At 39.5% G+C, this 53,725-nt stretch overlaps 1 protein-coding gene across 1 annotated transcript; it reads right to left on the reverse strand.

Moving 5' to 3' along the window:
- Positions 1-18,343: 18,343 nt before the first annotated feature.
- GTF2A1L (general transcription factor IIA subunit 1 like) lies at positions 18,344-31,827 on the reverse strand. The gene is made up of 7 exons (XM_026695428.2): positions 31,730-31,827; positions 30,050-30,117; positions 27,987-28,083; positions 24,899-25,458; positions 24,237-24,524; positions 20,410-20,499; positions 18,344-18,451 (listed from the first exon to the last, which is right to left on the reverse strand). The coding sequence occupies exons 2-7, from the start codon at positions 30,095-30,097 to the stop codon at positions 18,344-18,346; spliced, it is 1,191 nt and encodes a 396-aa protein (XP_026551213.2). The 5' UTR covers positions 30,098-30,117; positions 31,730-31,827.
- Positions 31,828-53,725: the final 21,898 nt, after the last annotated feature.

The following is a 53,725-nucleotide window of genomic DNA, read 5'->3' on the forward strand; positions in this document are numbered from 1 at the left end:
TTCATCCATTTAACAGTCCTACACAAAAAATACATTTAGAACAATTTACTGCTTTTATTTACAAAAAAGCTTACCACAGGGAATCCTATTTATGATCCAGCTCCTTTGGGATCCCTAGGAATGAGGGACATAATATTCTTAACTCTAAGTGCAAAATAATTCGTTCTAATAACCATTGAGAGGAGGATATCAAGAAAGAAAGAAAGATCGTCGTCCCGTTTCTTCTTTTTTAAAAAAAAAACTCCAGTGTTGGAGCACTCACAACTTCTGGAAGCAAGTTTTTCCACTGATTAATTGTTTTAAATGTCAGGAAATTTCTCCTTAGTTCCAGATTGCTTCACTTCTTGATTATTTTCTATCCCTTGCTTCATCTCCTGCCTTCAGGTGCTTTGCAGAAAAGTTTGTTCTTCTTTGTAGCAACTCCTTAGATATTGGAACACTGCTATCAATTACCCCAGTCCTTCTTTTCAATAAACTAGACATACCCAATTACTGTAACCATTCTTCATATGTTTTAGCCTCCAGTCCCCTAATCATCTTTATTGCTCTTGCTAAATATAGGAATGAAAATTTAAAAATCCATGATTAATGGCTGCATAACCAATACTTGAAAACACCCAAAAGAGGTAAGCCCAACATTTATAGAGTAAATGTTTTCATTATCACAGTGTTTCTCAACCTTGGCAGTTTGAAGATCTGTGGACTTCAACTCCCAGAATTCCTCAGCCAGCTATGATGACTGGAAAATTTGGGGAGTTGAAGTCTACAGATATAGCCAAGTTTGAGAAACACTGATAATTTCCCAACATTCATTTGGAATCTGTTTTCCTGTAACTTGAAACTGTTCTTTTATGTACAGCATTCTGAAACAATGGAGAACAAGTGTTGACATATAAAGAAACATCCTGGGGAAGTGGAGACACCTATCCAAAAAAATCATGGCAAGTCATGTGATCAAAGCTTGTCATTTTATGCATGTTTCATTGTGATGAATGTAACAAAATAATACACTTTGGTCTTTTTGATATTGTCCTCCCACAGACACCCCTGCTTCCTTACCAATCCTAAAGCCTTACTTGGCCCAACTGTAGTTAACTTCATTTTCTACTTTTTTCTTTTTTGTTATTTTTCATAAAACTGAATTATAAATCACATAACTGATGCTTTTCTTTTCCTCCCAACAGGATATGGGCTGCTGCTGTGAGGCTCTGATAATCTCATCTCTATGTATAATCTGGTGTAAGGAGAGCAACTTGGTCAATGCATTTGCTCCAGAACATAATTGGGGGCAGCAATTCATAACTAAAAATTACATCTTGCACCTGTGCAAGAAGGAGGCAGGACCAAAAGGTGAAGGTGGGAAGGTCTAGAACTTCTTGTGCATCCACTTGGGTTCATTGCTCTCCAGCCATTCTCTACAACAACCAATTTAGAGATGAAGGCCATGATAGGATGGTAAAAAGGCTGGCAGAAGAGCGGAAAATTCATTGTGTGGAAAAGCAGCTATTTCTCAGCTAGGGCCAGGGTGCAAACTTTTTGTGAGTTAATGGCTATGTTTGGCCATTGAATGCCTTGCCAGGAAACATTCTAAACATGTGTATTTGATTTACATGTTATAAATGTTAAATATACTTTATATGATTTCTGTCTCAAATCATGCAGTTAATAATTTCCTCCTTAAAAGTAATATATTAGTAGTTGCATTTTTTTGTTTCTCAAGTTGAATTGACCTTGTACAGTACATAACTGTATAGTATATAACAATAGTACAGTACATAACAATTGCCCACCAAAATCTTCTGAAAAAGGTATTAAGGTTCCCTGTTCCATTATTCTGTTATCCCCACTTCTTCATTGCTAATGAAAAGCCTTAATGTTCTATTTCACTCTACTTCCCAAGGTTGAGTCTACTTTTAGATACTTTAAAATTGCTAAGATACTGCTTTTGTACAAATTATTTATTTATTTATTTGCTTTGTCAATTGCTTACAATTGCAATCCACTCACATCAGAATGTACACATTGTTTTGTTACTGCACTAAACAGAATGCTATATTTGCTGATAATTCCAATCCTTTGGGGTATATGTTCCCTCAAAAGGATATCCTTGTCAGCAAATGTCTGTAACTTTAACTCTTGTCTTGTAGTTTTTGCCTGCCCATTCAATACAGAATGGCATTCCTGATGAAGTGCCCTTTAATTAGACAATTCTTGTTTCTTACATGAAGAAGCATTAATTACTGACTCTAATTAGATTTTTTTTTTCTTGAAGAACAGCACTATTTGCTGCTTTGAAAAGAAAAGCAACAATGAGATAAAATCCAATTAAAGTCTTCTTGATAGTGGTGAGAAATAGTAGCTGCCTGATTAAGGGGCAATTTATTATTATTGTCATATAGTGTGGAAGAGAAACTAGAATGCAGTTTAATTGAATGCCTCAAGAAGGAAGCTTTTAATTAAAGGCAGAATAGCATTTGCCGGTAGCTATTGCACAGTATGGTATTAGAGATCTTGAGGTAGAATGAAAACGCCCAGGTTACGAATATTTTAAAATATGTTAGGTGTAAGCCATCTTTTTTTTTTTGGTCAAAAGTAAATCAATGATTATAAGCCATCCAAGTAGTCTAGATCAGGAAACCAAAACCAAGAATATTAATACTACCTTTATTGTAAAGTTACAATAGCAGAATATTCGCTATGGTCATTTACAATAAACAGATGCCTTATTTTAAATATTTGAAATCCATAGAAATTATCACATCCTCGCCTATCAAGATCTTTCCTAATTATATAATCACTGATAGTAGATTCTTCTATGTGTTCCTTATCTTCATAAGTCAGGCAAGTAATAATTAACCAGTAAGAAGTATCCTTTTTCTGGAGCAATAAACTGGATTGTGCATCTGCCTTGGTAAATCTAACAATCATTCACCACAATGAAACTAGCTGGTTTATTCTGCTATTGCACATCTCACACAGTGATATATAGTGAAGAAAAAGAAGTATTCAGCTTAAGGTCCATAAAGACAGCAATTGTCCCTTACCAATCATGCCTTTCCCCTTTCCAGAGGTGTATCCAGCAGGTTCTGACCATTTCTGGAGAACCGGCAGCAGAAATTTTGAGTAATTCGGAAAATATCACCTCTGCCTGGCCCCACCCCCATCTATTCTCTGCCTCCCAAGTCCCAGCTGATCATCTGGATCTTCTTTTGTTGCCTTGTACAGGAGAACGAAGCTGGAAAGCAGGTTAGTGGGGTGGGGAGGGAATGGGATTTTGCAGTAACCTTCACCCAGGAGTGGGGAGGGAATGGAGATTTTACAGTATCCTTTTCCTGGAGTGGGGTGGGAATGGAAATTTTACAGTATCCTTCCCCTGCCACGCCCACCAAGCCACGTCCACAGAACTGGTAGTACAAAAATTTGAATTCCACCACTGCCCTTTACCCGCAAAACTTCTAATCCTCCAAGACCTGATCTTGTGGAGTAAATCTGTCATCTCTGAAGCGCAAAATCTAGATACTAGTAAATGGCAGCAGAATTTTTTTTACAAAGGAACTCTTTGCTGTCATATCTAATGGTCAGCTATTACTTCCGGGATGGTAGAATTCTGTCAACAAAGCAGGAATCAGAGGATTTGCGTAAATTAAGAAATGAGGGAAGACTTATAGGACTAGAACTTGGGAAGAAACAGCTGTGTGACTTTCCACTCCTGTTTCCATTAATCATTTGGCTGAAATGGCAAAGTATAGGGCTTTCTGTCTGAGCAGTAGTTTAGACTAGAAGACCTCCAAGGTCCTTCCAACTCTGTTATTCTGTTTCTGTTCTCCTTTCTGCCTTTAGTTGACACAGCTTTGGTGGGCTTCACACCTAGTCTCTTTCACCATTGAGAACCCCATCTGAGTCCCAAGAGTTTTATTTAAACCCTATTCACTCAGAATGATAGTTTTGCATTATATTCAATATTGGCCTTACATGGAATGTGTCCCAAAATAATCTTGAAAGAGTATTCTTCCACATCCCTCCCTTTTTTTTAATTATGAAGAAAATAAAATAAATAAATGTAGATGATAAGCAAGAATAGCAACTAATTCCACATTTCCTAGCAGCATCAGAAATTGTGTTTCAAGGAGCTCTTTCAACTTCTTCAATGGCTGAAGCAATTCATGTTTCACTGCTAAAGAATTAATCCAGAATATTTGGAAGTGAATTATATTAACTTAAATGAAATTGGCATCTGGAGAACATTCTGGATAATGAGATGGACAGTATATAAATGTAATTAAAACATTTAATAATTATTTAATGCTGAATAAAGTGTGCCAAGGAATGCAGCTGAATGCAGGTTAAATCTTATTTGTTCAGTGGCTGCAGAATTTCTCACCAAATTGTAGGTCCCAGGATGTTTATATTGTATATATTATAATTTTTGCTAAAAATTAGCACCACATTTTGGCTGGCAGGGTGCTGCAGGAGGACATCCAGGCTGAAAACAAGGTGCATGGGGGCCGCCTGTATAACCCATTTTGACCAGCAGGGTACTGCAGGAGGACTGGCGTCCTGTCTCCCCTCCCCAGCCTGCCCAGTCCATGGAGGACAACCCAGCCCATGGAGGACAATGCTGATCCGGTCCTCCAAGAATTCCAGTTGACACCCCTGCTTTAGTCAGTGTATGGATTCATAAAGTAGTAAACAAACCTATTTTTAGTTTTTTGGAATTGCTCATTTCAAAATATAGTCCTGGTTTGGTAGTGCGGTTATGATAGTATTTGGGGATAAAAATCCAAGATCTTATTTGAAAGAAGGAATAGAAAGATATGTTGGCTTATCATACTTAGAATTAGTGACTAGCTGAGTGCCATTTCTTCATCCACCTCCAACAATTTACATATGTTAATTACACCACTGTCCCTGCTCAAAATTATTGGCTAAAGTTGGGCAGGGGAATTTTTCAACAAGAGCTTCCAAATGGAACAAGGTATGAACCTCTGCATCTACCAAGACATCCCATTTGGGAGAAACTTTCTTCTTATATAACAAAGGACACTTGGTAGGGCATATCTTTGTCTTACAGATAACAGCACTTTTATACTGACTAAAATGTCTAGGATTTCAAAGAAAAAACAGAATCAAGCCCGAAAGAACATGCTAAATGGAATTATATAAGACATCCATCAGATTAGCACAGCAGTAATGGGAGAAAGAGGGGAGGAGAGAAATATACCAAGCAGAACATAGAGAAAGCATTACAGTTCACAACCATTGCAAGGTCAGAAAAAAGTTAATATCTGAACATATTAAAGTAGAGTGGGTGATTTTTTTTTTTTTAAGGGCGGGAGAGGGGACAAGAGAATATAATGAGTGAAACTCAGAAGTATTGTAAAAGTTTAATATGGTCTTTTTGTTAAGACTACCCTGGGCAATTTATGACCGATCAAATTAAACACAGCTTACCGGTGGGTTCAGGAATCTCTTCCTGAAGTGCTCTGGGATAGCAATCCCCAATCTTTTTGGCTCTGCAGCCCAGTGCAACAGCAGGGGAGAGGGAGGAGTGCATGGTTTCACGTGTGTAACCTAATCCCACACATGCACAAATAAAGCTTTTGTACGCTTACCTGTCGCTTGCACAGCCTGGTTCCCAATGGGCTGTAGACCAGTACCAGTCTGACGCTCAGGGATTTGGGACTCCTGCTCTAGGAGGCTGTTGATCTAGATCCAGGCTGGACTATCAAACTCCAGTATTCAGGCTGAAGTTTAGAAATCAAAGCTCTAAATTGAAAGCTTTTTTGGAAGTTACAGGATAAATATATTGTAGCTGTCTCAACAGTAAGGGCAGTTTGATAGTGAATCCAATTGTCTAGATGCTTGGCATGCTCATTTGGCTGGAAATATTTGTTGGATGCCATTGTTTCATTTAGTGACCCCTTCCAATTCTTTGCTTTAATTATTTAGAAGAGAAGAACTTTATACAGGAGTATGCACAGAGGCTCTTGCAGCTGACTTCAGCTAGCCTGCACTATAGTACAGTATCATATACCAAAGAAAACAAGAAAACTAACATCGCCCCAAATGATTCTACAGTAAATATAGCAGACTATCTGATGATGGAGTCCAAGGAGACATTGCAAAGCTGAACGTTTTACCACTGAAGACAATCCTTTGGCAGAAGTCTGATCTACAGCACATTTAGGTGCCTAAAAAAATGTTATTCATCCAATATTCTTACAATTTGAAATTTCTCCACAGAGACACAGAGGGATGTATATTATACTGCTAACAAATGAAAGCAACAGATTTGTGCACATGAAGGTACAAGAAAAAATATTGGGCTTAGAACATTGGCTAGAACCACCCAGAATAAATGGCTCACATTATTTTTCTTGAACAATTACAAGTTTAAATTCATAATCAAAGAAGAACAAAGGGTTTTTTTTTTGTCCTACAATATAATTTAAATGGTCAGGGAGGAGAGGAGAATCCAGAAAATTGTCTTATCAGCAAATACCTTTTTGAAAAAATTGGGAGCACTTTATATAAAGGGCCTCAAGATGCCAGTGGTTAGATTGGCATACAGTTATATTTCACTACAAATAACCTAAAATATGTGATACATATACATACATAACTAATACATTGCTATTTCTCTTGATTTCCTGGTATTTTCAAAACTGCTTAGTGGGAGATGTATTGTCTAACTGACTAGTGTCCAACTATTGGAGGAGATGGGAGAAATTCCAGGATTAATGTCTTTAGGTTTTTACCAGAGTATTTACTTCTAAAGCAATGGGCTGTTCCTATTCTGCAGCATCCTTAGCACTGATTGGTTAGCAAGTGGGGGAATAAAATATCTATTTACAGAGTCATTCTATCCCCTCCTGCCAAAAAAGTGGTTGAGGGACAGATCAGATGCTGAAGTATCCTTGTATGGATAGTGTCCACCAAAAGGAGATCCAGGCTGAAAACCCCTAGAAATCTTAGGAGACAGACTAACATTTTTTCCTGGTTTGCAAAGGGTACCTAATGTAGTGATTTTCCTTCCAATTTTCAAGAATGGAAGAAGGAGATCACCTCTGTCCTCTAGCAAACCAGCAGGAGTTTGTAAATGACAAACTATGGGAATTACATTTAAACAATTATCCACATTACCTGCAGTTTCTGGAAAATTATTTAGAATGAAAGGGAAGGTGAGAGACTGGACAAGCAGATGAGATCAAGAAATAATTTTTTGAAGCGGGGTGAACCAGGGCTTCCTTGAAAGGTACTAGAAATGTCCCTTCCTGCAGTGAAGAATTTACCTGTGCCTTTACCAGTGGTTGGATTCAAAAAAATTTACCACCGGTTCTGTGGGCGTGGCTTGGTGGGTGTGGCAGGGGAAGGATACTGTAAAATCTCCAGTCAGAGGTGGTATTTGCCAGTTCTCCGAACTACTCAAAATTTCCACTACTGGTTCTCCAAAACTGGTAAGAACCTGCTGAATACCACCTCTGGCCTTAACCCCGCCTGGCAGTCACCGTCCTACAAGCTTTCATCAACCAGGAGGGACAAGAATCTAATTGACAGATGGCTGCACTAACAGCACTGAGGACTCTGCCCACTTCATCAGGTCCAAAAGGAACAAATTGTTTCAAGATAACCAGGTAATCTCCACAGGCAATTTCCCCAGGCATGGGTTCCAACTGGGAATGAATCCGAGTTACTTCAACAGGTGTTCTCTAAATTCCTCTGCAGAGTCCTAAAGATTATCACCCAAGCCCTCCTGTCCTGAGAAGGACCAGGTAATTCTGAACAGGGCCACCAGGCAACACTCTGCAGATGCAATAAGGGTAGAGAAATAATAGAATAGAATAAAATAGAATTCTTTACTGGCCAAATGTGATTGGATACACAAGGAAATTGTTTTGGTGCATATGTTCTCAAGGTACATACGTCAAGAATCATAAGCATAACACTTAGAAATAGTCATAGAGTACTATAAATCATACTAGGAAACATAATAATAAATCTATCAAATCGTATTAGTAAACAGTCAATAAAATAATAATTTAAAAAATCATAAGGATAAAAGCAACAAAGTTACATTCATACAGTCACAAGTGAGAGGAGATGGGTGAAAGGAAGGATAAAACAATTAATAGTAATAGTAATGCAGACTTTGTAAATAGTTTGACAGTGTTGAGGAAATTATTTGTTTAGCAGAGTGATGGCATTCAGGAAAAACTGTTCTTGTGTCTGGTTGTTCTGGTGTGCAGTGCTCTATAGCATCGTTTTGAGGGTGGAACTTGAAACAGTTTATGTCAGGATGTGAGGGGTCTGTAAATATTTTCACAGCCCTCTTTTCGACTCATGCAGTATACAGGTCCTCAATGGAAGGCAGGTTGGTAGCAGTTGTTTTTTCTGCAGTTCTAATTATCCGTTGAAGTCTTGTTGGGCTGCAGGACCAAACCAGCCAGTTATAGAGGTGCAGATGACAGGCTCAATCATTCCTCTGTAGAGCTCCTTGGGCAGTTTGAGCTTTCTGAATTGGCAAAGAAAGAACATTCTTTGTTATGCTTTTTTGATGATGTTTTTGGTGTTAGGTGTCCAGTTCTTGATATATGTTAGAACCTAGACATTTGAAGGTTTCTGTGGTATTTTGCTACTCTTACTTTCCACTTGCTGCCAAGGTAGGTGTTAATAACAGCTCTTTGTTCATCCATCGTTTCCCTTCAGTGGTGTTCGAGGTGTCTCTTAGCCATTTTCAGAACCTGAAGCTCCTCCACAAACCACAGGGAGTGTCACAAGTGATGGGTCAAGAGCTGCTGCATAGGTGCCATCCTATCTAATGTTTTTGCTGCCCTTCGGTTCCAGGACATAACCAGAGCTTTAGCAGGACCATTCAGTAAAGCCTGCAAGATATCCACCAGATCCCTCTGGAAGATATTTAGGTCCATTAGTCACCACTGCTCCAATGGGTCTGGCTTCCCTGCGCAGGAGGGCTGCATAAAAGAATCTCAAGGACAGAGAGTGTGATCTGAATGCCTTCATCTGGATAGTTACGTTTATAATTTTATCTATAGAGTGCACACAGCATTTGGTAAAATCCAAATATATTTTACTTGGATTAACTGATAATTAAGAATGGAAGTAAACTGGAAGGAATGACATGTCAAAATTAATCCCAGATGTAACTTGCGGTCAGGTTCTTGCCTGCACTACAAGAATGAATAGACTTGGTCACATGACCTGAGTATCTTAACAACTAGGTTCGTGATGGTGAACCTATGGCATGTGTGCCACAGGTGGCACACAGAGCCATTTGTGTGGGCACATGAGCCCCAGCCAAACTTATCTCGCTGCGCATGCACGCACCTCCCAGCTGATTTTCAGTCCATTTGAGGCCTCCCAAAGGCTTGAAGGAAGCCCCTGGAGCCTTTGGAGGCCGAGGTTTAAAACCAACAATTTATGGAGGATTAAGCATCCCCCCAAATCTGGTTATTTTTTTAGGCCAGTTGGAAATCTTTTTTTTAAAGAAAAGTTTTATTTAAGTTTTCACAAAACATACAAATACAAATAAAATTTCTTTTTTTGAAAACAGCATGACCCCGGGTTATCACTTCTCCATACAGACATAAACTCAATACATATTTATCTTGTACATTCTAATCTAGATCTTATAACTATTTTCACATTTTTTTCAATAGCTTTTCCCTTTCTTTACTTACTATAGCCTTATTTTAAATTATCTCATTCCTTTCTTAATTCAATTATATATCTTTTTCTAATTTTTAAAATCTTTCTAATCAATGTTTTTATATTTTTGTCTGTCCTGTTTACAATTTCATATTATCTTTTCTCATAAAACAAATTTTCCCCTGTAATTACTAGACTGGAGTGTAGCACCTTTGTATCTTTTTTCAAATCTTGTTTAAAAATTTAAGTTACACCTTTACAGTTATAACATTCATTTTCTAACCTCTATTTAATAACACATACCTATTTTCAATCGAATTCTGCTTGGTACATTCCCTTAAAAATACACGCTAAATTCTTAAAAGAAAAAAATATATAATATACATATATCTGTGTATATATATATAACAATAGTAAATGGAATAATTATTCTATTCAAGTACAGCTCTGCCATTAATATTAATAACAATCTTTTACATTTCTATTTCTTTTAACAAACATTACCTAGTAATATCAGTTGTCTTTCACTTTAATCATATATATTTCATATTTTACGTATTACTGTCTTTAAATAAAAAAACCAAACAATAGTTATTAACAGTAGTCAACAAAGTTATTGTTCTTATTCAAATTCATCTGGTCAACTGATAAAAATCTTCCATGTTTCTTTTCAGTTTTTTTTTTAAACTTTCTTTTAAAATCATCGAGAGCCTTACTCTCTTTTCAAAAAAATATTCCACAATTTTTTTCTATCACTTTAATCGTCTAACATATTTTCTAACCCTTTTCTATTTCTAATATAATAATGCTATCCCATGCACCCTTGCAGAATCCTTGTAACAAAGTTTCAGCTACAATGTATCTTTTGCAAGCCATGTTAAAATTCCACTATCGATTATTTTTAAGTTCTAGGTGGTCTCCTCTGTTATGTCCTTGGAACTGGTTGAAGTTCCCAACCAGGTCCACCGTTTAGGCGGGAGCATCAGCAGCTCCCATTGGTTGGCTCCGTTTGACAGTCAGCTATAAAGCCGGCTGTCGAGCAGAGCCAGCCGTTGTTGTTCTCTAGCAGTCTGCCTTGTTAGCTGGCAGACGCAACAACCCTTTATTCCCTTGAATAAAGTCTACACTTGTATGCTCTGGTCTTGGCCTCGTCTGTCCCTTCGCTCTACAACATCCTCCATTTGCCAGGTTCCACCCTCTTTTTTCCTTTTTCCCTCCGCTGCTTTCTTTCTTTTTTTAAAGAAAATTTTTAAATTATCCAAGAATCTTTATCCCTTTGACATTTTATTTTCAGCTAGAAATAGCCTTTTAATGTCAAAGTGGGTTAGTATCAATTTCTTATTCTAATCTCTTCTTCTTAATGTTCCAAATCAGTTAAAACTGTCAATGTTAGAGGGAAAAAAGCCAATTCCATTTCCTTTCCCTTTCTCTTTTGCCGCTTAAAATCTTTTTTAGGAATAGTATTAGTCTTTAAAATTCAGGTTCCAGGTACCTTAAATAGATGTTCTCCATTCAACCCGGTCAGTCAAACTTTCTCCTTTAAACTTCCTCCTGCACAATCTTGTCCGGTCAGGTTCTTCTTTGAGGTGGCCATTTCTGACCATCGCTGCAACCGCCTTTGGGAAAGGGAGTAATGGCCAGCCGAGGAGGAGAGATGCGGCTCTCCTCAACCCCACTGATGGCTCGACCCCACTGAAGCCACGAAGTGGCTTCAGCCCCGAATCTGGGCAGCTCAGGGCACTCCAGCGGTGAGCACAGATCAAAACCACACATGATCGTGATTTCGGTCCGTCGCCGAAGAAGCCCAAACCAGAAGAGCTGGCCAGTTGGAAATCTTGAACAAACTTCAATTTAAGTATTTTTCTATTTATTAAAAGAAAATATTGCCTGCCATTTTACAGGCTGGAAACAATAAATAAACACTTTTGTTTTTGAGAACTTATTGGAACTGAAGTGTTATCCCTAGAGAGATTCCTGCAATTTTTATTTCCTTGTCTTTCTCTCATTATATTATATTATTGGAAGAAATCTCTAAATGATTATACTTCAGACACATGAAGACTGATGTGTTTTATACTTACCTACATTGATCACAATTCCCTTTTCTCTCTTTTGGCTCAGTTTTTTAATTTAGATGCTGCACAAGCAATTTAAAAGGTCTATTATCCTGAGAACCATTGGACAGCATTTGGCAACAGAGAAAAACAGAAAACTTACATGCTGTCAGGAAGCCCTATAGCTATATTGGGTATATGTATATATATATTTCTATACATAAAACAAGAGTGTTTTTTCAAAAATAATTTATATTGAATTTAAAAAAACCAGTAATAAAAGACAAGACAAACTAAATGCAAAAAGGAAAAGAAAACTAGAGAATAGAAAGTGCAAGAGAAATTGATATTGATACATATCAATATTATTGATAAATAATATTATTGATAAATAATTATTGATAAATAAAACTGTTGAAATTCTGAAATTTGCAGATGACACAACAGTGATTGGGCTCATTCGAGATAACGACAAATCCACATACAGACAGGAGGTTGTACAACTTGCCTCCTGGTGTAACCGGAACAATCTGAAACTGAACACACTCAAAACCGTAGAAATGGTGATAGACTTTAGAAGAAACCCTCCCATACTACCACCTCTTACAATACTAGACAACACAGTATCAACAGTAGAGACCTTCAAATTTCTAGGTTCTATTATATCACATCATCTAAAATGGACGCCTAACATGAAAAACATCATTAAAAAGCACAACAAAGAATGTTCTTTCTGTGCCAACTCAGAAAGCTCAAACTGCCCAAAGAGCTGCTGATACAGTTCTACAAAGGAATTATTGAGTCTATCATCTGCACCTCTATAACTGTCTGGTTTGGTTCTGCAATCCAACAGGACAGACACAGACTTCAGAGGATACAATCTGCAGAAAAAAAATATATTACCAACCTGCCTTCAATCAAGGACCTGCCTTCAATCAAGCATCTCCAAAAGTCAAAAAGAGGGCTGTGAAAATATTTACAGACCCCTCAGATCCCAGACATAAATTGTTTCAACTCCTTCCCTCAGAACAATGCTATAGAGCACTGCACACCAGAACAACTAGACACAAGGACAGTTTTTTCCTGAATGCCATCACTATGCTATAAACAAATAATTCCCTCAACACTGTCCAACTATTTACAAAGTCTGCATTACTATTACTATTAATCTTCTGGTCACTCCTTATCACTCATCCCCTCCCACTTGTGACTGTATGACTATAACTTTATCACTTGTATCCTTGCTATGTATATTGACTGTTTCCTAGTATGACTTGCAAAGAGAACAATGAGGCTAAAAGGCAACCAGATTACGGGTAAGCTAATCAAAGGGTAAGTTCTTATTTTCTTATTTTAAAAACAATATGACTAGAATAAAACTAGCCTTTGTTCAGTTCATCAACTCTTGATCTACTTGCCTGATGGACTTCTGGACCAATGTTTGGGAATGAGATGGCTTTGGGTATCTCATGGTGGGAGTCCTGAGCAATATTCAATACCATTAATCATGGTAGCCTTCTGGCATCCTGGGATAAGTGAGTTTTTGAAAGCCCTGCTTTGAATTTATTTTGTTCCACCTAATAGTGTGAGATTAAAGATAAATATGCCACCAAATACACCATCTAGGATAACAGGGGTGTCAAACTCACAGCACCATGTTGTCATCACATGATGTATCATTACTTTTCGCTAAACTGGGGGTGGCATGGCCAGCATGTGATACATCTGGCCCATGGGCCATGAGTTTGATACCCCCATAACATAATATGATGTGGAAGATGTAGGGATTGTGTGTTGTTTCGTGGCTTATTCCTGATACACATTGGCCAAGCTGAACTTTGTCATGGCCCCATCAGATCCTGGTTCAGGGAAGAGGAGTTGGAACTGGGACCACCCGACAGGGATGGTACATCTCCCCTGGAATTCTGGAGAGTTCAGGAGTTCTGGGGGAGTTGGTCAACCAGAAGGGGAGCTGCCTGCCTTCACAGACACTGGGGAGGATCATCTGCAGATAGGCAGTGGTGACGAGAGGCAGCAGATTCCCTCTGATGAGCAATAGCTGCCTCCCCCTTAAGGGCACAGAGAGTGGAGCAGAGAAATTTCAAAGGAGGTCTGTGAGGTTGCTGACAAGGTGGCTGCCTCACCCCTCCTCACAAGGAACACCTGGCTTGAGCTTATTTAGAGGTGTGGGGGGGAAGTCTTTGTTGGGAACAACTGTTTTGCCTTGCCACACACTTACCCACCCTTGGAAAAAAAAACTGCTTTGGATTGTGTTTCTGCCCTGTGGACTCTGAACCTTGCCTTGGGGGTCCTGAACCTTGTTTAGATTTATGGACTTTGCCTTGTAAGCTTGTACCTTGTTTTTGGACTATGGACTTCCTCTGTGCCTTGTGAATCGGCTCTAGTGACTTGGTTTTTGTTTGTGGGATTATGTTGCACTGATTGTGAGTTGCTGCCTTTGGGAAAGTTTGGGGTGAAACTTTAGTGGCCATTGTAGGACCATTTGTTATGGGATAGCAGAGCAATAAATGACTTTATTGAAGCCTGCATCTGCCTAGTTGCTCAAGTCATAACAGGCTTCTACTGTAGTTTCTACTCAAATCTGTTAAGTTGTAAGCAAGAGCAGGTAAAAAGAGAGCAAACTAGGAATTATAAAAACCTATGAATGTTTTGCCCATATGCAGGATGGACCTTGACTTGTTTCTGGCTTTTTCAATATACCATGGCACAGTATGATCTTAGCTTAACAATCAGTAAAGTTTGATAGTGTTTCTCATTCCCTTTTAGATCTATTCTTCAAACTGCTACTTAAATTGATACTTTTCAATGATCTGCAAAAGCAGCACCCAGGTATAAGAATGAAACCCCATTTCCAAATTCTGTAAAATGATAAGGCCCCATCATTGAAGGTATATTCATAATTTATACCTTCCATCAGAGGGGTGGGATTCTACCAGTTCGGACTGGTTCAGTAGAACTGGCTGTTATGATTCTGCGCAGTTCAGAGAACTAGCAAATCATCCCCCTGGCTGGCCCTGCCCCTCTCCACCCGCCACTCCCCAGTCAGTCCTTATCGCACATGCAGAACATCGCTGACTGCATGAAAAAGCATCTAAAACAATTTAATGAGGACTTGACATACTGATCGTGGAATTATAATTGATCTTCTTGGAAGGAGATATGGAAAACTGAGAGGGAAGGGAAGGGAAGGGAAAATAGAGCAGAACTTGTGGCCTTTTGCTACAGCTACGGTAGACACTTATACTGGGAGCTCTCTGCTGGTAAGTTTGTTGCCCGTTCCATTGTATTTCTGCAAACAAAAAGGATAAGCTCATTTCTCATCTAAAGAAACTACTACATGGTAGAACTGTTCCAGAATCTGTCAACTGGAGGAATACAAGATTTCTTACAGAAATTCTAATAAAAATATAGATCTCAGTTTGTCATTTAAAAACCAAATGTGAATTGTGTTTCTAACACATCCTTCTTTTTGCCAAGCCTCAAGCTTTCTTTGTGAAATACGTGTATAATCTCATTACAGTGTTATTACACTTTCACTTTTGATTAGGAATTTTTCAGTTCAGTCGGTCTGCAAGCCTGCAAACATGCTTGTGGAAGAAATTAGCAAGCAATTTCTTTCAAACCCACAATGATGCATTGCACCAATACACTCTCAGTTTATAACTATAGAAAAGGGGAAATTAGCAAGACACTTTGCATGGATTTGCTGGAGAATGAATCGACACTTCTGTAGATAACATAATGGAACATGTCCTTAATGCAAGAACACAAATGCCTTTAAAACGTAAATCAGAGTTAATTATGCTTCCATTGATTTCTTAACTGGGAACTTTAGAAGTTTTAATGCCACAGTTTAAAAACTGCCAATAAGATCTGACTTTGGTTTGTGACAACCTGCTGCTACAGCAGAATGATATTACATCTGAATGCTTTGCAACTGTCCAAAGTAAAACATTATATTTTGGCGGCAATTTGAGAATATTAAAGTTCTATAGCAAAATATCACAAGTTCTGTTTTTTAAAATTCTAAGGAAAGCTTTTTCTACTTAGATCACTGGTGCAGCCCAGTTCAGAATAGGCCACTCCTCCTTGGATTTAACCATTGCATCAAACTATGATTGTTTTTCTTAACCGTGGTTTTAAAATTGAGTCACAATTAGGTTAATATGTGATCTTAGATTGCCAGAAACCTTACATAGTTTTAGACAGAGCATTTCCAGTCCTACCTAGGGGTGCCAAGCACTGAAATTGAATGTAGACTTATGAATTCTGTATATTGGCAGAAATCATTTGGTTTCTATCACCCTGTGGTAGAGACCAATTACCACCTTCTTTTATTCATTGTTAAGCAGCTGCACCTGAATTAGACCCTTCAAAAGTCATAAAACCTTAGCATTCTTGCTCTGAATGGTGCAATTTTATGGTGCATGTTCTCTTCCCTCCAGGCAGAGCCTCGATCTCATCATTTTCACCACAATCCCTCTCTTTTTTAAACCTACTCTGCAGTTACCCCTACTTCCCTCTCTTTCATGTATTTTCCCACTAGCAAATTTACTGATTTTTTACAAGTGTTTCTCAACCTTGGCAACTGGCTGGAGAATTCTGGAATTTGAGGTCCACACCTGTTAAAGTTGCTGAAGAAACATGGATACAAAAGTGAGTGCAAGGCATGAAAGGAATACATTGACATAGTTTGTTTTTATAGAAAGAATGAATAAATGACTGAATTGCAAAACTAATATATGGAGGAAGACCAATAGGTCAAGAGGGAGGGAAAGACTGAGAGAGCTTTTCTTATATGATGCTGAACTCTATACATTTTAAAGTTGCTAAGGTCAAGAAACACTCGCTTAGAGCTCAACTGTTCCCTATTGGTCTTCAATCTTAGTTGTAACCAGACTTCATCTTGCTTAACTTCCAAGCCCACAAAAGGTCAGTTATGAGCTACTATTTGCTGAGATATCCCAACTGGTCTATGGGTCTAACTGTTCAAATATAGGAAGTAGTGATCCTCAATATTCTTTGAATATGAAGTGTTTTACCTTTGCACCAAACAATCCAAATTTATAGCTACACTAAAAAAAAATGTTACTAATTTGCCCACATAGACCTATCTACTAATTTGCCCACACAGACTACACAGACCTAAGTAATTTGCCCACACAGACCTATCATTTGATGCTCCAAATTAAAAAAAACCAGTATTTTTCTAAAAGGAATTGTATTTATTCTGTGCTGCATCCACAATCACCATCTACACTGAAAGCTTACTATGATAACTAGTCTTTTCATCTTTGCTCCCTGTACTTCTCACCAACTAATAAATTTGTTTACACAGAAACTGGTGACAGCTACTAATTTAAAAGGCTTCAGAGGGAGGCTATGACTTTACTCTAAATGAAGCTGGGTATTGCTGATGGTCATAAAACTATATCCCAACAATTAAACAGATAATTGTTTTAATTCAGGGTCTATGCCAGAGGTGGTATTCAGCAGGTTTTGACCCGTTCTAGAGAACTGGTAGTGGAAATTTTGAGTAGTTCGGAGAACCAGTAAATACCACCTCTGACTGGAGATTTTACAGTATCCTTCCTCTGTCATATCCACCAAGCCACACCCACATAACCAGTAGTAAAAAAAATTGAATCCCACCACTGGTCTATGCCATTTGAAAGTAGATTGTCCATGCAATCTGAGGGAAGAAGCATGAAAAATGCACTTTTAGATAGCCATATACAGTATATATTTTTAAAAAATAGGATAAATAATGAAAGATGACTATGGAGACCAAGATCAGCCTTGTTGGACTCCAAAACTCATTGGTGTAAAGATACGGGTCTGCTGTAGTATATGAAACTGGCTCACACAAGCCTGTGAGAGCAGTCTGTAATATTTTGGGGAATTTTGCAAGCCAATGGAACTCAATGCTCAGCCTAGACACCTAGCGCATCGTAGGCTTGGTGGTTAGCAGCAGCACTGGAGCTGGAAGAGCTAATAGTTATCAAGCGCTCTATTGCACATCCATCTCTTTTTATGAGCACTCCAAAAGTCTCTGGTGAGCCACTGCGAGAAACAAAATACTTGCCTCAGACAGGCCTTGGTAGCAGGGGGATTCTTGTGTTTTTATGTGCCACCCCTCCAGAGATAATGTCTTCAGAGATAATGTCAAAGTTGCTATTTCTTGTCTTTGCCCACTATGATTTACTAGATAGGTTTTGCATTTTTTGTCTTCAAAATGTTTTCAGTTTTTTAATATTGATTTCAATTGCTGTAAGCCAACTTGAGAGACTTATGTGCATTTGGAGGAAGGAATAAGGGGAGCATAAGTGTGGTATGAGAGAGACAGAGACACAGAGAGACAGAGAAACCATCGGGGGGGCACCAACCTAGGAAAGGAGCAAGCAGATATACAGTATTTACTGATTCATACAAATTAAATGGAACTTGATCAATACACACAGTAACTGTCAACACTGAGTTTTTTTAATAGAGTCACATACTTTATTCGTGTTATTTGTTTTTCAGAACACAAAACTTTCAATATTTCCTTGCTGAATTTTACAGAACAGCTTTTAAAAATACTGCAGATATTTCTGAAACTTTCACCACTCTGCATCTCCAATGGCTTTGGAGAAAATGTAGTCCTTTCCCCCAAAGCACATCACACCATCTTTCAAGTAGAATTTCCATCTGTTCTTACTTCGCTGAACCTAATGAAAGATAAAATATCAGCTCCCTCAATCATGGCTTCGAAAACATTTGCATCCTGGTGATTAGAAAGTCCGCTAAAAGAAAAGATGCTTTCTTTTATAAGCAATGAGAAAGAAAGTTACTTGATGTACCAGTCTAATATTAGAACCAAAACGGGGGTGGGGGGGTGGGGGGGGCAGGGGGAGTCAACAATGCAAACCTTACAGTAATTTAGAAGCAGGAAAAACACTGCAGAAAGAAACCTTCTGTTAGAATGCCAGTCATTATACCTTCTGGGATACTCTATTAATACATTCTCCATTTTGGTCCAATTATGCTCATTTAAATTTATGGGGATGAGAAAACTCTCAAGCATTTTCACTGGGTGGCAAACCTTATGGTTTCTCTCAATTTGCTGCTCTCTCTCACACACACTTACTGTAAGGGACAGCACTTAGCAATAGCAATAGCACTTAGACCTATATACCGCTTTATAGTGCTGTAAAGCACTCTCTAAGTGGTTTCCAGAGTCAGCATATTTCCCCCAACAATCTGGGTTTTCATTTTACCAACCTCAGAAAGAGGAAGGTTGAATCAACCTTGAGCCTGGTGAGATTTGATCTGCCAAATTGCAGTCAGCTGGCAGTCAGCAGAAGTAGCCTGCAGTACTGCACTCTAACCTCTGCACCACTGAGGCTCTTGCATGATTTTCATGTCAGAACCTTGAAAAAGTGCTGAGAAATCACATTAAAGATGCCTTTCTCACCGTCATCAAGCTACTACTCTCAAGATCTCCTGGGCAACTGAGAAAAGTGTTAGACCTGTTAACTTCAGTGGTGTGCATAGATTTGTTTGAACATTTCCACTCTCACTTAATCAGAATTGTCCCAAGCATGCTTTTGGAAATAAGCCTTGCCAGCTCTGAAGCGGAGAGAAATGAAGCACCGACACCTGTTCAAACACCTGTTCATCTCTGTTATGCCAAGAACTGTTTTCCATTTATCTAATTCTTTCCTTATCTCACCACTCCCATATTCAGGGGTGCAATTCAACTGGTGTAACAACTGGTTCTGTGAGTGCATGCTTTACACGCACATAGCATTTGAAAAACACTGCTTTTTCAGCTCTAAAACTTACCTTCTGCTGCAGTCCCGGTGAGTAAATTAGCTAAGGAGTGGCAATCCACTGTGCCGCGCCAAACAGCTGAGCTGAAAACCCCAGAAATAAAGGATAGAATGGGGCAGGGGCAGGTGGGCGGGGCCAAATTGTCGCCATAACTACTGGCTTGCCTGAACTGGGCCAAAAAGGTAGAATCCCATCCCTACCCATATTACTAAAAATGTACTGTGTCTAAAGGCACATGCCCACGATAACCAGTTATCTAACATTATGGGGAAAAATTCACACTTAAGGTGATTTGATTTCTTAATGAATCAAAAGGTCCAATCCTTTTAAAGAACGGCAACATTTAATCACATAGTTCTGCTCAGTTTTAATTTTATTTGCATGGATTTCTGAAACCTCAGCAAGCATATGAGAGATTTCAGCTGCACAATTCCATAAAAAGACAACATACAACTGAAGAGGTCATCATAGGCTTATTGTCTAACTTTTTGCTGTAATCTTTCACTAGCTCATGGGCATAGGGATTAATAAGCATGCTATTCAATTATATAAATATACTAGGGGAATATATTAAAGGGAAATTAAGCAAGCATGCAATTTTGTTACTTCTATGTCAGTTCTTGTATAAAATATATATTTGGGCACAGAACCCAAGTTACTTTTAACGACATGCCTAAAAATATAAATGAATTAGGGGCCTGCCCCAATCTGGCACTATGGAACTAGATAAAAATATCTGTATCTTCTCAAATTTCCCAACACCATGGGAGAATACTTGATTCTGACATATTTGATATTAAGGAAGGCTGACTTGAAGTTTCAGAGCTCATTTAAAAAAAAAACTTAAACATACCTTGTCATATTGGCATACTATTATATTATCAGTGTCAAAAACATCAGGTGTTTCTTGTTCACTAACATCATCACCGGAATTTAAAGGATCCTGCAAAGAAACAAACACCCCAAAAGTTTAACCTAAAGAGTTTTGACTAACATTTAGTTATTTTATTAAAATAGGCTATAACTAACCATGATTATAGTAGACTGCGGTACAGGAATGGAGAAAGCTATGATATAGGGCAGGGGTCTCCAACCTTGGCAATGTTTAAGACTTGTGGACTTCAACTTCCAGAATTCCTCAGCCAGCAAAGCCAAGGTTGGAGACCCCTGATATAGGGTATTTTCAGTTCTTGCCTCTACAACAAGGATCAAACAAATCCACAGAGTTCTTTTGTCCACTTTGGTACCGGATGCAGGATCTGCAAAGCAGAGTACAACTCAAACAGTGTCACAAATGGTTGCCTGATTCTACAAGTGTACCTTGTGCCAAACAGAACACATCGCTTCCTCAAGTGCTCTGTTGTGCTTTTCCAAGTAAAAATTCAGAAAATTACCCTGCATCAGTACTATACCTATAGCAGCTATGTTGCAATTTCCACCTTCCTGACGGCACATTACTGAACATTGTCTCTTTTCTTTCAACTTTACAGATATTAAACGGAGCACTCAGACAAATATGCTTCCCCAAAAGAGCTGCTGTCTGCTTTCTTTCTATAAAAAAAGAACATTCTGGAGGGTTTAGCAATAAATGACTTCAGATTACTTTTTCTACTAATAGTCAGTTCAGCTTTCCTCACTTTCATCCTTCAAAAGATGTGTGTCCTGTCTCAATTACTTCTCCACTCCCCTTTTTGCCTTCTGGAAGGTAAATTCTGCACATTTCATTTTTTATTAACCAGGCTTCTGCACATTTTCCCAATTAAATATTTTTCAGCACCAATACTCAATTTTTTAAAAAAGAAAATTCAAAATTGTTTCTGAGAAACCAGGACAGGGAGCAGCTTCAGGATTTGCAGGGACCAAATTAATCTGTGTTGTGCACACACAATTGCCAGAAGCAATAAGAAACAATTTATTTCCAGGAAGTTACAAATCTAACTAAAAGAGAGCATACAATAAGTTAGTGTCTTGCCCAGAGATGAACACTGCACATTTATAATCCCCTCAAGCTAGATCAGGGGTGTCACACTCGATTTCATTGAGAGCCACATCAGGGCTGTGTTTGACCTTGGGGACCAGGGTGGTCTGGCCAGGGTGGGCATGGCCAGCTTGACATCACTTGTGTTGGGTGCGTCTGTGGTAAGCGGAGTGCTCTGCCAGTAAAAACTGGCCCCTTATTTTCCTTTTCAGCCACGACGGCCTCCTGCAACCCTCTGCTGGTGCACGTGGCCCTCCCAAGCCCTGTTTTTGGAGCTCCATTTTCATTGGCAAAGGGCTACAGAAGGCCGTCGTGGCTGAAAATGGGTCCTGAGAGGGCCACATGCAACCCCCCAAGCTCTGTTTTCACTGGCAGAGTCACCATAGGCTGGTCCTTCGCTGTTTTCAAGGTGGCCTCGTGGGCCAGATCTAAGCACCCTGCGGGCCGGATCTGGCCGCTGGGCCTTGAGTTCGACACCCCTGAGTAGGTGATTATGAACAATACATGTAGATTTCCCATCATTGTAACACAGGTAGTCAACTTACAACCACAACTGAGCCCAAACTTTCTGTTGCCCAAAATTAATGTCTCAGTTTTGCCCCCATTTAACGAACTTTTTTGCCATAGTTGTTGAATGAATTACTGCAGTTAAGTTAGTAACATGGCTGTTAAGTAAATCTGGCTTCTCTATTGACATTGCTTTTCAGAAAGTCACAAAGGGCGATCACATGGCCTTGGGACACCTTAATCATCATAAATGAGAGTTGCCAAGCATCTAAATTTTAATCACATGACTATGGGGATACTCCAATGGTCATAAGTATGAAAAATGGTCATAAGTCACTTTTTTCAGTGCTGTTGTAACTTTGAATAGTCACTAAACAAACTGTTGTAAGTCAAGCACTATCTGTACAACACCTACACTACAAGTACACTGCTCAAAAAAATAAAGGGAACACAAACATAAAACATCCAGGATCTGAATGAATGAAATATTCTTATTAAATACTTTGTTTATTATTAGATGTGCTCAGTTGGATTCAGGTCTGAGGAACAGGCAGGCCAGTCCAGAGCATCAATGCCTTCGTCTTGCAGGAACTGCTGACACACTCCAGCCACATGAGGTCTAGCATTGTCGTGCATTAGGAGGAACCCAGGACTACCAGCATATGGTCTCACAAGGGGTCTGAGGATCTCATCTCAGTACCTAATGGCAGTCAGGCTACCTCTGGCGAGCACATGGAGGGCTGTGCAGCCCCCTAAAGAAATGCCACCCCACACCATTACTGACTCACTGCCAAACCGGTCATGCTGGAGGATGTTGCAGGCAGCAGAACGTTCTCCACGGTGTCTCCAGACCCTGTCACATCTGTCACATGTGCTCAGTGTGAACTTGCTTTCATCTGTGAAGAGCACAGGGTGCCAGTGGCAAATTTTCCAATCTTGGTGTTCTCTGGCAAATGCTAAATGTCCTGCACAGTGTTGGGCTATAAGCACAACCCCCACCTGTGGACATCAGGCCCTCATACCACCCTCATGGAGTCTGTTTCTGACCATTTGAGCAGCCACGTGCACATTTGTGGCCCCCTGGAGGTCATTTTGCAGGGCTCTGGCAGTGCTCCTCCTGTCCTTCCTTGCACAAAGGCAGAGGTAGCGGTCCTGATGCTAGGTTGTTGCCCTCTTACGGCCTCCCCCATGTCTCCTGATGTACTGGCCTGTCTCCTGGTAGTGCCTCCATGCTCTGGACACTAAACTGACAGACACAGCAATCCTTCTTGCCACAGCTCACATTGATGTGCCATCCTGGATGAGCTGTACTACCTGAGCCACTTGTGTGGGTTGTAGACTCCGTCTCATGCTACCACTAGAGTGAAAAAACCACCAGCATTCAAAAGTGACTAAACCATCAGCCAGAAAGCATAGGAACTGAGAAGTGGTCTGTGGTCACCACCTGCAGAACCACTCCTTTATTGGGGATGTCTTGCTAACTGCCTATGCTTTCCACCTGTTGTCTATTCCATTTGCACAACAGCATGTGAAAGTGATTGTCAATCAGAGTTGCTACCTAAGTGGACAGCTTGATTTCACAGAAGTGTGATTGACTTGGAGTTACATTGTGTTGTTTAAGTCTTCCCTTTATTTTTTTGAGCAGTGTATATCCAATATGAGTATTAGATTTGAATGGGGAGATCTGTGTTTTCTTTAAGTCCTTCGAGGCAAGCTTGAAGGAATTATATGAATTTAATCTACGGAATGGATGTATTCAGCTGTGGTCTGATAGCTATGTTCAAATAGTAATGAAGAGCTTCACACAGATATGGGAAACTAGTGCTCTAGTGCTACAAAGAAAAGGCAACAATTGGACTCCAACATTCATTAAGGCCCAACTAATATGGTCAATCAAGGGACCTTGGAAATTATAGTCAAAAATATCTGGAGGGCTCCAGGTTGCCCATTCTTGTTTAACTAATAGGTTTTGATTACAAAGAAGGAGATCCACACTTAATATTAAGAATGATGCCCTATTCATTAGTGGGGAAAAACACCTTCATTAGAGGTCTTTATAGCCAAGGTAAAGATTTAGTAATTCATCAGTGGAGGAGCTGGACACCTGTAAAAGTCCATCTAATTCTGTTTTCTTAATGCAAATGAAGACTATACTGCAAAAGTGAAATCAAATAATTGTAAACATTAAGTTTTACCTCCTCAACAATATCAACTGAGGATTCATCAGCATCGCTGGTACTGTTGAGAGACTGATCGTCTGAAGTGCTATTTTCACCTTCCTCCTCTTCTTCCTCATCCAGGACTTTTAAATCTTCAGCATCAATTATACCCACAAGCTCCTCATCTTCTCCATCTCTTGGACTTTCTATTTCTGCTTTGGGTGAGAGATCACTTGTCCCATCTAGTTGAATGATTTCTTCAGGGTCATTGGAAGTATTTTTCTGGGCCAGCAGATCTGATTCCATTTGCACACTGGTATCTAACTAAAAGGAAGTGGGGATCTGAAAGGCTATGGAGAAGCACGTAGTCAAGAGATAACATCTTTTTAAAATTATGCAATACTTCCTGCCCACACAACACGTTAAAAATATCAAGACTGTTCAACTTTAGTAAAATCAATAAGTGTTTTGCTATTGCTTTTAAATGGAGATGGATGGGTGGATTTTATTTTTATTCATTTATTAAATTTATATGCCGCCCATCTCGCTCTGCAAAGCAACTCTGTGATGAAGCTCATTCCACATTTCTATTCAAGCTGTGTATAAATACATTCTTAAAATTATATCTACAAGCTCTCTTCAAGTAGTTACGTCTATTAAAAATCCTTTAAAATAAAAAAAAACAGCAGCAGAGTTACCTCTTCAACAAAAGAGAGGCTGGTTCCATCAGAGAGAAGGGCAGGGTCATCCAAGTCATTGCCCATAATTATCAGCTCAATTATATCATCAGGTTCGGGAGGCTGATCAAGATTCACAGACAATTGTCCCCCAGCAGAAGAAATGCCTTCTCTTGCTTCTCTGGACCTGGGGTTGTCTACTCCAGATGATTTTGCAATAGGAACAGTTGTAACAGCTATCTGGGGAGTCTGTAAAGAACTGGAGGGCTGCAGGCTTACCAGGGTCCCTACTTCCCCCTGACTTCTGGTGGCTTCTAGTGTGGCAGCAGTAGCCTCAAGCAAGTCTTTATGCCCCATCTTTAGGTGCTGCGGCACAGGCAGCTTTGAGGTCAGCAAGCTACCATTGCTGGTTTCTTGAACAGAAGACATATTTGCCTGTATAATATTAACTGGGGATGGCTGAGGCACCAAGGATTGCTTCCCAACTTGCTGGAATATTTGTTCAAGTGGAGGCTGAATGGCAGTTCCTCCATCAGTAGTTTGAGTGACAACCACAGGCATGTTGACTTTATACAAGTGTCCTACAAGAAGAAGAAAAAGTAGAAATTGTGGATATTAGGGCTATGCAGCATTTTTGGATTTAGTCCATGAAGATCATTCAAAATTGCATTGGTGAAAACACACCAATTGCCTGCAACTTTTTAAAATAACAAGTCTTTTTCCTAGACAATGTGCCAGCTGCCCAAATTCAGGAAAAGACAGGGTTCCTTCAGAAAGAGTACATTCCAGCATCTTTCAATAATGGAACCTGAAATGCTGCACAGCCCTAATGAAATCACCTGGCCTAATGAAATTCTCTGGCAGCCAACCAGAATGTCTAGTGTTTGTTTTACTCCATTTACTATATATGGCCGCCCATCCTGCAAGCAAAAATGACTGAACAAATATACAGCTGTTTTGCCGCTCAGACTGTTACCTCCCTCCAACCAACCACTATTGATCAACAGTTAATTCAGCTCTGTAAAGAAGCAGAAAAAGATATACAAGCAGGGGTGGTTCCAGTGAAATGGAGAAAAGTGCTCCTCCAAACTAATAATTTGCCCCCACTCTTCCATTGAAATTAAAATGGATTTTTTATTTGTAAAAGCAAATTTGAAATGAAGCTCATGCTCCTAAAAGTGCATATTGCCCCTTCTACATTCCATATCCCACTGATTATTTTCCCATTGCACTATTACTGTACACAGACTAGTCTCTTTGCATTTGAAGGCTGTTTATCACATTATCATTGTATTTCATATAGAGAGAGAAAGAGTGCGTGTCAGGGTAGTAGCCAAATGGATAATTCTGGCCCAGTCCCTTGTTCAGTCAGCCCTACATCAATGACGAAGTTTTCATCTTGCAGTGGACCAATTCAGGCTAATACAGTTACACACAATCACATGCCCACAAACATTATTTCTTAGTGTGGCTACAGAGGAATGAAACAGATGAGAAAAATGCTCCTTCTATCTATCTTTGGATAAGTGTACATTCCCTCTTCAATAAATATTCCCTCTCTTGTTTCTTCCATTAGTCTTTCCCAGTTAGCATCCTATAGATGAGCTGAAATTCAGAATCTGCATGACCATAAACTCTGAAAACCTTTCTTCAGTTGCACATAACTACAGCACAAATATGACACTGCCTTCATCCCATCCTCAGCCAATAAATAAATGTGAAAAAGTTTTAATTCAGTTCTCTTGATATTAATTAAAGTATTTGTGCTCCCCTTATTCTTACATTGCCACAATAAAATATTGTAGGCTTCATCCAGCCCAAAACAGAAAAAGACTCCAGCACCTTTCTACTAGTAATCAGCACCCAAATCAGCAAAGGTTAATTACAAGGTTAACTTCAGACCCACAATCAAGTAAGCAATACCCCAATCAAGAAACTGCCAAACAGCCAGCCCAACCAAAGAATCTCTAAGACAAGACACCCACAGAGACAAGCACATCATCAGAATATAAACTGACAGAAAACAGCACTCCTACTAGCACTGATGATGTTACCTAGTTAGGGTAACGAAACGTCTGCAAGAAAACAAGCAAGCTCAGAAAGTACCAAGGATGCCTCATTTCAACCCTGAGCTACAAATATTCTCCTTTATTGATTTTAGGCTTTGTTGCCCAGGATCTTGAAAGGAAGTCAAAGGAGGGAAAAGAGACAATAGATAGAAAAATAGGGAGAGCAAATTTCATTCCAGCCTTGCTGTCTCAAGAGTGGGCAGGTGAATGACTTAGCACTTCAACTTAGCACTGGGGAAGTAATTTACAATATCCAGAGGCAGCCATGTTAGAGAAAGCTCCCCTATATGATTTTCCATTGCCTTAAATCAGGGGTCCTCAACTTGGCAACTAAGTCTTGTGGACTTCAACTCCTAGAATTCTCCAGCTGAATTCTCATAGCTGGCTGGAGAATTCTGGGAGTTGAAGTCCAGACATCTTAAAGTTGCTAAGTTTGGAGAGCTCTGCCTTAAATACTCTCTAAAGTATCTAAGCTATCTTTCTATTAAGCCAGAATGCACTCCTCCTCTTATCTATTGCTTCATGTTGTGCTTTTGAACTTAAGACTGTAGGATAGAGTTGCTTCCCAGCATGGAAACTTCTTTCATTAAAATAACAGCATCAGCATTAGTCTATCAAATCATTACTGCTATTATTTCTCCCCTATACACGTTTGTCCACACTGAAGGTTTCCCTCTCTTCAAAGAATCAGGAAAGCTGAAGATTTTCATAAGGTGGGAGAATTTCTTAAAACAAGCTCTTGAATTACAAAATTCATTAAAAGGGAACGAGAACAAATAATTAGGCATTAAGTTTGCAGAAGTTTCAATTATTAACACTAACACATCACTATTTCCCTGTTGCATTTGCTTGTTAAGTTGTTATTGCTATTATTATGCTCACTGCATAAATTATGCTCAAGGGCAGTGTTTCTCAACCTCAGGAACTTTAAAATGGGTTGACTTCAACACCCAGAATTCCCCCAACCATCATGAAGTCCACCCATCTTAAAAATCCTGAGGTGGATAAACACTGATGAAGGGTACATCATTAATTCTTACCAGAGGTTGTCTGAAGAGTCACACCAGGAGGTATTTGGATAGGATAGGTAAGGCCAGAAGGCAGAGAAAGGATGGCCCCACTAGACTGGGAAGACTCCTAGATAAAAGAAAGCTTATCAGGAAAAAAAATCACTCAATTACTATGTCCCAAGTTGCAGTATACTACCTTGGAACAGCCCATGTATTGTTTCATTAACATAAATTATGCAACTTTATTTTCATGTGGCAGGAAATCATGTTTGGTTCTTCTTTGGTTTTATATAGACTTCCTACCTCTTTTGAGGTTCTTTTTCTTATCACGGTAAGAACTAAAACCGCCCAGGAGTTTCAATATGAAAGAGGTGGCTCCTCTGATATGAAATGCCAAACAATATTTTAATTCTGCATTTCTTTCACTCTGGCTGTGTCTCTATGAAAAACACATTCTTTTCTTTTCCTTTACAGATCTTCCAAAAATAAAAAATCTCTGTCAGTTTTTGAATTCTATCTCCATTAAGGAAGACTTTTTTTTCCCTTGAGCAGAGTTGTTTGAACATGTTTCAATCATTTTAGAGGAGCTGACTAGAAAATGAAGATCGTAAAATGAAATTTAGGAAATTGATTCTATTCCTCCAACAAAAAATCTTAGAAACAGAATAATAGGATCGGAAGGGACCTTGGCGGTCTTCTAGTCCAATCCCCTGCCTATAGGGGGGCCTATTCTATTCTGAACAAATGGCTGACCAGTCTCTTCTTGAATTAATCTAGATGCCACTGTTTTGCTGAATTATGGAATTGGAGGCACCATTCAATTGCAGTCCTAAAAACCCAAAGCTAGAGCAGACCCAAGGCTCTGTAGCCTTTATCCAAAGACTCCCAGTGAGGGGGATAGAAGACTTAAATATTTAATTGATGGAAGTTCTCTTGAATGTTTTTGCAATACAATCCTGTCTGCATATGTATGCACTTATATATACACCCATGCAGTACTGACATTAATGAAAATAGGTATATAGCTTCAGTTCTTCTCTCTTCCTGTGTGTCAGTGTGTGTATCTGTGTTGTTTAAGTTCTTCACTACCCTCATGATGTTTTATGGGGAGTCTCATTTGTAATCCATCCATATTTTCTCACAGTTTCTACCATCCTTTTTCTTCACATAAAATAATTCTGCTAATCCTCCACAGGTGTGTGTTAAAGTGCAAACAGTTTTATGCCAACAAATATACAGCTGAGCAAGAAACCTTGATCTACGGGTTGGTGATCAGTGTATAACGCTTTACCCATGAGAAATGCAAGATACCGCATGATTACCAATTATCTTTATGCAAGCAACATTTCACTTAAAATTTTATGATGAAAAACAAAGTCATATAAAAAGAGAAATACCAAATGAAAGTGAAATGAAAGGCAGAGGATAATAAAATCACATAATTAGCAATTAATAACAGAGCAAGAAAATCCAAAATGAGATTTAACTTTGTTTTTTATAGACTTCAACTATGCATTCCTTTGACTATGTGAATCATTCTAGAATATGGAATATATTAAAGCTATGCAGGTAATTCTCAATTTATGACCACAGTGGGGACCAGGCTTGTTGTTGAGCAAAACAGTAGTTAACCAAGATGTCATGTGATCATTTCGCCCAACAACTGCAATCCCAGCACTCTCAGTTGTGGTTATTGCATGATCTTGTAGGTGTTTAAGTGGACAATCTCCTAGGTAAGGATAGCAGGGTGTCTCAGGGTAGTGGGGAAGGTCCTGAAAGGTCCTGCAGACACCGCATAGAATTTCTGGGGTGCTGAGGACAAGGCTCTCCATTTTGGTACTAAAATCCTCCCTGGAGTGAAGAGACTTGTCCTCAGCACCCCCACAAATTGTGTGAGGCCTGCATCAGGTCTTCCAGAGCTACCTCCAGTCCCCTGGGGCACCCCATACTTCTTACCAGGGGCTTTGTCCAAGTTTGGCAGAAGGTATTTTCCAGCACAGAGCATAGAGACTTGTGTTTCCATCCATGGCTGAATTTACATTTTTGCCTTTTTTGAAATTTTAAAATTATATGGAAATAACAAAGTTACATACTAGTTCAGCTGCTACTGCTGGTGTTGTACAGGTAGTGAACTGATGCATTCCTCTGCCTGCAGTAACACCTAAAGGCATATTATTTAAATAAAATATTAAACATCATTAAAGAATTGAATTTTTCTTTTCAACTTCAGGTACTTCTGATGTGAACTTGTAACCTTATCATTACTCAGCAACATTTATCTATTAACCAAATTTAAATTGCTGCCCATCTCAAATGAATGCCTACTCCTGATAATTCTGAAAACTGAATCACACATATTTAGAGGTTGCCTATATAAGAAAGAGCTGCACTTGAATGTATAAAATTTACATTTTATATACCCCTGGTGCATGCATTATAAACAAGACAGATTGACATTGGAATTTCTACTTATTGTTAAAAGAGAATAAGCCCAGAAAAGTTTCTTTTATTTGTCACACTTGACCAACATTAGAATGAAACTACTCATTGTATCTATGCTTTGTTATAAAAAGTTAGTATAGCTTAGGAGGAGAATGAACCAGATTCCCTGGTTTCCCATATCATGGTAATATTTGTCAGCTTTGGATTGGAAGCCATATTAGCACCAGAAGCTGCCACATTCTTGTGCTTGGGAAATTGGGAAGGGGGATTTCATGGAACATATGTAGTTAAGACATAATAGCATTCTTCTTTACAGTCAAGGTCATGTTATTCCTGCATCTGGATGAGGAGTGTTTAAGGGAGGTCTCAAGTTGGGATGGATGGTGATTGGGGCATGTGATGGAATGATGGGTTCAAGGGATGAACTTGTATTTTTTAATTATTGAAGGAAAACCCAGAACTGTCAGATTTGGGTTTTCCCAGATGTGCCAGTATTACTTTTCCAGTAAAAAGAAACTTTAAGGAAATGGCTGTCTTGGAGTTTTTGATTGGAGTTTGGTTTTGCTGGAACACTGACAGTATTTATGATTTGTTTAGTCTATTCCATAGGCAGGAAGAGTCAGCAGCAAACAAGAAAGACTTCAAAATTTAGGCTTAATCTGATATACAAATACAGCCATTCTGAGTGACACTAGAGTTGAAAAAGGAAACACTTTCACCAAATTATTTTGCCATTAGGTTCTGGCTATATTTTTATATCTACAAGAACATTTCTATGCAGTACATAATAGATCAGCTGGTCATATTCTGCAGGCTAAATGTGGCTTCCAGTACCACCTTCGCCAAAATCATTGCATTGAAATTCAGTGGCAAATTTGTTTTTGTTTTTTCTTTAAAAGAAATAACTTTCCAAATAATATGCTCTACTTATCTTAATGCACATTTTAAAAATAAAATAATCCTTAAGACTCCAAACATAAAAATCCCAAAATGATCAGCTCCACCAAGAGCAGGAATGCCACATCCCATGCGTCCCTCCAAGCTCAAACATTTTCTTAAAGGCAAAGGTAGCTCTGGCAAAAAAAAACAACCCAAAATTCTCCATCATGTTGTTAGCAATTAGATGAGTTTGATTGTTATAATTTCCTCTTAAAAGACACAGAATGATGTTGAACTGTGTGTTAGGCATCTCTGAAAAAGACAAATTATTTTCTATCACTTCCTACTCATCCCACAGCAGAAGATGCAGGAGCTGAATTGGTGTCCATGCTTCATATTGAGCAATGATTCCTCTCTAAGACAGTCTTTGCTGAAAGAAATCAGGCATCAACCTGTAGTCTGCAGGGCTTGGAAGCTGGATGGAAGATGCAGGGTGAACTGGGGCAAAACATGATTATGGTGGAAGAAACCTTCAGTTGCTTTAGACTGCATCACTTTCATTTCCCAGCGCTGCAAGAAAAAAAATTTTAAACACAAGAACTATAAAGTGCGGTGAATTTTCTTCTTTTTTCATATAATTTGTATTAAGAATGTTAAAAATGAGATTAAAAATTAACAATAACCAATATAAAGAAATAAAGAGGGGAAAAAACAACAAAAAAGCTAAAAGTGTGAAAAGAGAAGATGAAAAAGAAATAGAAGCAGCTTCTAATTTTCTTTACAGCAATTACAACTATAAATACTGTTCAAAATTACCTCTTACTCTATGGTTACAAAAAGCCCTCTTTTTTTTATATCTTTCTTTTTAATCATCAAATCCATAAATCATAAGTTTTTCTGTTTCATGCAAAATGTCTATAAGGGTGAAACCTTATAGATATTATGGGGGCAGGCAGTTGCTCACATAACCACAGCATACACCATGTAGGGTTTGTTAAAGGTAAAAAGCAGACCTTAAATCACACTAATCTTCGCTTAGTGTCCACAAGCGAGACCAGCAGCATCGTCACTAAATACTGCAGGCGCAAAACAGAAAATCACATAACTGTAATCACCTTACAATCTCATTCCCATTCAGTAAATAAGATACTATGTGACCACGACTTGCAATTTTATTGCCAGCTTTTCCAATGACTTTGCTTGTTGGAAGCTAGTTGTGATGTGTCCAAACGGTGATCATGTGGACATGGGATGCTGAAGCATTATTAAATGTGAGAATTGATCACAAAGCTATTTTTTTAACACTCTAGCAACTTTGAAAGTTTGTTAAACAGGGCAGTTGCTAAGTGAGAATTACCTCTATGGGGGCATACCAAGGCATGCCTATTACTACTCATGCCACCGCATTCTGGATCAGTGGGAGCTTCTGGGTGGCCTTCAAGAGAAGTCCCATGTAGAGCACATTGCAGTAGTCACACCACTAGGGTTTGAATGAAGGGCACCCAATTTAGGAAAGGTGCAATTGGTGCACCAGATGAAGTTGTACAAAGGCCTTCCTGGCCACAGCTGACACCTGTTCTTCAAGCAGGAGCAGTGGGTCCAGGAAGATCTCCAGACTGCATCCCAACCCTGAAGGGAAGTGGTATCCCATCCAGGGTCATTAATGGAATGCCCAAGATCTGGGGAACTCACCCACAATCACTCAGTCTTGGTCAGATTGAGACAGAGATGCTTTCTCCCCATCGAAACCCACATAACCTTCACTATATTCTCCTGATATATTTTTCAATAATTGTTAGGAACATACTATAAAATGTTTGTTCTCCTTTGGTTTCTCTCTAATATCTGCAGGAAAGTAAACTTTGTTGGCAACAATCCTGTACTTATGGGCACTAACCAATTCAACTACTTTCTCCAAGTAACTTCAGTAGAATGTCAACAGCTAAAAGAAGAATTTACATGGCAACTGAGATATAGGAAAAATATTAATTCAGCCCAGAATCTATTTGATGGTTGTGAAGCTTATAACCCCCAATGTATATTGTTGGAGAAATGTTTCCATCATTCCATTTTTAGAAAAAATATGATTCATCTTAAAATTCCATGACAGAAATTCCAGCGGTATTTTCAAATGTTCAACATGGACAAAACCAGTTGAAAAATTGAAAAAGTGGGCACATCTACCAAAAACAGGCATTTGATCTACTTATTACCACCTAGAAAGAATTAGAAAGATAGGCAGGAGAAATGGAGTTATCAACAAACCCGCTTGAGCTCCTTCAGAATTTGTTCATCAACACCTTCTTCCACAAAAACATCTCGGACTCCTTCAATCACATCATCAATGACCGATTTGTAGAATTTAGGCTGCACAACACATAAATTACAGAAAGAGGTGTAAGAGGGGAGCTGCTTTTGGATCCTATATTCTACTGAGATAATAAATCTAAAGCAGAGGTCTCCAAACTTGGCAACTTTAAGACTTGTGGACTTCAACTCCCAGAATTCTTAGAGTTGAAGTCCACAAGTCTTAAAGTTGCCAAGTTTGGGGACCCCTGATCTAAGGAAATAAGCATTGGGTGCAGAAACAGAATCTCAGAATGTTGTGTTTTGTTAAGAATAAATGGGTGCTGAATGGAGATTGAATACAAAAATTCAGTGACTAGCACAATGGTCTAAAAAAAACCACTGAATGGTGCCATGTATAAATTGTTTTTGTATGCTTTTTTTAACATCAGGCCTTTAATTCTTTCTGACTTAGTATTTTGCTACTCCTTTTCTGTAGTCTGCATAATTATCCCAAAAGGGAAATAGTTTTATGAGTACATGCATACAATACAATGGTGCCTAGTCCCAAAGAATCCACATAGTCATCTAAAGAGATGTTCCATAAGACAGTATTAAAACCAGGTCCCAGATTTCCTATCTGTCCCACCCCAATTGTGATGAAAACAGAGAAGACAGAACAGTTAACGTTCATGTAATTGTCCTCAAAAGATATCAGTGGAAATGCTGGCTTGCTAGTGCAACTCACTCAGAAAAGGGGGGAACAAGTTGAATCATGCACAGGCTGAAGTTTTAAATATTCCACCTGGCCTTATTGTTCAATATGTTGCTCATCCCGTTAACAAAAGCCACACCCTCCTTAAAATTTTAAGTGAAAAAAATCCTTTATTTTTCCTTTCTCAAAAATGTTTTTTTTTTTAGTTTAAGTAATTGCATTGTCCAAAATGAAGGGATGAGCAACAATCACCTTCCTTTTAAAGATGATCTCCTTATCAAAATCGGCATCTGCGGTGGCAGCAAGTTCTTACCAATAATTCTCAAAACTCTTCATTGTGTGTGAAAGCAAACAGCAGGAAGAAAAGAGATAAGGAAGTGGCCAGTAGCTTTTCTTCTTTTCTGACCAAGAAGCCAGAGAATCTTGAATTGGAAAAATACTTTTACCTACCCTTTTCTTTCTAGAATGTTTTGCACAAATGTTCACATATGTTTTATCCATGCTCATTTATATACACACTTCTCTTTAATATTTGCCCTGGCTCCTAAATTAACAGAATTGTAGATTTTTTACATTAGGCAGTAAATGTTTAATTTTTTGCATTGCCACAATAAATCAATGCTGGCATTTTATGTTAATTGTATTGCAGTTTTTAAAATCTTCTAAATTCTAACATGCAGTGCAAATCTGGACTGATTCTGTTTTGCATTCAGATCCAAATTATATTCAATTTAGATCAGAGTCATTGTGAAAGATAGCAAATTAATTTAAGCATGGGCTTAGTTTAATTCCTTTTAAGTATTCACCCATAAAGCAGTCCTTCTGTTAACTAAAGCTTTCCAACTAGATTTCTTCTGGGGGTTTTTTATTATTTGGGAGAGCAGAAATAAAAAGCAGGCACTAAATTATACACACACAACCTCAAACAAGTAATTTGAAGCAGATGACCTTTTAAAGAAACAATGAGCATTTTTGTGAACAGCAGGAATGTATCTGAACTCTAGATTTACTGAATCAAAAAACAAAACATTTCAGATACCTACTCCATGTTATTTTGGAACTATGATAGTCTGAAGGTCAGAAGTACCAGCTGAAAATTTCAAATCTGAATTCAGTGCTAAATTGTGAGGTGTTCTAAAGTAAATCATTATGGCTTAACATACTTTGTTATAATTAGTGAAATAATGTAGCATGAAAATCTTTGATGCTCAAAACACAAAGTAAATTACATTAAATATTATTCCTCTTGCTCAACTTTCAGACACATTTCTTGTCAACTAAAGAATTACTATCTAACTTAGTAAATTAAGAAGATGGCTATCCTTCAGACCAATTCAAACAGGATTACCCATTATATTTTTCTAGGGATATTGTTTCAAAATTCATTCTAACCTATCCCCAGATGTGATGGGGTGGGATTGGTTTACTTCTGAATGGAAGTTGTAGGCCACCTGTAGCATGTGGCGTCAGATTACTCAGAGCAGGGGCCCTTGGTGAATTAAGACCTAATCCAGCTCTTTATCGTACTCAAGCGAACTTCAGAGGCAGCCACTACTACTTATAGTAGTATCCCATTACCTAACCATGTGAATAGGAATCTAGAGGCCAACTGCCCAAGTCTGTTGCTTATAGCCTATCTATCCCCTTTCACAGCCTTCTAAAACCAGCTGGGCTATGTTTCATCATCCTGTTTTACTTAACGTGTTCAGGGATTTACTCCTTTCTCTTCAGCAAGATGGATTTCCCCATCTCCACCCCACTCACTTACTGAGGCCAGGTAAAAGATAGCAGATATATTTGCTAGTATGCTCAGTTTAGTATTGATCTTAGATTATTAGCATACAAACCCAGCTCTGTTAGTCCACGTATTAAGTACCTCCAGAAAATAAGTTACTGTATTCAATAGCCAGGAGAAGAGTCAACGCAGCCTCCCTCTGCACTGAGCATTCCCTTCCTAGGGTCGGGAGAGGGGATGGTGTCGGCTTAACGTGGGCTGGCTTTCAAACCTTTTTTTTTTCCTTCTTCCAATTACACACACACACACACACAGTTCTTTCACCCTCACCACTGGGCTGCCGTGAGCCATCGCTTCTCGCTCTCTCCTCTCTCTTTCTCTTGCGGCGCCTCCGGCCTCCGCCGGTGGCTCCATGGAGCGTTTAAGCCGCCGCCGGGGCTCCCAACGCTCGTCCTCGCGCGCCCCCTGGCGGTTCCCCAGGCAACAGCCACGCCTCGCCGAAGTCTGGCGCTTTCGCGAATAGCGAAGCGGAACTTTGCGGGAAGAGTAAAGCGGGATTCGGTAAGAGCCCGAAAGGAGGATCCCCTGATGTGAGAATCCAATGAAATAACAATAGGCAAACACTGAGTACGTTAGAGGGAAAAAGGGGCGACGGGGAAAAGGCTCTGGAACAGGTTGGTAGGATCAAGTTATCTCCTTCCTTCATGCGAAGTTCAATGAGTGGCTGCATCGTCTTTGAACATATTCTGACCCGAGAGACGACTGTCCAGGATGGATTATAGCCCGAGATAATTTTTTGGGAGTCCTGCCTGTCCTAGGTATAAAGCGCCATAGTTATCTTCCTTCTCAACAGTGTATGAAATGTTGCTTTTAGGTCAATTTGGAGAACCGTACTTTTTTAAAAACAAGTGGCTAAAGAGATAACACCGGTGCACCTTTACCTCCATTGGGAAAACTTCACCTGGCCAACAACCACTTTTTAGACTAGTTTGTTGTGGAAACCCAGCTGATGTGGATCGTTCTGTCAATACAGACAGACAAGAGTAAGTCACATGGTTGTGGTGGGTGGTTCTCCTGGGAGGTTGGGAATCTGAATTGAATATTTTGCATTCGTCGTCTATCCCTCTTTACTGCCATCTTGTATCGTCTGGATTTAGCAGCCTATTTACGCTGGTCCTAATCTACCGTTATTGTTTTAGAGTTGTCGACCCCCCCACAATTTTGTTGAACTACAATTTCCAACATTCCTTACTACAAAAGTTGGTCTCTTGAATCTTGGAGTTCAGCAGCAGCTGGAACCTCACCTGTTGCCCCTTCCTGAAAAGAATAAATTAGAAATTTGGGGAGGACATTTTTGTAAATTTTGGAGATTTTGTAACACTTCTGAAGAGTTACCGGTTGTTGTTTTTTTCTTTTTTTGAGATAATAGAAACTAAACTAGCACTAATTTTGTTGTTCCCATTTCTGATCTGAGCAGCCTCAGCCCTGATTTCCAAAATGCCAGGTGTATAAAGAAAAAAAGGGAAAGTATGCTTACTGCCCTTTCATCCTTCTCAACACCAGCTGGAGGGACCACTCCCCAATCACAGCTCATGGACCCATGAAGGGGACATTTAAAGGGATAAACCCTGTTCACTGATTTAGCCATATCACAACTCAATCTTCCTGCACTTGGGATAGCTAGTGGCTATCTGAAGGCTCTTCCTCTGCTTCCTTCCCAACCAAACCCCTGGGATTGGAGATTTGGGGAAATGAAGAGGGGTGGATCTCCTTCTTTCACCTGACTGATAATAGGGGAAGCTGCCTAATGCCTGGGTTGGTTCCTCTTTCAAAACCGAACTTCCAAATCAATTGTCTTGGAGCTCTGGCAATAAAGGAATCAGCCCACGCCTGAAAGCCTAGGGACCAGAGGGAAAGATGTGTGTATGCCTGCCAGCTTAAAATGACCAACAGGCACTGATCCATAGGGAGTCACATGATGCACAGAATGGTCAATGAAGTGCACCAAACAAAAACTGTGTTGGAATAGGGAATAGAACATTAAAGCCACAATAGTCAAATAATAATCTCTTTGATAGCAATGCTATTAAAAAGAAGCTTGCCCAGACATTTGTACCATGGTTAAGGGCAACAAGGAATGATTGCTAGAAGTAGTTCCCTGTCCTGCCTGGGTATGCCAAGCATTCAGACTGTCAGCCTTCAAGATTTTCTTCCTTTGCTTTGCATCTTTCAGCTGTCATAAGTAATAGGGGGAAGGAGCGGGGACAGGGTTATGGGAAGTGAGCTGGAGGAGTTACAAAACAGAACTGTATAAGTTTGGGGAGGGGGGGAGTTTCTTGCTTAGGCTTCTATGCTCAGCTGCAGCTCTTTATCAAAATATGTCAAGTTCAACTGACAGAGGCCTCATCACCACCTGGAGATGCCCACATGATGCTATACACAACTTTTATTGGGTGAGCCAATTGAACTATTGGGGATGGGAATGTTGCCATCACTTTGTATATGTGATTTACATGCTCATTTTCTCAGGTTCAGAATTCTTTTGTTGCTACCACTTGACTTCCAGTAAAAGATATCTTTTCTCTAATTAATGGAGTCTAAGTATTTCTTTCTTGGATTTTGAACGGAGCACCTTCTGACACAAACTAGCTTTCAATGCACTGTGGCTACTGTGTGAGTTGCAACACTTCTGTTTTATTTTTTGTAAGTGAAATGGCATAGCTGATGTCCTGAAGAGCATCACTGAGGTACTTTAGTGAACCATACTTTTTTCTGTTAATGTATCGGATCCCGTTTTAAAGTATGCTAAAATACTTTAACACTTCTCGTGATAATAAATTCCAGTTGCACATTATGTTTCCTGGTGCAGGTTTTTGACTGGCCTGCAGTCATTTTCAAAGCATGAACAGAAGTATTGTTTCATCACAGCCCAGGTGAAGCCATCCAAATTCACTCTGGGTTCTTACTTGGCTGCTACAAAAGCAGGTGAAACCCACCTGCTCTTTTGAAAGACCAGGTCCTTTGGCTGCCTCTTCTACGGTATCCCAGTGTTTATAAGGCTTGTGTAATGTATACAGAACTTCTACCAGAATGTATTTTCTTCCTCTTTCTTTTTTCCCCTGTCTTCCTAGACTAAACCCTAAGGGATTATCTTATGTGTGCTTGCACATGTTCCAAACTATAAGCCGCTCTATGAATATATGGTTGAACAAATTAATCAAAAATGTTTTAATAAGGATTGTGGATGTGAATGCAACAGAAATAATACCCCAATTTTAAAAATAAAAACTGAATATCACTCTGAATAGACTAAACCAATCTTATAGTTTACTTAGCAGGGTTTTCAGCCACTGGGTTGGGCTGAGAGTCAGTGGAGGTTACAAGAATTGAAATAATAGAGTTCTCATGGAGGAGGAAACCAGGGGAAGCTGAGCATTCCATTTTTACTGATGGTATTTGGAAAAGGTGGGTCAACAGCATGATGATTCAACATGGATAGTAGTTAAAGTATAGAATCAGAATCAGAATCAGAATAGAGCTGGAAGGGACTTGGAGATCTTCTACTCCAGTCCCCTGCTCAAGCAGGAGATCCTATACCAGTGGCTAACCTTTTGGGGCTCCTGTGCCGAAGATTGTGCATGTGTTTGCATGCTCGCACTCGTGTGCCAGCACCCAAAAGGCAATGCGTGCCCCCCCCACACCCCCTACACATGTGCACATAATCCCCACCCACCCTCGTCGCCCCCTTACCTGCACTGCACCTCACAGCTGATTTCCGGCCTCCCAAAGGCTTGAGGAAGGCTTCTGCAGGCTTTGCAGGCCGAAAACTAGCCCCCTTTTGTCACTTCCAGTATATTCAGAAAAACAGGAATTGATGAAATAGAGCTAGTTTTCAGCCTGCAAAGCCTGCAGAAGCCTTCCTCAAGGCTTTGGGGGGGCAAAAAAGGCCCCAAACCAGCCGAAAATCCACTGTGATCCCCATGCATGCCCAGTGAGGTAAGTTTGCCTGCAGCTCGCATGCCAGCACAAATGGCTCTGTGTGCCACCTGTGGCACGCGTGCCCTAGGTTCACCATCATGGTCCTATTCCATTTCAGACAAGTGACTATCCAGTCTCTCCTTAAAAACCTCCAGTGATGAAGCACCCACAACTTCTGAAGGCAAGTTGTTCCACTGGTTATTGTCCTCGCTGTTGGGAAGCTTCTCCTTAATTCCAGATTGCTTGTCTCCTTGATTAGTTTCTATCCATTGTTTCTTGTCCTGCCCTCTGGTGCTTTGGAAAATAAATTGACCTCCTCCTCTTTATGGCAGCCTCTCAAATACTGGAACATTGCTATCATGTCCCCTCTAGTCCTTCTTTTCTCTAGACTAGCCAAACAACCCTTCTTCATATGTTTTAGCCTCCAGGCCTTTAATCATCTTAGTTGCTCTTCTTTGTACTTTTTCCAAAGTCTCAATATCTTTTTTGTAATGTGGTGACTAAAACTGGATGCAGTATTCCAGGTATGGTCTTACTAAGGTTTTATCAAGCGGTACTTTATAAATTTACTTTATAAAGATTGAGGAGATCCAGATTCAAATCTTTCCTCAGCCATGAAAGCTCATTTGATAACATTAGACCAGTCACTACAGCTAGTCCTTGACTTATAACAATTTGTTTAGTGACCATTTGAAGTTACAACAGCATTGAAAATAGTGACTTATGACCATTTTTCACACTTACAGTCATTGCAGCATCCCCATGGTCATGTGATTTATATTAGGTTGCTTGACAACTGGTTCATATTCGTGACAGTTGCAATGTCTCAGGGTCATATGAACACATTTTGTGACCTTCTGATGAGCAAAGTCAATGGGAAGCCAGATTCACTTGACAACGGTGTTACTAATTTAACAACTGCAATGATTCACTTAACAAATATGACAGGAAAGGTCATAAAATGAGGCAAAACTCACTTAACAAATTTCTCACTTAACAACATACATTTTGGGCTCAATCATGGTTGTAAGTCAAGGACTACGTGTATCTCTCATTCCAAGATTAACTTCCAAAAACTACATCGGTATGATAAACTTGGAGAAAGCACTGCAAGACCCCCAAAAGAAAGGCACAATATAAATGTAAATAACTAACCTAATTTTGTCAAAGTAGATGATGATTACAAGAATTTGGATGCGCTGCTCACCTGAGACTTGCCTTGAAACAGCTGGTATAGCTATTTAACACATCACCCTCCAGATACGTTACACTTCAGCAACCTTGATTCTTAGCCAATGACAAATTCCATGTGAAATACATCGATCAAACAGATTGCAAGGAACAGCTTCAGCTGCTTTAATGATAGTCAGGTTTCCTACGATTGACCTGTGGTTTTTTTTTATTTGTTTGTTGGCTGGCTTCCTTTTTCCATATTATCTAAATTTCACATTTCTTTTAACTTCTGTAATTTTTTAGACCTTTTAAGCTACTGTGTTTAGTTTTCTCTTATTCTTTGGATATTGATTAACTCAGTATTACCCATCTATTATTCAGTCTTGTTTTGAACTGACCAACTGCATGGCTTTTAAATGTCGTTATCCACTCTGGAAGCATTTTATACTCAAGGGTCAGGACAGAACATCAGCTTTCTGGCCAAGAATCTGGCCAATCTTGACCCAAGAATCAGTCAACACCCTGTAAACTGCTAAGCTGTTTAACAGTTGATTCTTTGTGGAATTCTTTATACCCATTTACACACACATTCTGAAAATTATGCAGTGTTTTAGGTTTCCTTAAACCTGCATAAGCTCTCTCTTTTCAAGGCCTTGGGGGGTGCATAAGCAAGAACACTCCTAACCCAAATATCATGTCATCCTTCGTGTAGACCCCAATTGCTTGTGAGCTTCTCAAAATCATCTTATTGGATTAGTGTGAGGAACAGATGTTCTATTTATCAACCTTTATCAGCAGCAAAACTCCTGTTTTCCTGCTAAAAAGTGAAATATGCTTGCACAAAACTCCTGCATTGTCAGGGCTCATTAGCAAGAAGCAATCAAGTGTCGTTTCTTTTTTTAAGACAGTCATTTCTTTACTTGGCATAGGTATTTCCTGCCACTTCCTCATAATTGGAGGTACAATACTGCCATCTGCCAGCCAAAAAAAAATGATGTATATTTTCTGTAGTTGTTGATTTCAGCTAACCAAATCTGAAAAATAAGTTTTTATTTTTTTTAAAAAAGAAAAGAAAATCATGTAATTACATAGCTGTCCTGTACCATGAGGCAACAGTAATAAGAATAGTGCAACAAATTAAACCAATGGGACAGTGGAAGGCCAGTCTTCCTGTGAAGCAGTTCTGCATTGTAACCATATTTTCTAAAAGATACTGTCCAGAATCAAATTGGATGGTGCTGCTGGTTAATTCTGGTAAAGCATGTACTTTGCATCAATAGCCATAACCACAAGCCACAATGCCACTGTGATTAGAATGCAGTATTGCAGGTTGACTTTGCTTACCACCAGGAGTTTGATTGTGATCAGCACAAGGTTGACTTAGCCTTCCATCCTTCCAAGTCAGTAAAATGAGGACGCAGATTGTTGTGGCCAATATGCCAACTCTGTGTAAAACCACTTAAAGAGTACTGTAAAGCACGATGAAGCAGTATATAACTCTTAAGTGCTATTGCTATTCGAAGCTGAGAATACACATTTGACTAAGCTATGGTTTTGTTTAATCATGGTTTATTGAATTGATTATGATGGCTGATTTCACACAACTCACCATAAATTTACAACATTTACAAAATACAATGGACAGTTTCATCTAATAGTCTAAGCCACAATGAAACAAAAACATATAATTTAGTGTAAATCTGGTAGCAAGGATTTGATAAAAAACATACTAACTAAAAGATTTACTAACTGCATCATAAACACTGTAAAGTACACTGCTCAAAAAAATAAAGGGAACACAAAAATAAGACATCCTGGATCTGAATGAATATTTTTATTAAATACTTTGTTCATTACATAGTTGGATGTGCTGACAACAAAATCACACAAAAATTATCAATGGAAATCAAATTTAGCAACCCATGGAGGTCTGGATTTGGAGTTACATTCAAAATGAAATTGGAAAAAAACACTACAGGCTGATCCAACTTTGATGTAATGTCCTTAAAACAAGTCAAAATGAGGCTCAGTAGTGTGTATGGCCTCCATGTGCCTGTATGACCTCCCTACAACGTCTGGGCATGCTCTTGATGAGGTGGCAGATTGTCTCCTGAGGGATCTCTTCCCACACCTGGACGAAAGCATCCCCCAACTCCTGGACAGTCTGTGGTGCAATGTGGCATTGGTGGATGGAGCGAGACATGATGTCCCAGATGTGCTCAACTGGATTCAGGTCTGGGGAACAGGCGGGCCAGTCCAGAGCATCAATGCCTTCATCTTGCAGGAACCGCTGACACACTCCAGCCACATGAGGTCTAGCATTGTCTTGCATTAGGAGGAACCCAGGGCCAACCGCACCAGCATATGGTCTCACAAGAGGTCTGAGGATCTCATCTCAGTACCTAAGGCAGTCAGGCTACCTCTGGCAAGCACATGGAGGGCTGTGCAGCCCCCTAAAGAAATGCCACCCCACACCATTACTGAGCCATTACTGCCAAACCGGTCATGCTGGAGGATATTGCAGGCAGCAGAACATTCTCCACAGCGTTTCCAGACCCTGTCATGTCTGTCACGTGCTCAGTGTGAACTTGCTTTCATCTGTGAAGAGCACAGGGTGCCAGTGGCGAATTTGCCAATCTTGGTGTTCTCTGGCAAATGCCGAACATCCTGCACGGTGTAAGCACAACCCCCATCTGTGGATGTCAGGCCCTCATACCACCCTCATGGAGTCTGTTTCTGACCGTTTGAGCAGCCACATGCACATTTGTGGCCCCCTGGAGGTCATTTTGCAGGGCTCTGGCAATGCTCCTCCTGTCCCTCCTTGCACAAAGGCGGAGGTAGAGGTCCTGATGCTGGGTTGTTGCCCTCCTATGGCCTCCTCCACGTACCTGATGTACTTGCCTGTCTCCTGGTAGCGCCTCCATGCTCTGGACACTATGCTGACAGACACAGCAGACCTTCTTGCCACAACTCACATTGATGTGCCATCCTGAATGAGCTGCACTACCTGAGCCACTTGTGTGGGTTGTAGACTCTGTCCCATGCTACCACTAGAGTGAAAGCACCGCCAGCATTCAAAAGTGACCAAACCATCACCCAGAAAGCAAAGGAACGGAGAAGTGGTCTGTGGTCACCACCTGCAGAACCACTCCTTTATTGGGGATGTCTTGCTAACTCCCTATACTTTCCACTTGTTGTCTATTCCATTTGCACAACAGCATGTGAAATTGATTGTCAATCAGTGTTGCTACCTAATTGGACAGTTTGATTTCACAGAAGTATGACTGACTTGGAGTTACATTTTGTTGTTTAAGTGTTCCCTTTATTTTTTTGAGCAGTGTATAATACCAAGGACCTCAAGAGAATATTTCTGTCTTTTTTTTTGAATGCTGCATGAATAGCATCCATCTCAAGCATAAGCTCTAAGTCAACAACAGAGCACAAAATTGTGCAAACATATTAGGCAAATATGCCTTCTATGGCATTCTACAGATTCTTCCCCTACGTTTTTTTGATTGGCAAAATCCAACTTCCCTCAAGTACCTGGTTAAATAATAGATCAGAAACTACCATATTAGAAGAACCTAAAGTTCAAGTTTCCAAATGATACTTTGGGGGCAACCTTGTTTAATAATAGCATGAAAGTTATTTGCTAGGCTTGCATCTGATAAATATGAAAAAGAGAGGTTCCTTTAATATACGGAGCCATAGAAGTTATAACTAGCTTATTTGTACAAGATACTACTCTGGGTAGATTTGCTTTTGATAGTAGATTTTGTAATTGTAATTCAAAGGAGTGTCGCATATACTAATTGAGTCCATTTCAATGGTGGGATTCAAAAAATTTTACTACCAGTTCTGTGGGCGCGGCTTGGTGGGCGTGGCAGGGGAAGGATACTGTAAAATCTCCAGTCAGAGGTGGTATTTGCCAGTTCTCCAAACTACTCAAAATTTCCGCTACTGGTTAATGCCAGAACTGGTCAGAGCCTGCTGAATACCACCTCTGGTCCATTTGATTAGTTTATGGCTTAATTTGCAAATATAGATATTGGATCAATTTAGGTATCTAGTTAAATAATGCATTGGTAGACTTTGCACAGGAAAAAAAACTGCTAAAAGAAAGCTGGTATCTCATTGTTGAGACCAGAGCTCTGAAGTGAGGATATCTTGCAAGGATCTCTCCCATCATAGTGATGAATCTTTTTAAGTTTCAAGTTCCAAATTCTAGTGATCTCTTTGTAACAAACATACATTCAATCTTTAGAAATCAGCAAATAGAACTATATTTGCATAACATACTGAACCACAAAATAGCCATTTTTAACCTAGGCTTCAATGTAGACCCAACCCTTTTTGTTAGTTTATGGTTCAGAGTATTATGCAAATTCCACATTGGACCAAGGAGATAAAGCTTCGGAAAGCCAAACAGAATGCTGCCTTTGTTCAAAATGGTTTAAAGTCAACAGCTCAAATATTTAGCCTACAATCTGGTATTATTTACTTGGGGATAAACTTTATTAAACTTAAGGGGGTTTATTTCTGACTAGACACACAGCACTGAGAGATAGTATAAGCAAGAGAGCAAGCTGTTTCTTATTAGTTTGATTAACAGTTAATTATATGCAAGAATAAATTGTTCCTAACTTAACTACTGCATGAGGCTGAAGTTAAAAGGTTAAAAGTAAGAAAGGGATTGAGAGTGAGAAGCTCTGCCCATTGGTCATATCCAAGGATTGTTCATTTTTAATTATTTCTTGTTTACACTGTGCTTGAGAGCTAAATATGATTTATATTTAATGTCAGATTTTATTTTTAAAAAGATAAATATCAGTGTTTTTGAGAGCTGTGATCCATTTAAAATGTAATTCTGATAGATAGCTGATGCCATCTTCTGTTTTAAAAAAGTACTGCTATAAAGTAAAAGAAAGCAGCTGATCATTAAAGAAAGTCATGCTTTACATTGCAAATTCAAAACAATTCAGTCTGAGTAATTTGCACAGCCCTAAAAGAATATTTAAACACATAAGTCAAGGGAAAACATGATGTCTCCGCCTATTGTCTCTCCAGTTGTGGCCCTCTTCCAAAAATGTTTAAATGTAGCCTCAAACCACAAAAAGATTGTATATCACTCATACAGTAACTCCCTTACAATCTGTAGGAGTATTTTTTCAAACTAGTCAACTTTAAGATATGTGGACTTTAACTCTCAGAAGGTTGAAAGAACTAAATTAAAGTCCATCCCTGGGGAATTCTGGAATTGAAGTTCACACATGCTATGTTTGAAAAACACTGATCTATAGTAATTAACATTCCCTGACTAGTCACAATTTTTACTGTTGCCAAACTGTACTTTAATGCCAAGACTTAAATAGCAGATTGGAAACACACTTGTAACCATTAAGAGGTATTAACTTGTAGCTACTGAAATAATTGTCATGATTTGGTTTGTATTGTTATGAGCTGTAGTGGTGCAATGATTGGAATGCTGTATTGCAAGTTAATTCTGCTGACTGGCAGCAGTTCAATTCTGTCAAGTCAAGGTTGACTCAGCCTTCCATCCTTTCAAGGTCAGTAAAATGTGAAATCAAGATTGTTGAGGGCAATATGCTGACTCTGTAAAGTGCTTAGAAAGAGCTATAAAGCACTATGAAGTGGTATATAAGTCTAAGTGCTCTTGCTATTGTCTTGTTGGTCCCTTTAGGCTAGCATGGACTCTTGGCCAACTGCCCAAACTAATCCCTGCAGTTTTCTCGGCAAGAACTTTTGGAAGTGGTTTGCCATTGCATTCTTCCTAGTGTTGAGGGGGAGTGACTGGCCCAAGGTCACCCAATTAGCTTTGTGATTAAGGAGGAACTAGAACTCATGGCCTCTTAGTTTCTAGGTTGATGTCCTGACCAGTACACCAAACTTGCTTTCACATTGTCATGGTAACATATTCTTAATTCCACTTTATTTTCTTGTACCTACAGTACATCTATTCAGTGGAGTTTTCTGAATAATATTCAAGAATATTCCCATAGAAACAGTAATCACTCCAAAGTAAGAAAAGGTGGCAACCATGGCCAGGTGGGGCTTTCCTAAACCATGCTGTCTCATGGGAATTAGGAAGTATGCCTGTTCGGTGGTTGACCCTGTCCTCTGGAATGATCTCCCCCTTATATGATGGGGCCAAACTCTGCTTGCCATTAGAAACCCTATTAAGACCTAGCATTTCCCCTCCCCCAGATGTTTGAGTCCAGTTGAGTGGAGTCCTGTTTTAGTTGTTTATGTTTATCATTTTACATTTTATACTGTATATATGGGCTATTTTTGTGAAGTTTATGGATATTTTTTATTGGCCATTTTTGTTGTGTCTCATCCACAGTTACATTGTTTGAGTTGAGTATCATTATAAGGAAAGATATTAAATCACCTCTCTTATATTTCCAGGAGGTTTCTGTGATTGAGAATGAACTTGAATCTCCCTGGGAACATTCCTAAGGCTATTTTGTTTGTTCCATTGATCAAAGGAGCATCTGCTGGTGATGGGGTGACATCAGCTGAAAGAGTAGGTCCAATATTTTCAACTCCGTATTTATATGTGGATTTGGAGCACAGCCTCTTATTTGACAGAAATAAGTATTTCCTTAACAACAGCAGAATAAATATACACAGCCAAATTTCTGAGGCACAATCTGGGAAATTGAGGGTTGCAAAAAATGGATGCCTCTGTTGGAATATGATTCCGAAGGAGAGGTGGAACAGCTGACAGGGAGTGGGAGTATGGCTTCGGTGGCTGTGGAGGAAACTGGGGAAGGGCACAGTCCAGCTGGGCATTCAGAGGAAGACCTAGGCCCATCCCCTCTTCATCCTAGGGCACGAGGAACGGATAAGGGAGCAACGTGCATTATGGGGGAGAAAAAGGCCCTGATTCCCTTCATTAGCTACAGCTGGGAAAACAGGATAAAGAGGGTGTTTGCACACAGTTCCTTGCTGGAAGCAAAGTGTGAATTATTTTGGTTTGTCAAGTTTTATCTGGGTTCTGGCATCCTCCCAACTGTGTGTGTTTTGTTATCTTTTGAAGTCTTCAATTCCTTAACCTGCCCTGTCTCGTTAATTGCTGCAGCATAGTTTGTGTTGGTTTTTATATATAATTTATATGTACCTTGGGTTCAGAGGGAATTTCTTCCCTTTAAAAACTGTTCTTGGGAGAGTTTTTTTTCTCCAGTCAAGGATAACTGGACATTGGGGGCCAAGTTGGAGATATTAAAGGGGCTTTACCTATTATTGTGTCTTTGTTGCTTTTGTGCCATGCCCCGAGTCATCACAGGTCTACATACCACCTACATTTGTTTGATCTATGTAAAACCTGCATATATAAGTAGTCCTCGACTTACAATAGTTCATTCAGTGATTGTTCGAAGTTACAACAGCACTGAAAAAAAAGTGACTTACGACCATTTTTCACAGTTACGACCTTTGCAGCATCTCCATGATTATGTGATCAAAAATCAGTTGCTTGGCAACTGGTTCATATTTATGATGGTTGCTCTGTCCCAGGGTCATGTGATCCCCTTTTGTGAACTCCTGACAAGCAAAGTCAATGGGGAAGCCAGATTCACTTAACAACCGGATTGTTAACTTATCATCTACAGTGATTCACTTAACCACTGAGGCAAAAAAAGTTGTAAAATGGGGAAAACCCACTTAACAAATGTCTCACTTAACAACAGAAATTTTGGGCTTAATTATGCTCATAAATCGAGGACTACCTGTACTATGTTTGAAAACTGGAGAAATAGAAGGGGAGCACCAGCTTTTGCATTTAGGGAAAAAAGTTAATGGCAATTCAGTCTAGATTTTAGTACACTGGGTATTAAGTTCCACTAGCTATTTCAATCAGCAGGAATCAACTCGAACCTTGGCCATGTTTCTCCAGCATTGACTGCTGATCATTCAGTTCTCAAGAGGGAAGGTTGCCCTAGCTTTACTTCATTTGTATCAATTAATTTAAATTTTCTTTTCATATTCTTTAGTTTTTGCATACAGAATCCTGTCAGAATGACACAGTAGGCAATGCAACAAGAAACCAGAATAGAAAGATTATAGTCTTTATGCAGGATTGAATGTAAACATGCAATCATACAGTTGCAGATGTCAACAATAGGCATTCGTTGTGCCAGGTTTGTCAATCAGCCCATAAAATGCATTCAGTAATCATGGTATCGACAAATAATGGCAGATTCGTTGTTTGATAAACACACTGCAGGAAAGCCAACTTCTGCCAAATGAAATCATGTCTCAGTAAAGAATCAGAGGAGAAGGAAAATTGCTGATAATTCCTCATATGATTCAAAATGTAAATACAGTATAAGACTTGGTTTATTTTGCTCCTGAGCTCCAAGTGAGTCAGTTTCATTTTTGAAAGCAGGATATTAAAAATCTATGGGACACAACAGATAATCTATTTACCTACTATTTGAAATGTTTATATCCTATCTTTCTGCATCTGAATGTAATATGTTCCCCAGTAGCCACATTAATTATCAATACATTTAGTATTCCTTGTTTAGTAACCACAATTAGCACCAGTTACTCCATTGCTAAGCCTCAGTCACTAAGCAGAAAATCACATGTGATGGACTTACTATGTCACTTCCCAGTTTGTTGTTAAATGAGTCTCTATAACATTAAATCAAACATCATATGATTGCAACTTGCAATTTTACTTCTACATTCTCCATTAATTTTTCTTGTTGCAAGACAGTTCTTCAGCAACCATTTCAAAATTATAACAGCACTGAATGAATTGTACTTTTAATTGGTCCTTGGAGTTTCACTGATCACAGCATCCTCATGTTCCTTGCTGGTTTCTCACAAACCAAGTCAATGAAGAAACTGACCAAAAGTTGAATGAATTCCTTGTTTAATAGCCCACATGGTCCTTGCTTAAGGGCAGCACCTAGGACTGCTGGAGTTGCCATCACTAAGTGAGGCAGTCACATGATACCACGCTTTATGATCACCTCACTTAGCGACATAAATTCCAGTAAAAATTGCTGTTGTAACCCAAGGATTATTTTAAATATAAAAGGTTTAAACAAGTTAAATTAGAGTTACATGTATATAAAATCACCAAAAAGTTTTCTAAATATAACAACAGTAATGCATAGAAGGCGCAAATTTACTTTCTAATATACCAGAAGGCAATGTAACAATAAATGAAAAGGACAAAAAGGGAGATTTCAACTTCTTATCAGTGCTGAATAATTCAGCAGTAGTTCCAATATGGATAATCAACCAGAATGACCAATGCTGTCCACCTTGATACAGGTTCAAATAAACCACTTCCTTGAGGACATTCTGTAGTTGGTTCTGAACCACGGCCTCAAGAACCTTTGCTACAAAAGGAAGGGATGAAGATGGGGTGGAAATCTACCACCTTCACATTCAGAGATCTTTTAAAAGGGAACCAATGCCTTTTAGAGCTGCTGGCATTCCTATAAAGAGTTTTTCGTAACCTTCCAGTTCCAGAGAACTATTATCCCTTCAAATGGCCCAAAGAAACCAGGACAGACCACAATCTGTAGGTTAAGGAAATTCTATAGAGCACCCTAGCCACTTCCTCAGAAATAGCAAGCTGAAAAAGAAACCCAAATGATACCTATCTGGCTGGTATTACCAAGACTTGATCAGGCACTGAACAGAAGCATCCCCTCTCTAAAACAAACTCTCCCAGGTTTTAGTTGTGGTATAACCTGCAACACCAGACAGGGATATGTGTGTGGTAGTTGTTATTCATGAGTCTCTGGAGGCCTCCAGGGGGTCTGCCCCAGACATTACAGAATGTGAAACCATCTTCCAGACGTTGGGCCATAAGAATCGTTGGGGATTGTTGCTCACTTGCCTTCCCATTGAGCAACCCTTATTGAATAACCCCATCTCTGCCTGTGTTACTGGATTCTGTGTCTAAGATGGTGATGGAATTCTCTAGATTTATAATTCTGAGGGATTTCAAGTTGCTACCTTTGGACATAGGGTCTGAGGCTACACAGGAGGTCATGCCATCGTGGAAGCCATAGACCTGGTTCAACTCATCCATGGCCCAACTCACCTACTGGGTCACACACTGAAACTGGTATTTGTCTTGGGGCAGTGGAATCATGATCTGATTTGGGGGGTGTTAACATCAGTCTCCTGCCATGAACGGACCTGTTGGGCCTAGAGTTTTTAGCAGCTGCCCCTCACCACAGTGAGGTGGGGCATATTAGAATGGCCCAGCCCAAGCACTTTATGGACCCCATGAAGTTTCAGAGGAATCATGGGGGTTTTCCTGAAGCTCTGGCACACAGTTCAGCAGATGCTTCTTGGAATGCTTCTTTGCTGCTTGGAATGAGAAGGTGATTGGAGGTGTTGAACTAAATTGCACCCGGGCAGACTCTCTTGTGTACATGGATCTCAATGTACAATGAAGTGACACAAGAGATACCTAGGATGTCATTGGCGGAAGATAAAGAGTGAAGAGTGAAGCCAATCAAGAGCATATATTAGGATTAACCTTAAGGAAAGAAGAGCAATGAACTTCTGCATCCTTATTGCATTGGTAGACAGTAGGTGAACAGGTCCCTCCAAGTTAAGGAGGAACATGGGATGATCCTGTTATCTGGGAAGAAATCAAGGTAGTGATCTCAAAGAAGCCAACATGTCTTTGTGGCTGTGAGCTTGACCACTTTGTATCCTGGACCCATGTCCCTCCTGGTTGGTTAAAGCCTCCCAGGAGATGGCATGTGGCTGAGTCCAAGCAGGGTCTAAGTCTACATGGAGGGAAGTAAGCAGTGGGGTGCCACAAGGTTCCGTCTTAGGCCCAGTACTCTTCAATATCTTCATTAACGACTTAGATGAGGGAATAGAAGGGGAACTTACCAAATTTGTAGATCATACTAGCTAACACCCAAGAAGATAGGCTCAAGATCCAGCTGGATCTTGACAGACTAGAACACTGGGCTGTATCTAACAAAATGAAATTCAGTGTAGAGAAAAATAAAGTCCTACTCTTAGGCAAGAAAAACCAAAAGTACACATATAGACTGGGTGAAACCAGGCTCAATAGCAGTAACTGTGAGAGGAATCTTGGAGTCTTAGTGGACAACCAGCTAAATATGAGCCAGCAGTGTGCAGCAGCAACCAAAAAAGACAATGCAATCCTAAATTGTATTAACAGAGGGATACAATCAAGATCAAGGGAAGTACTAATACCACTATATAAATCCTTAGTAAGACCACACCTGGAGTACTGCATCCAGTTTTGCTCACCACATTATAAAAAAGATGTTGAGACTCTAGAAAAAGTACAGAGAAGAGCAACCAGGATGATTAAGGGACTGGAAACTAAAACATACAATGAACAGGAACTGGTCTTGGCTAGTCTAGTAAAGAGAAGGACCAGAGGAGACATGATAGAGGTCTTCCAATATTTGAGGGACTGCCACAGGGAGGAAGGGGTCAAGTTATTTTCTAAAGTGCCTGTAGGTCAGACAAGGAATAATGGATGGAAACTGAACAAGGAGAGATTTAACCTGGAAATAAGGAGAAACTTTCTGACAGTAAGAACAATTAACAGCTTGCCCTCGGAAGTTGTGGGAGCGCCATCACTTGAGACTTTCAAGAAGAGATTGGACTGCCATTTGTCAGAAATGGTGTAGGGTCTCCCGCTTGGGCAAGGGGTTGGACTAGATGACCTATAATGTCCCTTCCAACTCTGATTATCTGTTATCACAATAGCTAATGTTTCTTTGCAGGAGGAGGTACTTGAAGGATGCATGTTATACCCCCTTCTGAAGAGGCCATCCTTGGACAATGTGTGTTAAATAAATTTCTTCCAATCTCCAATTTTCCCTTTGGGGGGAAGTTTATTGAGAGGGTGGTTGGGTGCAGTTTCAGAGAAGCAGATAATCTGGGGCCCTTTCCAACCTAGGTTCAAGCTGGGGTATAGCACTGATTACATTTGCTGTTGACCTTTGAAGGACCTGGGGTGGGGGTGATGCAACTGCCCTAGCTCTTCTGGATCTTTTAGTAACTTTCAGTACCATCCACAATGGTGTCCTTCTGGTCATGCTCTGAGAGTTGGGAGCGGGAGGCACCATTTTGTGCCTTTCTCTATGACTGGTTCCAATCTGTGTTGATGGGTGAGGAAAAGTCAAACCCAAGGCCCTGCAGTGTGAGATACCTCAAGGCTTGGTCTTTCCTCCATCCTCTTTAACATCTACTTGAAACCACTGGGTGAAGTCATCCGACAGCACAGATATAATATCATCATATGCTAATGATACCCAATTATATATATATTACCCCAGACCAAGTAGGTAATGCTGTTGTGGTGTATCCAAGTACCTGGAGGCTGTAAGGCTCTGGATAGGAATGATGAACCAACTTTGGATCAACTTAATACGGAGTGGCATTGGGTTTTTGGCCCCACATCCTTTCTTAAATTTATTCTGGACATAAATAAACACATTTTACAATTTTGCTGCCACTGCCTCAAATAAATTTGGAACTCTTTATGTCTAGCTCATCTCCATTCTT

This window comes from Pseudonaja textilis, chromosome 1, assembly GCF_049901715.1.
Source record: "Pseudonaja textilis isolate UNSWEBS1 chromosome 1, rPseTex1.2, whole genome shotgun sequence".
NCBI lineage: Eukaryota > Metazoa > Chordata > Lepidosauria > Squamata > Elapidae > Pseudonaja > Pseudonaja textilis.

What these genes read in the sequence shown, in the direction of transcription:
- GTF2A1L (XM_026695428.2), bottom strand. Translation starts at nt 30,097, where the DNA reads ATGCATCAGTTCACTACCTGTACAACACCAGCAGTAGCAGCTGAACTA. An exon ending in GACTCTTCAGACAACCTCTG is followed by an intron (nt 25,459 to 27,986) that starts GTAAGAATTAAT and finishes TTCTTCTTGTAG; the next exon opens with GACACTTGTATAAAGTCAAC. An exon ending in TAGTATGCCAATATGACAAG is followed by an intron (nt 18,452 to 20,409) that starts GTATGTTTAAGT and finishes ATCTTTCATTAG; the next exon opens with GTTCAGCGAAGTAAGAACAG.